This window comes from Zea mays, unplaced genomic scaffold (assembly GCF_902167145.1).
Source record: "Zea mays cultivar B73 unplaced genomic scaffold, Zm-B73-REFERENCE-NAM-5.0 scaffold_37, whole genome shotgun sequence".
Lineage (NCBI taxonomy): Eukaryota > Viridiplantae > Streptophyta > Magnoliopsida > Poales > Poaceae > Zea > Zea mays.
The window spans coordinates 38192-110280 of NW_023367003.1; the positions used below are offsets into that span (position 1 = coordinate 38192).

The 72089-nt window shown below is 46.2% G+C and overlaps 2 protein-coding genes and 1 pseudogene across 2 annotated transcripts; 1 reads left to right on the forward strand and 2 right to left on the reverse strand.

Moving 5' to 3' along the window:
* Positions 1 to 6274: 6274 nt before the first annotated feature.
* Positions 6275 to 14165, reverse strand: LOC103628674 (rust resistance kinase Lr10-like; annotated as a pseudogene).
* A 255-nt stretch (positions 14166 to 14420) lies between these two features.
* On the forward strand, positions 14421 to 16777 carry LOC118474985 (40S ribosomal protein S26). Its single transcript, XM_035963801.1, has 5 exons — positions 14421 to 14627; positions 14717 to 14809; positions 15339 to 15423; positions 15519 to 15649; positions 16534 to 16777. Exons 1-5 carry the CDS (start codon positions 14625 to 14627, stop codon positions 16618 to 16620), a joined length of 399 nt encoding a protein of 132 aa, XP_035819694.1. The 5' UTR covers positions 14421 to 14624; the 3' UTR covers positions 16621 to 16777.
* Positions 16778 to 26011: 9234 nt separating this feature from the next.
* LOC118474986 (uncharacterized) lies at positions 26012 to 29968 on the reverse strand. The gene is made up of 11 exons (XM_035963802.1): positions 29784 to 29968; positions 28756 to 29608; positions 28084 to 28205; positions 27881 to 28000; positions 27642 to 27729; positions 27472 to 27563; positions 27246 to 27350; positions 27022 to 27131; positions 26727 to 26814; positions 26598 to 26633; positions 26012 to 26497 (listed from the first exon to the last, which is right to left on the reverse strand). The coding sequence occupies exons 2-11, from the start codon at positions 29555 to 29557 to the stop codon at positions 26414 to 26416; spliced, it is 1647 nt and encodes a 548-aa protein (XP_035819695.1). The 5' UTR covers positions 29558 to 29608; positions 29784 to 29968; the 3' UTR covers positions 26012 to 26413.
* Positions 29969 to 72089: the final 42121 nt, after the last annotated feature.

Consider the following 72089-nt stretch of genomic DNA (forward strand, 5'->3'; position numbering starts at 1 on the left):
GGAACACCTGAGTTTGCACAGGAGGTCTGATCCCGGGGTTCGGGTGACCAAAGGGATAGCTAGTGGTGTAGAGGGGATGCCATGCTTTTCCACAAACTTAGCGGCTATAAAAGAATGGGATGCTCCCGAATCAAAAAGCACAGAAGCGGGAGTAAATTCAACAAGGAACTCACCGAGCACTACTCCCGGGGCTTGCTGAGCTTCTTGAGCGTCGACGTGGTTGACCCGGGCTCTGCCCTGATACTGAGTCCTGCTCTGCTGGCTGTTTGAGGAAGTGCCTTGGAGGTAGGTGCTGATGGAATCTTGGGGCCATTCACCGAGTTGGAGTAGGTTGGTCCGGGTGCCTTCAACTGAGGGTAGTTGTTCTTGAAGTGACTGGGGTCTCCGCAGTGCCAACAGGCGTTTGCTGGCGGCTGGTTGCTTGCAACGGAGGGTGCCTGATGGGAGCTCTGACTCTGCTGACTGTAGCGTGATGGAGAGGGTCCAGATTGTTTATTGAAGCTTGGACCCCTGGGTGGAAGCCCAAAGGGTCGAGCTCTCTGGTGACGTTCTTGCTGTTGCGCTCGGAGGACTTGGAATTTCCTCTTGATGTGCCCTTTTTCTTCCTCTTTTGCTCTTTCCACTTGAATAGCTTTGTTGGAGAGGTGAGAGAAGCTGTGGAAGTCTTGGCTGGCAAGGATGGTCTTAAGCTCGGGTCTTAATCCTCTCAGGAAACGGGCCATCTTTCTGGACTCGGTGCTGACATCCTCAGGCGCGTAGCGGGCCAGCTCTGTGAACTTGTGCACATACTCACTGACTGTTCTCCCGCCTTGAGTTAGCTCCCGGAACTCATCCTCCTTGAGTTGAACTATCCCCTGGGGTACGTGGTGCTCACGGAAGGCTGCTTCGAAATCTGCCCAGGTAGCATCTCTGACGGCTTCACTGAAAGTGTCCCGCCATGCTAAAGCCATTCCTGAAAGCTGATGAGCTGCCAGCTGAACACGCTGATTCTCAGGACAAGCGATGGCTTCCAACTTCCTCTTGATCGTGCGAAGCCAGTCATCTGCATCGAGGGGATTGCTGGACCCCGCGAACGTGGGAGGCTTGAGTCTTAAAAATTCTCCCATCCTGTTCTGAGGCCTTCCACCGCCTGGGCGCTGGTTTTCCAGGCTTCGAGTGAGGACTTCAATGAGTCGGGTTTGATTGGCCAGAACTTGGGCTAGGTCTAATGGTAGTTCTGGAGGTGCGGGGAGGTGGGTCTCACCCCCTTCTCCGCCAGCCTCTCCTTCAGCTCCTAGAGGAAGTCTTGCTCCAATCCCGGAGGCGGTAGGCGTGGTTCTATCCGAAGCCATCTGCCATGGGAAAAGGGTCACTATTATGCACATGCCATTTTTTTAACTAGTTATTTTATTCATTACATCAAGCCATTACATTACATAGCATACTGCTACCACAAGCTCATCATACACGAGTGCTACCTAGGGTACTTCCGAACTCTTTCTCTAAAGTGTCCCCAAATTCCTTGAGAAGGTCATCAAGGCTGGCCAGGGACATGTCCTCGGTGTCGGACTGGTTCCTAGGAGGGTTTTCTTCCTTCTGCTCAGTCTGACATCCTTGGCTTTTGGTCTTCTTGCAGATTTTTCTTGCGGGGGCAAGCTTCTTCAGTTTCTTGTCGTAGTCCATTTTGAGGGTGCGGTAAGCTTCACGGGTATTGGTCTCTTCGCCTTCAGCTATCGAGAGGCTCTCTTGAAGGGACGCTTTTTCTTCTGAAAGTTCCCTGACTTTTTGCTCTAGGCTTTCCACCCGGGAGGTTAGGGAGGTGCAGTGGAGGGCGAGGTCATCATATTGGTTATCAAGGGTGTGAAGGTATCCAGCCATGTAGACAATGGTGGGATCATTCTCAATAGGATCTCCTCCTGATAGGGCCTGAAGTCTTTTCCTCCAGGTGGGGGTATTCTTGTTGCTGGGTGGAAAGTAGCGAAGGGGGGTTTCAATGATTACTTTGTTGTAGTTCTGACACAGTTGTCGGAGGGCTTTTCGGGCGACATTTTGGCAAGCATCTAGGAAATGGTCTCCGGTAAAAGTGACTTGGAAGGAACATTGGTTTGGATAGCTTTGGCTTTCCCCTAGGTAGACTGCCATAGAGCATCTTTTCATTCCGCCCTCGATATGCTCCGTCCAGACGTATTCCGCCTTCTTGCGGATTCCCATGCGAAGCGCACAGCTTCGCAAGAGGCGTGGGAACCCTTCCACTTCTGAGCAGTAGGATGACTTAATGGCCAGAGAGTCTTCCATCTGGAATAGGAAAAGAAGGGTCTTGTTAAAACCGGGGAAGGGAAGAGAAAACTTTTCTTGAGGTGAGAGGTATTTTCTTTTTAGGGCAAGTTTTTAAGGTCAGAGCTGCGTCCTACGGCCAGTCCTATGGGCTCCGATACCACCTGAAGCGTCCTGATCCTTTGGGACTCAAATGTGATACAAATTACTAGTCCCAGGAGGCTAGTAAACACATTCCTTACTTCAAATAGTACAGAGTTTAAATAAAGGTTATTACAATACCGGGGGTACAAGCTCGAGAGAGAGCCAAATTTTAAGAAGCGCAGTAGGAAGAAAGTACTAGCCCAAGCCACAGGCAGAACTGGGTGCAGACACAGCCCTCTCAATCAAGCATAGCAGAAAAGAAGTCTTCGGCTGCTGAAAAACATAAATAAATCTGGGTGAATACACTAGGTATTCCGCAAGCCCACCCCGCTCCCGTAGAGAGAAAGAGACCTATGATATACATGCTCAATTTGGTGGAGTTGTGGTCACTCAACATTTTTTTCTTAGAGAAAGGCAGATACTTGAAGGTTTTTCCCATAGTCGTATAATAACCAAAAACTCAACCGCCACTGTGCTTCCCGCTCCCGTGGCCTTAGTCTTTTCCTAACACCTACTCATTCACACATTCCCCTTTCCATAAAACTCATAGAGAAAATTCTAATTGCCATACCACACCAGACTCATCCATACCAGTGGACACGGACTATTCGAATAGGTTTCAACTCTGCGCAGAGGGGTACACTTTACCCACTAGCCCGGTTTCTGCGATCTCACCGTCGCGAGACCCGAATGCCGGATCTCTTTCCTCGCTCGTACGTCCTAACCTTAACGGTTATCCGGAAGGAGTCAGGCCACCACCATGTCCAAACCGGACAAAACTTTCCCCCTCCTTATCCTCCCGGTGCTCCCCAGCCTTCTTAACCCTGGGGTTGGACCGCACGAGTTCGGATTGAGTGACTGCCCACACAGTCTCGAGTGGTTGTACGATAAAGGAGTACAGGTAGTGAAAATGACAAGCCGGTCCTTATATGAGGGGACAATCCTTCTGCTCACACCTAAACCAGCTGAGCCAACACCTTAGGCCCTCCCCTAAACCAGGGAGTCCCTGATCATCCCACTCCAGGGTGATGAGGGTGAGTACCCTTCATCGCAAAACTTTTCAAGAGGAGACTTTGTTTGAAGAAAACACATTTCCTTTCTTCCCAAACCACCTTTCGTATCTAGAATGAATATGTTAATGCGGGCCATCTCTCGCTCACAATGCAATATTCCCCCATAGTTCCCGGTCTAGGCAGTGGTAGAGAGAGTGGGTAATTTATGCATCAAGGGAAGGATGGACTTGCCTTCGCTGAAGCTCTCTTGGCACAGAAGATCTACTTCCAGAAGTTCGGGCTCCGACCCTTCTTCCGGAGCTACGGGATCTGGATCTTCGGTCCCCGCTTCTTCTAGGAAACAAGCAGTAAAACAATACATCAATAGTGGTTTATCAATCATAGTGTGCCATTTTCTAACAATATTATTGTATGTAACCTTGGGAATTCTTTTTGATAATTTTTTGTACATAAAATATTGAGAAAACTATTTTAAATGGGAAAAAGGGTGGAAAAAGAAAAAGAAAAGAGAATTCCTCTCTCCTGGGCTGGGGGTACGGCTTTTGGCCCACCCCGGGCGCGAGCGCGCGCGCTGAAGCGCTTGCGGCCCAGCGACGGCCCAAGAGCGAGGGGGAAGATGGCGCGACTGCGAGGGTGACGACGCTCTTGTGGGCCCACTTGCCAGCGAGAGGGGGGGGGAGGAAACGGCGTCGCGGCCAGACGGCGGGGCGAACCGGCCGAGCGAGGGAGAAAAAGCCGGTCGCCGGGGAGTCTTGACGGCGGCTTGCCGCCGGTGGCCCGGTTCTTCGACCAAGGGAGGGTGGTTTGGCATGGGCGGGGGCTGGCGATTCCAATGGTAGGCTTAATTTGGCCGGAGAGGGTTGGGAGGGGGCTGCCCATGGGGAGGGGGCGGAGTTCCGCGGTGAGGATCGCCGCCGGTGGGCTCTGGGTGGGGGACAGGGGTTGGAATGTGGTGCTTCGGGTTCGTGGTTACGTGAGGGAGCTGCTCGCCCCACTTAATTTCTTGTCGGACCAATGGAGAAGGAGAGGGAGGAGGAGGAAGGGACTCACCGGAGAGGAGAACGACGCCGGCGCTTCGCGAATTGTGCTCGGGGGAGGGGAGGAGAGGGATGGCCGGGGCTGGTGCGAGGAAGGAGGGGCTCGGGGCGAGCCTTTTATAGACGCGCGAGGGAAGGGGGAGCGGTGGAGCTTCTTGGCTCCGGCGAGCTTCACAGTGCGGCCATTAATGCCGCACAGCGCCGCCGAGGGGACGCTACGGCGGGGCGGTACCGGCGTGGACGCTGGTCAAGGGGGGGAGGACGGAGCGGTGCCAAACTTCCCTGTGCGGCGAGGTGGCAGAGGGGAGGACGGAGGCGATGGCCGGAGGTGACTTCGGTGAAGAGACGGCGGAAGGACGACGAAGCAACTGACCAGCGGGGCCGTTCTGCCAGAGGGAGTGAGCGCGCGAGAGAGAGGGCGGCTGACGGGTGGGGACGCCTTGCCAGCGAGAGAGGGGCGGGGCTGGCGCGCGCGCGCGGAGGCAGGCCGAAGATGGGCCGAAAGCGGAGGAGCGCGGGCGCGTGGGAAAGGGAGAGGTCGCGGGCTTGGGCCGGGTTTCGGTCCAGCAGGGGGAGGAGAAGGCTTTTCTCTTTTTCTTTTTACTTTCTAATTTCTATTTCCCATTTTGCCCCTTTTTCTTTTGAACAAAATATTTTGTGGATACTCTAAGTGTTTAGAAAATAGAATCTAAGTGAGGTGCTTTGTGATCAAACAAAATGTATGCATATGATGAAAGAAAACTAGTGGAGGTCTTGGAATTAGAGGATGAAAGGAGGGGAAAGGGTAGATTAGGGTTTCAAACCTGGGTTAGGATTTTTGGAATGTTACAGTCTTCAAGCTCAAACAACCACCGAAACGTGATGAACCAATCTCCAACCCTAATTATATTACTGCCTCATGGATAAGGCATCAACACAGTTATAGGATTGCAGATCATGGGTCTAATGATGTAAACCTTCGTTCAGATGTTCCTAAACAAACACATCGCAAGTCAAAGTTCCAGTGGCATTTGAAACCATCAGATCAGACATGTGCCACAAAACCATTAGAATAAAAACCGAAAATAGATAAATTTCCTCACAAACTCGCACCGCACGACTATCATATCAATGTCCTGATATATAGAACACGGAGAAATCGGGTACGGCACCTTCATGGCTGAGACGATGCTGCCCCCAGAAAACCGCCGCCTCGTCTCGATCCTTCTCTTGCGTCTCGAATCGGTCACGGCACTGCCTCTGGGCCTTTTTTCCAATCCGCCTGTGCATAAATGGAAGTTGGGCGGGGCCAGGTGCCTAGGTGTGGCCGTGTGGGTGATTGGGGAAGGTTCTGGACTTCTGCAACACAGCGACGTGTGAGGGGGAGCAGGGGAAGGGGATGAGGTGCAGGGAGGAGCGGAGCGCGCCGCGACAGCTCCCCACGGTGTCGCCACCCAAAAGGGAGAGGGGCGTCGTATCAGGGGGAAGGGGATGAGGCAGTGGTTCTGGAAGCGTCGCGGAGGCCGGTTCCGTCCACTAACGTGGAGCTTCGAGCGGAGAGCTTTGCGAGCGAGAAGAGACATCAACCGGTGATTGACGATCGGATGGTTCGAATTTTTTTTGACGACGTGGATGGCCTGATCGTTGCCGTTTCTGTTCGGCTTTAATATACTAGAATTAGCAGCGCCCTATCGGGTGCTATAAAATTTTCTGATCTAGCATCAATGTTTGAGGAGAAATGATAAGAATCTATATGAACCATATGGTCACTGAAGCATCCCTACGACTTGACTCATTATTGGACGATCCTGTGGCTTCATCTAAATGCATAAAGACAAGTAATATTTCTTCAACCATCTTCCTCAGATATTGCAGTAAGCTCCGATGAGAAATGGTAAGAATCTGCTGCAGGCATATTAGGATCATCATCATCACAGAAGAATGGCCTAGAAGGCATTTGCAGGCCTAGGCCATGAGTGCCACACTCGAGCATCTCTATTATCTCGCCCATGGTCGGACGATCCTGCGGCTTCATTTGAATGCAGCGTAGCCAAACGATGCACAGTTTCCTCTCCAACTCATGCATGTCTGCCGCAACAGAAATCTCGCCAACTTCTTGTTCCGCTAGACGGTCATAAACCCAGGCCGTGTACTATGCTCGGCTTGAGTTGGCTGCATTTTGGTCTGCGTTCCTTCGCCCTCCTGCCATCTCGAGCAGTAGCATACCAAAACTATAAACATCAGATTTGCTTGATATGGCACCAAAGCTAAGAGATATCATTTCAGGAGCTATGTACCCAATAGTTCCCTGCATGGCGCTTGCTGGCACAAAGCTCTTGTCTCTAGGCTACAACTTGGTAAGGCCAAAGTCAGAAAACCTTTGGGACAAAATTGATGTCCAAAAGAATGTTGTGTGGCTTGATGTCAAAGTGAAGGATCTGCATGTCGCACCCTAGATGCAGGTATGTAGTTGATTCCCCTTGCAATGCCCAAAGCAATCTCGTTGAGCATATCCTAAGAAAAACTTCTTTCGGCCGAGAATATGTACTCACAGACCAGTGCCCTCCTCATTTCCTCTGCACAGAAGCCCACAAGGCGAACCACATTGATGTGGTGAATCCTACCGATGGTGGAGAATGAACTCGCCCCCATTACAGTTGGAGTTGCCCAGCATCTTGACGGCAACATGCATATTGCCTGCTGCGAGTAGTAGGCCCTTGTATACGGAGCCGTATCCAACATGCATATTGCAAGTAACGGATCCCAGCGAGGAAGAGGGCAGTTGTTGTGCGTATCCAAATTGGCGTCCACAACCCAGAAGGAACGATTGGTATAGTCGATGCTGGTGACAAAATATGTCCCCGTGTTGATGCGGATTGTAGCCTTGCCGTTGCTACAGACCAGCTCGTATGCTTTTACACTGCACTCTTCTGGGTCACCTGGCCTACGAAAAGGGTTAGATATGTTGCCAAGATCACCACAGGAGAAATCAGGACACTGACCTTGGCCACCAGCATCTACAGTTACAGAAATAAAAAAAGACAAGTAAAGCTTGCCAGATAGTGGAAGGATGAAGATCACCACAGGAGAAATGAGGACACTGACCTTGGCCTCCAGCATCTACAACACGAACTGCACTACTGCAGTCACAGAAATAAAAAAGACAAGTAAAGCTTGCCAGGATGCAGAAGAGTGAATAAATGCTGCAGGTGCACATGACTTCACCATGAGAGATTTTTAGATGCATGAATGCTTCCTAGGGTGTTAGCTATGGACAGGCTAACAAGGACGCTTAGTTATTTGAGAACAGCAGGCCTGACGATGATTGGGGTCGAATACTCTCCAAGTCTAATAAAATGCATCACCGCACCTTTTGACTTCGCGTTTACTTGAGCACATCAGGAAGTTTCATGGAAACTTGGAATTTCTCCTCACCATACAATGGCAAGAGGGGGAAGACATGGGAGGCAAGGGGAGGAATACCCAGGGCGCAGGGGGTCAGGCAGCCACATTAGAGACGGAGTGGGCGACGTGTGGTCGCGGAGGAAGAGGAGGCCCTTGTAGCGGCACCGTGGAGGCGGCGCTCGGTCGAAAAGGTTTGTGTGGGAACCGACAGAGGGACGCCACGACAGCCGGAAGAGCCAAATCAGAGCCGGCAGAGCTGCGCGCTGCGACGACGGGACGAGGGAAGGAGAGGCAGAGGGAGGAGGCGAGGCTGGTCAGGCCGACGGTGAGCAGAAAGATGGGATTTGCAGCGAGGCGGACGGTGTCATCGGAGGGAGTAGTCGAGTAGTACAGGATGGAGGAGGGTAGAGAACACAACACCCGTCACAGGCTCACAACTGGATTGAAGGAAGAGCTTGCGTCCGCGCGGCTGGGTGGTGGCTGTGCCTCCATGGAATGCGGAGGGCGCGTGAAACCCCTTCAAGTTTTAATAACTCTGATAGGAAATAGAGAGAGCCTTGAGGTACTACTGCTCGCCTCATATTATTATACGGTACTCATTTAAGCTTTGTTTAATTTGCAGGTAAACAGAACTGTCATCGCTGGTGGACTATAGGTAACATCGACGTCTAGGTCCTGTTCGGAAGCAACCTAGTTTTTTAAAAAAAACAATTTTTATTTTTTAGCTGAGAGAGATTAGTTTTTTTTTAATTTTTAAGAAATTTAAAATTTATTTTTTATAAACTGAGTTATAAACTGATATGTTTAGAACTACATCAATTTATATAAACCAGTTTTTTAAAAATGGATGCTTCAAAACAGGATCTAAATCAAATGATTTATTCACAGGTACAGTGTCTCCCTCCTCACTTACTCCCATTTAAACAACACAAATTATTTGGGGGAGTTTATATAATCGACGAATGAAAGCAATTTAAGAAAACAATTATATCCTGACACCATCAGCCCTGGGAGGCCTGTTATCAGATATACTATAATTCAGACGGTGCTACTACTACTACTACCGCGTGGCAACGGGTTGCGGGCCGACGCTCGAGCGGCGGGGCCCACAGGGCCAGGCTCCTAACCCTCCTGGCTTGGAGCGATCGAGCCAGGTGGGGCCGACTGCCGAGCAAAGGCTGACCAACGAAACCCTGATGACTGTGCTGCCAGAAGCAGAAGACAAGCGCGAGCGAGGAAAACATGGCGGCACACGTCACAGTAGTCGACCAGATACCCACCCCCACCGGCCGCTTCCGCTTATCTTATGTTACCCCCAAACAGCACAGGTCGATCGCATGAGCGAGAGGGATGTTCTATTTAGGGTGTGTTTGGTTAGAGAGACTAAATATTAGTCTCTAGTTTTTAGCCTCATTTAGTCCTTTTTTTGCCAAACACTAGGACTAAAATATGAACTAAAATGATTTAGTTTTTAGTCCTTCACATAGGTGCTAAAAGAGACTAAAAGTCCATAATTATCATGTTGCCCTTATTTTTTGTATGGATAACTAATATTATGAGTATATTCTAAGGGCATTTGAGTCTTTGGACAATGTATTTAGGTCATGTTTGGTTTCAATTAGTTTAGGACTAAATTTTAGTCCTAGGACTAAACTTTAGTCCCTACATGTTTGGTTCTAGAGACTAAACAGATTCTAACATCATTAAATACATTGTCCAAAGACTCAAATGCCCTTAGAATATACTCATAATATTAGTTATCCATACAAAAAGGTAAGGGCAACATGATAATTATGGACTTTTAGTCTCTTTTAGCACCTATGTGAAGGATTAAAAACTAAATCATTTTAGTCCATATTTTAGTCCTAGTGTTTGGCAAAAAAGGGACTAAATAGGGCTAAAAACTAGAGACTAATGTTTAGTCTCTCTAACCAAACACCCCCTTAATGATTTTAGAATATGTTTAGTCTCTAGAACCAAACATGTAGGGACTAAAGTTTAGTCCTAGGACTAAAATTTAGTCCTAAACTAAGGGAGTGTTTGGTTAGAGGGACTAAAGATTAGTCTCTAGTTTTTAGTCCCTTTTAGTCCCTTTTTTGCCAAACACTAGGACTAAAATATGGACTAAAATGATTTAGTCTTTAGTCCTTCACATAGGTGCTAAAAGAGACTAAAAGCTCATAATTATCATGTTGCCCTTAACTTTTTATAGATAACTAATATTATGAGTATATTCTAAGGATATTTGAGTCTTTGGACAATGTATTTAATGACTTTAGAATCTATTTAGTCCCTAAAACCAAACATATAGGGACTAAAGTTTAGTCCTAGGACTAAAGTTTAGTCCTAGAACTAATTGAAACCAAACATGCCCTAATTGAAACCAAACATGGCCTTAACTGGTACGATGCTCATGATGGCAAATAACTTAGATCAAAACACCGGTGCATCAAATGACTAACAAGTGAGATATAATTTTTTATAGGATTACTGGATTTTGTTGGATTAATGTGGATTTGGCCCAACTAAAATTCAATAATAGTCAATACTAATGGATCATTTTAATGCTATGATGTACTAATAATTTAGCATCATATTGCAAGTTCAAGTGACAATTCAATCAATTTAAATAGGTGTGTCATCGGTGTATCCATTTGATAAGTTGAGAAAATGATAAAGTACTGCCACACGTGTGTGCCTCCTCCGTCGGCTAAGTCGTTGCTCGTGATCCGTATATTTCTTTCAAACAGTTGCACATTTTGCCTCGAGTGATGATAGTCATGATGACCGTCTATTTTCTGTCTTATGGTTAGTAACGGACGTCAATTACTCGTCGGTTTCTAGTTCTAATGGCTCTATTGTTACTGCCCGTTGTCCTTCTGACTGCGTATAAGGTTGCACATTTTGTCTGAGGGATGACCATCATGATGATCGCCTTTTTTCTTATCTGATGGATAGTAACAGATGTTAGTTACTCGTCAGTTTCTAGTTCTAATGGCGTGACCGTTACTGTCCGTTATCATTCTCCCCTCCTTCTGATTGCGTATAAGAATGGAGGGGAGGTCGATCTTCTCGTTACACGCGCGATCTCTCACACGCGTTGCAAACAGCACATCCCCGTCCCACCTTCTGCTAGCACAGAGATAGTGGGAGACAGGCCTCCGAAATCACTATACTCGCGACTGCTCACTTCATCCGCTCGACCAGCGCTACTTCGTCTACATCCGGTTCTTCGTCAACGGCGTCGTTCGAGGGACTGCACTGCATACACCTTCCCGTATCGAATTTGTACGACTACATCGAACATACACACGAGATGTCTCGTATGAATGAAGCTACTGATGCCTTGAGCATCGGTCCCTCCGCATTGTACTTTCTGTTTTTCGTACTTGCGCATGTATCATTTATGTTTACTGCTTATATGAGTAGTGATACACAAATGCACATACATGTCATCACACATATCACACTGTTATTCTAGATTAAATTTAAATTAATAATGCCTTATTTTCTTACAGATTTAATATGGACATGACTTTAATTTAATTTAATTAATTAAACGATATGCACAAATTAAACTCCTAGGCCCTTGGGCCCTCGAGGACGTTCGGGTGATTACTCTATGTTTTAATCTTTATGCGTCGTGCTTTCATGGCACGTTTGAGCACAATAGTAAAAACTTTATCTCTTAATCCTCGATTGAGTTGCATACTTGCATCTAAGGGTATGTTTGGCATGGCTCTGCTCCACCCCAGAGCAGCTCTACTCTAAAACTCTGGGTGGAGCAGCTCTGCTCCAGAGTTTAGATTGTTTCTCATAACCAGTGGCAATGACGGGTAAATAACTCAAAACTCCATGACTAGGTTGCTTTTTTGGAGTTTTCAGAGCAGCAAAAGAGGTACTCCAAAAAATTGTACTGCAGCTCCAAAAACTCCATAGAGTTTACAACTCTGGAGTTAGGGTGTTTGGCATGCTCTGGCCAGCTCCTCCTTGGAGTTTTGCTCTGGAGCCATGCCAAACAGGCCCTAAGTTTCCTTGTCAAGCTCCTCTGTAGTATGCACCAAGTGTTAGGGGAGCGGGCCTCTAGAGGCGTCATGCGTACCAGTGACACCTATAGATAGCAACGGGCCGTTCGGTCCCGCACGACCCGGGTCCGGTCCAGTTATGACCTAATTAGGCATGGCACGACCAGGCCCACGGGCCTACCGAGCCGAGTCTGTACAGTCCTGCGTGACTTACCAAGAGCCCAAGTACGGCCATTCGGGCCAGCCCAGCCCTGACCCAAAAGAGTGTCAGACCAGCCCGAAGCCCGGTAACAGAAAAATACAATTTGAATAAAATGTACACAAATATTGAGTTGTTAGTGCAATGTCACCTCATTAAAAACCTTTTTAGGTAAAACTCACACCTCGTGAGAAACCCTAAAAAGGAAAAAAGAGCACGGACAACTCAGTTTATAATTCAAATGTTCAAAGTTATTATAAGCTAAAGTGTCAGATCAGATCAGAAATCAGAAACACTTTACATCGGGCCAAAGTCTCAACCCACAGCATGTTGTGCACCTCTAATTCATTGTCCACCACAACATGTTGTGCCCGCTGTTGGCCTAGCTCCCAATCTTTGATGCACATCAACATCTCGACTGTCTTTGCATTCAAGCGTCGTCGCCGATCCTCAAGAATCCTGCCAGACAAACTGAAAGTAGACTCCGAAAAAGTAATTAAGGCAGGAACAAACATAATGTCTATAGCCATCGAGTGGGAAGAGGGAGAGCCGAGAGCGCGAGAGCGAAGAGACGGAGAGCGCCAGCCGCCAGAGCGAAAGAGACGGAGAGCGCCAGCCGCCAGAGCGAATCGAGTGGGGACTGGGGAGAGGGAGGCCGGGCGCCGGGCTTATACCCGCTCCCCGACACCGGGCCGACCCATGCCTGCCGATTTCTGGCGGGTCGTGCCGTGCCACCCGACGAACGATGTCGGCAGCCCATGCACGACCTGGTTAATTGGTCCGGGCCGGCCCGGTCACGCCTCCAGCCGGGTCGTGCCGTGCTTGGGCCGGGCCAATAAAACGGGCCTCGTGCCGGGCTGCCGTGCTTCGGGCTGCATGCTCATATATAGTGACACCTGCTCAAGTGTGCACCTAATCAAGGTTTTAGGAAACATCTCTGCGACTGCTAATTGATCATTGTTTTCTTCCTGATATTATCTTGGACCGACTTCTTATTCTTTGATGGTCATTCGAGGGCCGACATTGCGAATATATGTCTACACCAACTATGGTATGATATTTTGAGTAACACATGATGTCAACTAATATGAAAACCTGTAGCTTCAGCATGGGCTCTCCAGCATGGGCTCTCCGCTAGGTATAGTTTACTCTCTAGATTATTTTTTTAAAATTCGATACAATTCGATTATAGTTGTTATATACACACACATATAAGTTGTTTCTGTTTACTGTATTGTTTTGGATTAAATTAAATATGTTGTCTAAATTCTTAACAAGGGAGAAGAAGTAATTTGGGCATTCAATTCGAAATCGTCCCTATCGGCGGCGGAGGGTCTTCGTCTACCTCACTTCCTGACTCTCTGCCCGTGCCGTTGGGCTCCTGTCATACAACACTCAGCAACGGCATCCATTATCCTTCCACGCCTTTTGCTTTGGTTGTGGTGCTAGCAGCAGTACGAGCTAAAGCTAAAGACACGGATAGGTTTATTCTACGTCGGCTGTGAGGTCGATCGGATGACACTACACACTGTGGAGTGGAGTGGAGTGTATTATAAGCGTCATTATGAGCCTCTGTGCTTGTGGTTTAAACCTGATGACATACAATAATGTCCGGTGGCATGTCACCGTCCGGATCTGCACCTATCTTATTTTTCTTCCTACTACTCCTGCCTAAGTGCATATGCCTAAAAAACATGTAACTATAGGATCACATGTCAGTCAAATTTGTTCATATTTAACTAAATTTCTAACGAATAATATTTATACTCGTAGCTCTAAATTAATTATTATTAAAAATGTATATTGTGTTTGTAACTAATCTAACATAACAGTATGATACTGCAGTAGAATAATATCTTTTGTGAGGTGGTTTATGAGTCACGCATGCACTCGTCTCTCTCTCTCTCTCTCTCTCTCTCTCTCTCTCTGCACGAGGTGAGATTCAGGTTCAGTGCAGGTGCAGCGTCACCAGTCACCGGTCGTCGTCTCCGATACGCAGCAGCGGGCACTCTGCGTCGCCCTGTATTATTGTGGGTTCCTCTCCGTCGGACAGGACAATAATATTATGTGCCTGTGGCGTGGTTGGCCACACAGTTAGTTCACTGGCCATCGCGCCGTCTTGTCGACTCGAGTGTTATTTACAGGATTCTTCTTGCTAAATAGTGGCAGGAAACGGTTGAGATTTCATTGGCTGGTTTTGGGATTTTAGCCTGGGATTTTTTTTATAAAAAAAATTCGACCGCGACACAGTGGACATGTCACACGCGAACCATCCTCTCACCGGAACCGCAACAGAAATCACAGGTAAAAAACACACACTACCTATTCATGTTTTAGTAGATGGGCCAAATAGTTCAGATGGCTCGGCTGCAAGCTCCTTTCTGGGCCATCTAGGACAGACCCAAAACTAGGCCCAGGAATAAACCGAGCCCATCCCGGTGCACTATAAAAAAAGTTGGATTCTTCGCGTCCCCCGACACCTTCCCCGCACACCGGTTGCGATCCGCCGCCATCGCTTCAAGCAGCGAACCCTAGCCGCCCTCAGCGACGGATTGCAGATCTCCCAGCCATGGTGAGCTATCGGAGACCATCTCCGTCCTCCGTCACGCCTCGCCGCCGCTGCTGTCTAACCCTTTCTTTTGTTGGTTGTGGTTGCCGCAGACGTTCAAGCGGAGGAACGGCGGACGCAACAAGCACGGGCGCGGCCACGTCAAGTACATACGCTGCTCCAACTGCGCCAAGTGCTGTCCAAAGGTAGCCGTTTCCTTCCCTTTGGACCGTATTTGTTTGTGATGGATGAATCGAGCCGTTGTTAGCTGCAAGGGCATGGCCTCGTTGGCCACATTGTTTAGATGCAATTTAGGTGGATAGCTTACAGTTCAACAGGGCACGTAAATTTTCATCTCTCGAGGTAGCACCACGTTATTATAAATGAAATATGTAAAGATATGTATATTCAAATGGACCAACGGGATACCACGTCCATTCTGCTGTGGAATTTGTGGCAATTTTCCCTCCAGTACTTGCTTGCATTGAGGTGAAACTCCCAGCGTGTTAATCATCTGTGTGCCTGTATAGTCATAGCTGTGGTCAAGAGTGGTCTTGTTAACCATGCAGCCTTCTGTTTTGTAGCTTTGCGTTTACTATGACATTGTAATATTGGAACCAAATCCAGCGTTCTGCGTTCTTGGATATTTTGACCTGCGTTGCAATATTTGGGCTCAATTATCTGTCGAAACTGTTGTGGAAAATGTATGACGTTGGCACTATTTTTTACTTGCAGGATAAGGCTATCAAGCGGTTCTTGGTGAGGAACATTGTTGAGCAGGCTGCTGTGAGGGACGTGCAGGAGGCTTGTGTGCATGATGGTATCATAGTCGTCCTTATTAGCTGCATAGTTTAGTCCGATGATCTATTTATAGGTTATCTAGAGAAACCGTCCTTAATATCTTCATTTGCACAGGATATGTTCTTCCCAAATTGTACGCAAAGGTTCATCACTGTGTCTCATGCGCAATCCATGCGCACATTGTCCGTGTCCGCTCTCGTGAGAACAGGAGGAACCGTGAGCCCCCGCAGCGTTTCAGGCGCCGGGTATAATTCTTGCACATGCTTATCTTGATAACCATATCAATTGTATCCTTTGTTTTATTTGAACTTGATTGTTTCCTGATAGCTCTATTCAGAATTGTCTGATACGCATACCCTTAGTTAGTGCTATGGTACTGTCGCTTTTATAGGCGTTGCATTCACTGTGTGTCTGTTGCAATGGATGTGTCAACGAAAGCGTATATAAACATGTGTTGGTGCATTTTGCAGTTTTATATGTGATGACTGATTTTTAGTTCGGTCATTACTGCTTGAATGCACACATTGGTATATAATTTTGACACATTTTGGCATGCCACTATTTGTCCACTTTCCTGTAGTATTGCATGTTTCTTTGGTATTTGATAAAGCTATTTCTGTTGCATATCTCCAGATAGAAAGTGTTTCTTGGTGTTATTTCCATGCAATGATCGCTTTTATAGGCGTTGCATTCACTGTATATATATTGCAATGGATGCGTCAACGAAAGCGTAAATAAACATATGTTGGTGCACTGTGGACTTGTATATGGTGGCTGATTTTCTTGTTCACTCATAACTTCTTCAAGGCACACATTTTGATATAAATTTCTCTTGACATTAACTAGGTGGTGAGATTTGTTATAACACCCTATGTATTTTTGTTTATGCTCTGTAAATAAAGTTACTTGGGACATGCCTTGCTATGAAAGACCACATGTCTGGGCTAGTATCAAATGCCTTACGCCTGAATGGCCCCTTGTTTATGATTGTCCCCATTCTGTCCATGGTCTGATAGTCTTCAGGTCCTACATGGTCTGATATTTGCCAGACTTGTAAATAAATATACTCTGTATGCCTATCATCTTCTATTATGCAACTAACTGATGGTTCTGTTTACTTGCCTTACAGGATGATGGCCCAAGGCCAGGTCAGGGCCCACCGCGCCCAGGTGCTGCTGCCACAGCAGCTCCCCCTGCTGCCGCTCCTCGTACCTAAGTTCAGGAATGCGTTTCAGGGCTTAGTTCTCTCACCTATGGGATAATGGACTTTTCCTGTTTTGAAAACCAATGTACTGTACCCCCTTGATGTCAAAATTTTAGCACAATTTGTGGTTCGTTCTTCTGTCATCCAGTCAGTGCTGTCGTTGATTATATGACTTCATTGATTTTTTTTAAAAAAATTTGACCACTAGTTTTATTAAAAAAATAATAAGTTATCATTTATTTTTTTGGTTTGTTTTATCACTTAAGATTGTGTTTGACCTAAAATTTTATATTTTTAATAAGTATTTTAAATAAGACGAGTGGTAAGTCAATGATGTTATATATTTGTGAACGAAGTTAGTACTTAAAACGGTACAAGAATCAATTTGAGCTGGAGTTGTGTACCGAATTGTTTGCAAGTCGCGCTCTATTTCATGCGTGCTTGGAGCTAAAATTTGTAATTACCTAGATAGCGAACTAAGCTTGAGGCCCGAAACTAGAATGGTCTTCTGAACACCACTGATATATTTGGCTCGTTTCAATTACGAGTTGCGCTAGCATCTCAACTCGTTTTGTTAACGAGCTGGCTCATTAGTTTAAACGAGCTAACATTTATTATCAAAACAAAGGCTAACTAGGTAAGTGTCATACATACTTTGATATATGCCACGATTTGCATGGTCTCATCATTGAAGAGCACGTGTCACACCTGCCGGTATAAGTTCTCTCGTATATTGTTAGTCATTAGGTACGCACCACCATACACGCTTGCTTAAACAAAAAAAGCAAGTGTATGTGTTTGCGAAGAGAATTAAAGGTAGGCCGGCACAAAAGCTACCCCGACGATGGCGAGTGGTCATTGTTGTCGGTCCTTCTCTGCGTCACCTCTAGTGCCAAGATGACGCCATAGTCCTTGATATAGTAGTCGTCAAACGCGCACGACATGACGAGTATCGATGATTCTTGGCTGGGCTGCCAAACGAAGTGCAACCTGGGCTCATCAGCAAGGTAGTACACCTAGCCGTTGCACCACCGGATGTGCTACTCCTCTACATAAATCTTGTTCGAGGACACTCACACAACGTCAGCAACGACCGTCGTCCCAGCGCACAAGAATTCATGGCCGATCAGTAGTGACTTACGTGGGAGGTTGAGCTTCAGGTGGATGATGAGCTGGACGGTGTGACGGCGTCGTTGTCGGATGCGGTGCCCAGAACAACTCGAGAGTCGCCGGTGTTGGCGACAACCATGAGGTCCCCGTATTTGAAGATGGACAGCGCGGTGCAGCCGCTCTGGACCGCGTCCAAGCGGCGGCTACGCCGGAGCTTGCCGAACACAGCGACGCATGCGATCACGTAGTACTGCTTCCAGAGGTCGAACTGGCAGTCACCAAGCTTCTTTTCGTCGTCGATGAGCGATGCCAACGCGAGCGCCTCCTGCCAGTGGTGTTTGTTCGGGGTTTCCAAGTAAGAAACATGGATTCATCTTTGGCGTTGGTTTATGAAAATGACTCACAAGTCAGAGCCATGGAAAAATATTACGGAGAATAAATGTCACACATAAAAAAAAAATTAAGTTGAAAACATTATTCAAACAAAAGAAATTGCATGCAATACTCTTTTTTAAATACTACCCCCTCCATCCAAAAATATAATTCAGGAATCTCGTTGATAATTATCTACTACTACACATTGTGTAAAGGTAGCAGGTGAGCTTTGGGAGATATGTAGTATATATTTTTACTGTAACAAATATTGACATAAACACACATGTGGTGTAGTGGTAACTACGAGCACATTTGCTTGAGAGGTTGCAGGTTCGAATCCCATTGGAACCACGTTTGTGTTTTTTTAATTTAATTTTAGCTAGGCGTGGGATGCACGTGGGAATGAGATTTGCGGGGAGGGGGGAATGAGAAAGACAGTGCGGGGAAGGGGGTAATGGGAATGACAGAACACAAAATGGCAGCCGGGAATGAGAATGGGCTTTGCGGGGAGGGAAGAATGAGAAAGACTGTACTCTTACTTAACGAGTTAAGTCGAGCCGAGCTGCTAATCTTAGTTGTTTTGCATGGCTTGTGCCTGACCCGTGCATAATATCAGGTCGGATTGGCTTGTGTCTTCTAGCGTCAGGTTGGTGTTTTTTTTGGGTTGGATCGTTTTTTTTGCTTTGGATTGGTTTTTTTTGGGTTGAATCGAGTTTTGGATAAAAAATTATGATCTATACCCGGTCTGTGAATTGTTGCGGGTCAAAAAATATAGCCTGTACCTGTCCGTAGCATTGCCAGGTTGTTTTTTTCCCGAACGGGTCGGGTGGCCCATGATCAAGTCTATTTGGTTCATGATCATAGCTATATCACACGAGATAATACTTGATTTATTACTAAAATTTATCGCAAGTGTGACTTCATATTACTATCTCTATTCTCGAATGTTTGTCGTCCACTAGTTTATTTTTAACTAAACGGTGATAAATAAAAAAGAACGGAGGGAGTATTTACCAACCAAACTGACAAGTGTTTTTTTCCCCAAAAGGCTGGTATATCATAATTTCACAAATCATAAACAATCAAACATACCACTTTACCCTCTCGCTAGGTGCAAACTATGATGACTTTAAGGTGCCGTTTGGTTCACAAAATAAAATATAAATGATAATGATTCACACTCGAGTACCGGTGGTAACAAGGTTAAATAGACCGGTATCAATTTCTAATACGATATTTGATTACAATTGGAATTAAATAAACATAATTTAATGTTATTATTAGCCATTATATTATAAATATGTGAACTAAACGACACCTAATAGGCTTATAGCTAATACTAGGTCAGTGCCCGTGCGTTGCCACGGAAGTGAAAAAATAGTATGATACATATATACAGACGACAAATATTATTATAATAGGTATGTGCTCGTGTGTTGCCACGTAAGTTAAATTAGTATAAAATAGGTGAGTGTCCGTGCGTTGCGACGGGAGTAAAAAAATTATATGAAACATATATCATACCAAAGGAAGATCTTGATAGGATCATTGGGGTCAACATAGTTTAACATATATCAAGTGTTTTTGCCAATTCAGTTAACATATATCAACTCACGCATGACACATCCTATCATACATATTGGCAGAAAATAGCTATCACAACACAATTGATGGTAAAAGTAAATATATCTATCTCTACTAATATTAAAGGGAATAACATAGAGATAGGAAGTGTTATCACTTTTATCATGTATTTGTCCCATGAATCACTTGAACTGATGCTGACAAAATACAACATGTTTATTCATTACTTTCAGGATCATCTCACTTTGAAATCTCTAGAACACGGGCACATGATGATGAGACAAATGGTGAATACATATGTGCCTAGCTCTTTTGAGTACTTGTGAATTGTTAAGCATAGTTAGGTGCCCATGTGTTGCATTTTTTTGAACTTCTCGTCCAAGGTAATTGTATATCAGCATAATCAGTTTGATGGGCTCCAGGATGTGTATCACCAAAAATGTTTTTTAAGTATTTCTATGTACCAACAAAGTTTTGACTGAAAATATCTCTATCTTTATATATCCTTGATAGGTGAGTGCACGTGCGTTGCAACGGAGACACATAATATCACGACAACTTATGTACAAATGTGTATTATACTGTTATGAAATGGAGCACGACGTCCGCGAGTCGTTCGAGATGGTGTCGAAGCGAAACTCGGGCTACAGTCGAGTGCACCGACCCCACGGCGTGAGGCCACCCGTCTGCAAGGCGCGTGAGGTTGAGGGCGAGGGGGCAGTTTCAAGGAGGGAATAATCTCCATAGGACGACAATGGAGTGGCGACGCTGGTCACAAGGACCTTGGTGACGGCGGCGTGCAGTCGATAAGGTATGCGTGGGTGCCGACGAAGGGATTGCGCAGCGATCGACAAAGACGGAGCTCCGTGATGTGGCGGAGGAGGGAGGGAGAGGCAAAGGCACACAAATTATTTGATAAAATGTTAGTGCATTACATGAATACAAGCAACACAAAAATAAATCGTACAATAATTTGCATAGCATGCTACTAATTCTCAGCTTGAGGCATAGTTGGCATAAGAAAAATGCTACAATATATACTTTTAGAAGTACGAAACAAAACATGTAATGGAAAGAACTCATACATGCCAAGTGTTCCGTTGTGCTACTGAGCAGCAGCATCGTTGTCACACTATGAAATAATATCAAGTACCAAACACGATCGTGCACATCAAATATGAAATGCATGATAAGCTTTAACTAACTTCAGTTTGATTCCACTCGAAACAAATGAGGTAACAATTCTGAAAAATTCTGATATGTTACATCTGGATTATCTCAGTCCCATGCTCGTACTAACCCGTGGTGAGGAGAACAAATGCGTGTTCAGAGAGCGCATGCTTGTGCTTATTCCTGGAGCTATGGACATCGCACCATCTGTAGTGCATACTAAAACATAATCTTTGCTAGTTCCTGCATCAGGAAAGCACATCATGATATATATACCCAATCAGTAACCTTTAGAAATAGAGAGGACGCCTAGACTGTCAACACATTTACCTGCTTACCGGATGGAACAGTGCACTGCACTCTAGAACCTTCTTTTTTAGCATCTCAAAGTCTCCTTTCCCATCCTATTTAGAGCCATAAAGCAATGTTACCACATACACAAATTCAAACCCAATTCTTCGCAATCAAGAAATCAAACTCCAAACTTGAAAGTGACGTACCTCGATCAAGGCACCAATCTCACTATCAAAACTCTGGTACCGCTTTGCGGAAAAGATCATTTAGGGAACCATCCCAACATCACAGAACAACACTTCCAGTTTAAAAACCTTTGCGTGGGAAAAGTTTAGTGGGTCTTAATGTTTTTTCAGTTACCTCAATCAGCTTGACAACGTTGTGGAGGCCACGAGAACATATAATGTCACGGTAATTTATGTACAAATAGCTGGATGCCCATGCATTGCAACGGGAATATATAATACCGGTATATTACGATAACTTATATACAAAATCTGTGTTATATTGTTATGAGAAAATGTTTCATAATCAATTTGTGATCCTAGCCATACATAAATTTTGTTATTTTAATCTAGTTATTTCACCACTACATTACAACCATCAGTATCATGCAGACTTCGATATATGCCACGATTTGTATGGTCTCATCATTGGAGAGCACGAGCACGTTCCACACATGCCGGAAAAATTCCCTCGTACATCGTTAGTCATCAGACACGCACCACCATATGCTCTTGCTTAAACAAAAGGTAAGTGTGTATGTGTTGGCGAAGAGAATTAAAGGCAGGTGATAGTCGCCTAAAGGGGGGGGGGTGAATAGGGCGAAACTGAAATTTACAAATATAAACACAACTACAAGCCGGGTTAGTGTTAGTAATAAAGAAACGAGTCCGCGAGAGAGGGCGCAAAACAAATCCCAAGCGAATAAGCAAGTGAGACACGGAGATTTGTTTTACCGAGGTTCGGTTCTTGCAAACCTACTCCCCGTTGAGGAGGCCACAAAGGCCGGGTCTCTTTCAACCCTTCCCTCTCTCAAACGATCCACGGATCGAGTGAGCTTTCTCTTCTCAATCACACGGGAACAAAACTTCCCCACAAGGGCCACCACACAATTGGTGCCTCTTGCCTTGGTTACAATTGAGTGTTGATCACAAGAACGAGTGAGAAAGAAAGAAAGCGATCCAAGCGCAAGAGCTTCAAAGAACACGACAAATCTCTCTCGCTAGTCACTAAGGGCTTGAGTGGAATTGGAGAGGATTTGATCTCTTTGGTGTGTCTAGAAATGAATGCTAGAGCTCTTGTAGTAGTTGGGAAGTGGAAAACTTGGATGCAATGAATGGTGGGGTGGTTGGGGTATTTATAGCCCCAACCACCAAACTTGACCGTTGGCTGGGTTGTCTGTTCGATGGCGCACCGGACAGTCCGGTGCACACCGGACAGTCCGGTGCACACCGGACAGTCCGGTGCCCCCTGCCACGTCACACTGCCGTTGGATTCTAGCCGTTGGAACTGCTGACTTGTGGGCCCGCCTGGGTGTCCGGTGCACACCGGACAGGTACTGTTTGCTGTCCGGTGTGCCAGTATGGGCGTGCCTGACTTCTGCGCGAGCTGCGCGCGCATTTATTGCTCTGCAGGTAGCCGTTGGCGCGGAGATAGCCGTTGCTCTGGAGACGCACCGGACAGTCCGGTGCACACCGGACAGTCCGGTGAATTATAGTGGACGAGCCGTTGGCTTTTCCCGAAGCTGGCGAGTTCCTGAGGCCGACCTCCTTTGGCGCACCGGACACTGTCCGGTGTACACCGGACAGTCCGGTGAATTATAGCCGAGTCGCCTCCGGAAATTCCCGAAGGTAGCGAGTTTGAGTCTGAGTCCCTCTGGTACACCGGACATGTCCGGTGGCACACCGGACAGTCCGGTGCACCAGACCAGGGGTGCCTTCGGTTGCCCCTTTTCTCCTTTGTTGAATCCAAGACTTGGTCTTTTTATTGGCTGAGTGTGAACCTTTTACACCTGTATAATCTATACACTTGGGCAAACTAGTTAGTCCAATTATTTGTGTTGGGCAATTCAACCACCAAAATTAATTAGGGGCTAGGGTAAGCCTAATTCCCTTTCAGCAGGCCGGCACAAAAGCTACCCTGACGGTGGCGAGGATGAAGAACTGGTTACTGTTGTCGATCCTCCTCTGTGTCACCTCCGGCGCTAAGATGACGCCACAATCCTCGATATAGTAGTCGTCGAACGCACGCGACATGACGAGTATCGATGACTCTTGGTTGGGCTGCCAAACGAAGTGCACCCCGGGCTCATCAGCGAGGTAGTACCCCTGGCCGTTGCACCACCGAATGCGCTATTCCACTACATACATCATGTTCGAGGACACTCACACAACGTCAGCAACGTCTATCGTCCCAGCGCACAAGAATTCATGTCCGGTCAGTAGCGACTTACGTGGCAGGTTGGGCTTCAGGTGGACGATGAGCTGGACGACGTGATGGCGTCGTCGTCGGATGCGGTGTCCAGAACAACCCGAGAGTCGTCGACGTTGGCGCCAACCATGAGGCCCCCCTGCTTAACGATGGACAGCGCGGTGCAGCTGCTCTGGACCGCGTCCAAGCGGCGGCTTCGCGGGAGCTTGTCGTACACAACGGCGCATGCGACCACGTAAGACTGCTTTTAGAGGTCGAACTGACAGTCGCCAAGCTTCTTCTCGTCATCGATGAGCGACGACAACGCGGATGCCTCCTGCTCATGGAGTTTGTTCGGGGTTTGAAGTAGGAAACATGGATTCATGCTTGGCGTTGGTTTATGAAAATGACTCACAAGTCTGATCCATGGAAAAAATATTACGAAGAAAAAATTTCACACATGCAAAAAAGGGAATTTAAGTATAATGCATTATTCAAACAAAAGAAATAGCATGCAAAGCTCTTCTTTAAATAATATTACCTCCATCCAAAAATATAATTCAAGAATATCGGTGATACTTATCTACTACTACGCATTGTGCAATGGTAGCAAGTGAGCTTGGAGAGAGATGTGTAGATGTGTTTCCTGTCATAGATGTAGACATAAACACATATAGGTGGGTGCCCGTGTGTTGCAACGGAAACATTTAATATCATGATAACTTATGAACAAATGTGTGTTATACTGTTATGTGAAAATGTTTCGTAATTAATTTGTGATCCTAGCCATACATAAATTTTGTTATTTCAATCTAACTATTTCATCACTACATTGCAACCAACAGTACCGTGCAGACTTCTATACATGATAGCTGAATGCCCGTGCGTTGCAATGGGAATATATAATACCAGTATACTACGATAACTTATATACAAAATATGTGTTATACCGTTATGAGAAAATGTTTCATAATCAATTTGTGATTCTGGCCATACATAAATTTTGTTATTTATAATCTATATATTTCACCACTACATTGCAACCATCAGTATTATGCAGACTTTGATATATACCACGATTTGTATGGTCTCATTATTGGAGAGCACGTTTCACACATACCGGAAGAAATTCTCTCGTACATCGTTAGTCATTGGACACGTACCACCATACGCTTTTGCTTAAACAAAAAGGTAAGTGTGTGTTTGCAAGACTAATGGTCAAACATCGTATAACCACAAAGTTAGAATACTATATTAATATATTAAATAAATTAATCCAATAGACATAGATTAACCCAATTAACATAGGATAAATAAATATCTAATTATAAAAGTATGAAACATGGTATAATCAATGTTGTTACTGCGTAGTAAATATTCATACGAGACTAACACAACTGGAACGATTCAATTTGGAATTAAAATGGGGAAGTTACGAATTTCCAAAGTTTCTATGTATTTGATATAGGATTAATTAGGAAATCAATTTTATTGTTGTTTTCATGACAAAACAGAGGTATTATGTGATAAAAATAATATTATAGAATTATAGAAATTGGAATGAACTCATTTGGATTTAATATGAAATTTCCATGAATTAAATGGGTTTCTGCAATTATTTTTAAACTAAAAATCAATTTCTAAACTTCTTTTCCCTATTTTCTTTATTTCCTGGACTGCGTCCCAAATTCCAGAAAGAGCAGGGGTCAAGCTATAATCGTATGATTGGATGCATGCGCGAGCGCATGCAGGCTCGCCCAATCCTGTCGCGCGGGATACAGCCGATTCCCCGCGCCCTGGGCATGCAAGTGAACGAGCCCTTTTTAGATCTGGCCTGCACCTACGCATACCGGCTCGGATGGTGCTGTGCAGGTAAACAATCAAACACGCAGCTACGGTCAACGCATCCCACGGGCCTGGACACAACCGGCCAGGAAACCAACCATACGGTAAATGTTTTTCTAGACTCAGTAAGCATACAGAGTGGACGGTGAGTTAAACACAAAAGACGTTTTAGTTGAAGTTGTACACAATTCAACATGAGTCATGTTGGCTAGATGGTGGAAGGCTAGGCATTCTGCTCAATAGATCCAAGGTTCGATCCCTAGGCAGCCACAGTTTGAGTTTTTTTTCTGCGTGCGGAAAACTGGTGTGCGGGATTGAACGGCTGAGATCGCAGAATGGCAGAACATAAAAAGGCAGGCTACTATTGTTAACTTAATAAGTAGTAGAGATAAGCTGAACTAGCATTTGTTGTTTAGGTTACCGGACACTGAATCACAAGATTGTTGATTGGGATTTGGTTTGGGGCCGATCAAGTTGCCATAGCAGTAGCAGCCTAGCAGAGCATTCCACTGTTCAATTATCAATTGGCAGTACTACCAACCAGGTTATTGCTGTTTTCACTAAAGAGAATACAGCAAAATTTACACGGCCAGCGGCATACCTTTTTCGTGAAGAACACATAAAACATCAATGACTGATGAGTGATGAATCATCACTGAAAAAGTATTGTACATCAAGGAACGATGCATAATGGATTTTAAGGATGTACGATTCCGTATATCCAAATGGGGAAACTCAAATGTTTCATGGATTAATCTGAGCATTGCATAATCCACTCAAAAGTTGAACAGTTCAATCCTACCGGAATGGCCTGTGATACAGCTAGGCTCCAAAGCATAACGTAACTAGGAACGCTTGCAGCAAGTCTTCGATAGTCTCAACTGATGCAGACGAAGCTTGTGGCGGTGGACTGGTTAGAGCGTTGACGTAGCGCGGCACCTGCCTAAGACAGCCTGGTGTGAGTTTCCTCTCACGGTCTCGACCGACGCAGACTCCGAAATTGGCTGCAGCTTTGCTACGGTTTGATGAAGCGAGCTAACTTTCCAAGCACGCCTCTCAGGTTGCGTATGCCAGCTCCTGTTTTAGAGCTCACCATCATCTACATTCAAGGAGTGTCATTGTATGAGACAACAATGTATTTTCATTGAAAGCAAAGCGCACATACTAAAAAAAGAAGGGAAGTGAACTCAAAAGCTCACCACTGGGTTTACCACTGACTTATTCCTCTTCAGGCTCTGCAGTTGAGTGCATAAACAATTCTATTAGGCGATTAACTGAAAAATGTGCATAAACCAGGATATAATGTGTGTGTGTGTGTTGGGGAAGACCTCTTGGATTTCCACGGCACGACGAGCAACATCAATAGGGAAAACTAAATCAGTCTTTGTCAGTACAATCTGGTATGGCGTCTTGTGCCTACAATTCCACACTTGAACGTATCAATTACAGAGAAAACCCACACTGACACTAGTAATAATATAGTTCAGAAAGGTAATTATATGTGAATATTTGGACAGTTCAAATAATTATTCTTATTTCATAACAGTGGTATACTTGCATCAAGGAAATAAACAAGAAAAGTGACGGTGTATGTACAAGAAAGACCCGATAAAGGCACCACACCTTTCCATTAAGTCTACAAGCTCATAGTCCAACGGTTTCATTCCTCGTTTAGTGTGCACAAGAAGGCACACCCTTTCTAGGCCAACTCTGGTCGAAACATACTCTTTCACCTACAATTCGCAAGGCTGGTTGTAAGAACCAACAATATCAAGTATCAACTTGATGCACAATGCAGCATTTCAAGCTTCAGTCGGAGTCTGACATTCAGATTTCAGAGTACTTACAAGTTCCTCCCACGATTCCTTAACTTCGTCCTTTGCATAAGCAAAACCATATCCAGGTAAATCAACAAGACATAACTTTGAAGCAAGTTGAAAGAAATTTATTGTCTGCAATTAAGAATAATGCAAACGGATGAACCAGAAGTTTAAGAGCCCATAAACAATTCAAATGAAACAAGGAACGCTCCGCTTGCATCTCTGTTCTTTCCACAGTTTCATTGTGCCATACCTGAGTAAGTCCAGGCTTATCTGATGTTCGCACAACACCCCATTGTCTTGTAAGTGAATTTAGGAGTGAGGATTTACCAACATTTGATACACCTAATATTTCAGTGGGTTAACAGTTAGAGACATTTCATAAGCCTAAACCACTAAAACATTTTTGTTTCCATCAGTTACCTGCAAATGCTATCTCTGGGAGTGTTGGAGTGGGGAATGAGGAAGAGATCTTTGCAGCAGCAAAGAATTCCAGCTTATTTCTGAACGCCTGTTAATTGTTTTATGTGAACAGCAATTACTAACTGTAGCATGTAATCCACAACATTATAAATTATATGATATCAGACATGACTGTACAACGACTCAAGATAAAAGTAGAAGGTACATTTATGACACTGATTATATAGCATATTCCTTACACTGTCTTCTATGCGTTCACGTTCTGTGCTGGTTGAGAAGGGAACGTTATCCAGAGGAGCAGAAATCTTGACATTGTAGCCAGCATTTTTTATCTCAATTAAGCGCCTACGACCTAGTAACTGCAAACAACAGTAAGAGAATATCACACACTCAATAAAAGAGTAGAATGTTGATGAGAGGGCGAGAGGCAAATCGTGCATACATTATCTTCCACATATGAAAGGATTGAGGAACTTGGCTGTATAGCACGAAATTTTGCATTTATTGACATTTCAGTCTCTTCTTCAGGTGTACAATTCACGAGAACCTTCTCTGCACTGGAAACTTTAAAAGGGAAATTAAAAAATAAATGGAGAAGAAACACATCTAAATAAAAGCACCAGTGTACATATTCAACACAAACATTATTTTAGAGACAAATAGTTCATATGTTGATAAAAAATGTAAACAAGTAAACACAAACTTTTAAAAATTTAGAATTGGACCAAAAAACTACAAATTGCTAGCTCCTCCACACAACTAAATTATGCTGACCATGTAAAGAGGTTACAGTCCAAAGTTGTGCATTAGTCATTAGTGTAAGGAAAACCGACAGGAACTCTTCAGTCTCTACATTTCCTTTAGCCCGACCTTAGTAGTGTTATTAAAAAACGAGAGAAGTTCATCTGCTGCATTGAGTGATAGGTAGCAGAGCACTATTTCCAGGTCAGATAAAGAGATTCGAGAAAGAGGGTAATTTTACTGTTGAAGAGTTTAATTGGTTGTTCACATCAAACAATAGAACTAAGAAAAACATAAATGAGCACAAACATAATAAGCAGTAATGTTTAGCACAGTCTTCTTAACAATTAAAAAGTCAAGACAGAATTCTTACCATCTTGGATAGAAGAATCTTCAATCCGTTTGTTTGAAGTGTCATAAGGATCTAGCTTCATTCGCTTTCTCTTCTTAGGAGGAGCACGTTCCTCATTGTCAGGAACTACAACCTTCTTAGCGGGCTTTATTTTCTTACCAGTCTGGTCCAGTACTCGAGTAAGGCGAGGGCGAGGCTTCTCTTCTTCAATAATAAGATCCAAGTCATCTGACTTCTTGCTATTAACAGCCTCCTCATCCAAATCAACTTCTTTAGCACCACCCTTCTTTGTTCGTATGACTCCTTCGGATGCACCAAGCTTCTTCCCTTTGGATGCTACAGAATTCACCAGTCGACTCTTGACCCCTCTACTAACATCAGAAACTTTGCTAATACTCCTTTTCCCTGCACGGTAGTCATCCTCATACAACGTTTGAGACTTCAATCTGTCACCTTTTCCAGGAGAAACCTTTCGACGGCTTATTGTGGAAGAACACTTTCTGGTAAACTTTGATTTGGAAGATGAAACATCCTTGCCACCATCATCATCCCACGAGTCATCATCGATCTTCCTCTTCCTCCTGTCAAACCCAGACACAGCCCTCTTCACACCAACCCGGGGCACTCCCTCACTCCACCGCCTCTTCGATCCCGCACTTACTTGTCGCCCTTTGTCTTCTTTCTTCTTGTCGCCCTTGTTCCAACCAGCAACCCTGATTCCTTTTGCTTTGTCATCTCCTCTTTCCTTGTTCTTCCTTCCAGCGGCAGTCCCGCCACTGCTCCAGTTCCTCTTGCCACTAGGGGCAGGTTTAGCTTGTGTCATGGAGGTTCAGTTCAACACCACAAATTCTCGAAAATTGTACCGCGCTAGCACCTAGTGCAGGGGCATACCAAGTGAAGGGACATGGGCGTACAATGCATACCCGATAATTTTTTTTTTGCAAAAAGTTCGAAGTTAGTAGGCATCATTCATCAATCAAATACCTTTAAGCGAGGGTTTGGGCGCTCGGTTTCGCACAGCAGGGAAGGAAGAGATGGGGTGGGAATACCTGGTTGGAGCTCGTCGCCGGCGAAGAGACCGACGAAAACCTCGGCACTTGGTGTCGGGCGGCGGCGGCGGCGGTAGCCCCGCCACCCAGTCGTCGCGCTGAGAGGAGAGAGCGCAGGCTGGTGAAGCCGTGAAGGTGAACGGAATCGCGGATGCGGCTGACGGCGGTAGGCCCGTCCGGGGTTTGTCGGCCCAGGGGAGGGCAGCAACACGGGCCTTCTGCTGGGCCGTTTTTTCCACACCTCCTTAACTTATGTGTTTCTTTCTCTCTCTCTCGTTTTATTTATATTTATATTTATTCTTCTTGATTTTGTATTTAGCCTCACATCCTGGATTCCTGGACACTGCCTAGTGGAACATTTTAATTTCAAATGAAAAATGAGTGAGACAATAATGATATTAACATTACATTACAAAATGAGCAAATTTATTATTTTTATATTTTATTGAGGTCAAACATTTTCCCCATTGAAGGCAAAGCTAGAGGACCTTTTTCAATTGAACTTAGAATAACCTGGTGCATCTTTCGCATAAAGCTATGTCACTTTTCGCTTGAGTTAGAAACAATCATTTCTTCAGCATGTGGAAATTTTTAACTGAACCTGAAATATTTTTTGTCTTGAACATATTTTTTTTGACAATAGGGCTTAATCCCCTATTTCCTTAAGAAATAGGCACGGATTACAAAGTTTAGACAGGATACATCCAGACCCGTTAGATGGCCATCATGCCCAAAAGTCTCAGAAACTAACAACGAGCTTATTGACCACCATACTATCCACCGCAGGCACCGAACACCTCAGGGCCGGTTGACAAAAATACTTTTCAAAATCATAGTTTTACAATACTATACTTTACAATTATTATGACTGAAAGGATCATGATGCTCAATACGAGTAAATTAGAATTTTCTAAAATTCTTACAAAAGATTAAAACCTAAACATTAGCCCAACTTCATTTCACCCAAACTACTAGCACGAAGTAAAAGCTATGAAATGGAGAACAACCCTAAGTCATTATGGCAAATACTAGCAAAGCAATACATAAAATAAAATGCTCAAAGTAAATGCGAAAAGTAAAGTAGGGACAATAAATCTCCTTCAACTTTTCCCGAGGTATCGAAGAGTCGGCACTCTCCACTAGTACTCGTTGGAGCACCCGTGCAAGGATATCGCTCCCCCTTGGTCATCGCAAGAACCAAGCGCTCACTATGAGATGATCCTTTGCCTCTTCGGTGCGGTGGATCCCTCACGACTGTGTACAACCATCGAGTTGGGTCACCAACAAATCCTCCGGGGTGATCATCGAACTCCAATCGCCACCGAGCCGTCTAGGTAATGTCGATCCCAAGAGTAATAAGCCATAGACTTTCACTTAACCATGAGAAGCCTAATGCATGTGGTGTGTGCTCTAGGTGGCTCTCATCGCACTAATGAGGTCCTAACATGGGATTACAATTTTGCTAATCACCTCACTAGGCTTTTTGAACTTGCAATGCTCTAGCAGTGAATTCTAGGTGGTTGGGGCAGCAAGACCCTTAATATGCCTGGTGGTGGGGGTATAAATACTCCCACCCACAAAAACTAGCCATTGCACAGTTTTGTTGCGCAAGGGCACACCGGACAGTCCGGTGCGCCACCGGTGCTCCAACTGTGCACTCTGGAGTTGCACCGGACAGTGAACATTACATGTTTGGTGCCTGCTAAAATTCAACCACTGTGAATTCTTCGCTCTCGGGTGTGTTACAGGTGCTGGGGTTAGCTCTCGGGCGCTCTCGGGTCCGCTGTCCAGGGGACCACCGAGCAGTACGGTGCCCCTAGGACAACAACAATCTTTCTTTTCTTTAGGTTTTTCTAAATCGTTTTTGATTCTATCTTGTGAGTGAGTTCTAGAGTGACACCTAGAACTGGTTGTGAGTGTGAACATGCCTAGACACTATGTCACACCCGGTTTTAGAAGGCAAACCGAATGCGAACCATGTACGTGCCAGGATCAGAAATTCACGTACACAGCGATTACATAATTGGACATCATCACACGGTGCTCAAATAATAACGTAAAGATGTATTAATTTGATTACATCATGATGCTCGAGACATCCACATAGTCTTAAACATATATCAAAGTGCGAAAATGAAACGTAGTAAAACACGGCCTTCACAGGCAGCCGACTGGGGGTTTGCCGCTAACCCACGCCTAGAACTCATCATAGTCTTGGAACTCCTGAAAATCCTCTGCCACGACTTCATCTTCTCACGAGCAGGGTTTGCAATGTGTACAACCTAGTGTTTTTGGTGTCTTAAGCAAGGGTGAGTACACATCAACGTACTCAACAATTGTCTCATTTGGCTAAAGTGGACTAGCTGTATGTTGGGTGAAGCTCAGAGCAGTTGCTTTTAGTTGGTCAGGTAATTATTACTAGTAGAGGCAAGTTTTAGCAATAATCCTGAGTTATTAACCCAAAAGTACTCACTCCAAAAGGAAAGAATACTGAAATGCATAATCATAATCATTAAAACCATCACCTTTAAAACCATTATTATCCTCATCATCATCTGTAATCATAGTATCTCTAATCAAAGAAGCTCCCAAGGCCGCTCATAACCGTGAGCATGACTGATATATCAGCTTCATAACACTATGTAGAGGTTGCACACTTTACCCACTGTGAATCATCTAGGCCCCTAAGTGGTGTTTTGGTAATTAATGACAACTGATTGTGGACTAACAATTCTTGGAAAAATAAGAATGCAGGACTGAACCACAGAATACAGTAAAGTCTTTAGGGACTCATAAACATTGATTGTGGATCAAGTGAAGGCAAAGGTAAAACATAGTTTTTATGCTTTTGCCGGTCAGCAGGTGCTTAGAGAAGATATTGACAGATTAATAGGATAAACAGTCGTACTATTAAGAGGGGGTCAATGAACTTGAATGGTGTAAAACTTAGTGCCTCGTAGAGCATAAACGGTAGCATGTGCATGAGGGCTAACAACGCTACGAGTTTCAAAATTTGAACTAGCGCAAAATATTTTTCTCTATGGATGGCGGACCGTCCGAGCTAGATGGCCAGACCGTCCGCGACTCTGCCAGAGAGGTCAGCTGGTCGTCTGTCTCTGTCTCTGTTTGGCGGACCGTCTGGGCCAGGAGGCCAGACCGTCTGCATAAGATGAATTGAGTTTGGGCAGGGACAATGTGTTTTTGAGACTTTGTACTAGGATCGTCTGGGGTTTTTAGCCAGACGGTAAGTGGTCCATGTGCGGACCGTCCGGCCATGGACGGCGGACAGTCTGCTCAAATTACTTTGACTGACCAAGTGCTCTGTTATTCCAAGTTGTCAGGTTCCGGACCGTCCGACCTTGACTTTTCTGATAGCTCTGACAGGTTTCAAACGGTCGATATAGCCGTTACTGGTACGACGGACCGTCCGGCCATAAGGCGCGAACCGTCCACATGTGCGGAGAAGCTGTGCTAGATGCACATTACGAGCTATGTATTTGTTGAGGGCTATAAATAGAAGTGGAGCTCGTGTGTGAGGTCTCTCTTGGCCATTCCTAGCACACATTGAACTCATTTGTGATCCTCCCACTCAAACACTCACACTAGTTGATTGAGATCGCATTCTAGTGAGTGATTGAGAAGCTCTAGTGCATTTGCATTCTTTGTGATCTTTTGAGACACTAGGTGGTACACCGGGCAAGCGTCATTGACTTGTTACTCTTGGAGGTTGCTGCCTCCTAGACGACTCGGTTGTTGTCTCCGTCGAGCTCTCCATGAAGATTGTGGAGGAGTCGCGGGATTGATTGTGAGGGGTTCGCGCCCACCTCGCCGGAGCGGCAAAGGCGACGCTAGTGAAATCGAGGTATTGAGTGAGTCCACTTGGGTCAAAGATCAAGCCGTGTCTTGGTAGAGGAGCAAGTGAGAGCTTGAATTCCACCTCAACGTGGATTAGGGGTGAACGGCAAATCACTGATACCACGGGATAAATCTCGGTGTCCCTCTCTCAACCTTTATACATTACTTACAAGTAGTTGGTAACTTGTATATTGTTTATCTTTGTGGCATTAGCTTAAATTGCTCATTACATCTTGTTGTCTCATCAAGGCTAGTAATTTTTATATCTCTTGTCAATTTGATTAAATTTGTCTAGTGTATTTTATTTTAGTCAAAACCGTCTATTCACCCCCTCTAGCCGGTGTCCTAGATCCTACACCCACGAGCCATGATTCCCACTCTAGCCTGGGTTGTACAGACCCGATCTTCACTACCGAGGTGAATGGCCAAGGATTCACTACGAAGGTCTTTATAAAGATTCCCTGATGATGTAGCCGCTCGCTAGGTTTCCAAAATGTACCGCACTCCTCCCCAAGGGGCAAACCACCCTCGGCAGAGCGAGCCGCATACACCGAGCCCCATTGACGGCACGACGGCGAAGCAAACTATACCTCAGTTCCTCTAATTAATTAGCTCAGGGCGTTTCATTCCACCCTCATGGCTGTACTGTTATCCTGGGTTGTCATCCAACGAACTAGTCCTTACAAAGAGGCACTCAAAAAACTGCTCAAGCCCCCTTAAATATCACAATGCCATCATCATATCTAGAAATAAACATCGTATCATAAATAGTCTCATCATGTTCATTGCTTATAGTAGAGCGCTAGCATAGAGCTAATCCAGAAATAATCCAACCCACATTGATGATATTGATGATGATGGATATTCTTATGATGATCTTGTTAGAATGTTGGGTGAGGCCGATGACTACATGCACAAAGAAAAAGAAAAAATTAGGACCTTGAAGGAACTATACAAAAACCTTCAAGTGTCTTTTGAGGAGCTCAAGACATCCACAATCTAAAACAAAGTTGTGAGAGCCTTATGGAGTCTCAAAACTCACCTCTTGTGCATGAAGTTGTGGTGGTCACCAAAGATGTTGGAATCACTTGTGACTTACTTGATAGCTCTACAAGTGATTCACAACCTACTAGTTTCATTTGTGACAAATGTAAAATTTCTCTTGAGAATGATGATATTAGTTGTGATGAATCAAACATCATTATTGAAAATGAAGCTTTGGTAGGAAGAGTAAATGCTCTAACTCATGACTTAGAAAAAGCATATGGTGGAAAAGCTAAACTTGATTTTATCTTGGGAAGTCAACGTTGCTCTCTCAATCGTGAGGGTCTTGGGTACCTTCCTAAGAAAGGAAAGAATGCATTTGTAAAGCAAAAGACTATTTTTGTGAAAGAATGTGACAAAGTCTGTTACAAATGCCACAAGAAGGGACATGTCAAGAAAAAATGTCCTAAATTCAAAAATGTATCCTTGCCATGTTTTGAGCATTGCTATGTTCTTTCACATAATGCAAAAGGTGTACATGCTAAGTTTGTTGGCACTTCAATTGTTGGTACCAAAAAGAAAGAAATTTGGGTGCCAAATTCCTTGGTCACTAACATCCGAGGACCTAAACAAATTTGGGTACCTAAAAGAGATTGATTTCCTTTTGTAGGTAAATTATAAGGCAGGAGGAAATCATTGGGTGTTGGATAGTGATTTTACTCAACATATGACCGATGACATGAGGATGTTCACCAAAATGAGTGAGGAAGGTTGCTCAACCTATGATAGCATCACTTTTGGAGACAACCACAAAGGAAAGGTTAAAGGTTTGGGTAAAATTGCTATTTCAAATGATCATTCCATTTCAAATGTACTCTTAGTTGAATCTCTTAACTTTAATTTGCTATCCGTAGCTCAACTATGTGATTTAGGTTTTAGTTGCAACTTTACCGTTGATGATGTCCTCATTTCAAGTGTTGATGGTAGCAATCTAATATTCAAAGGTTTTAGACATGAAAATCTTTTACCTTGTCGATTTTTCATCTAATGAGGCAAAACTTACAACTTGTATATTCTCTAAGGCTTCACTAGGTTGGCTATGACATAGAAGACTTGGTCATGTTGGTATGAGACAATTGAATCAATTATCTAAGCATGATTTAGTTCGAGGGTTGAAGGATGTGAAATTTGAAAAGAACAAACTATGTAGTTCATGTCAAGCCGGGAAGCAAGTGACAAATACTCATCCCTACAAGAGTCAAATGTCTAATCATAGACCATTGGAATTACTTCACATGGATCTTTTTGGACCAACATCCTTCAAGAGTATTGGTGGTAATTCCTATTGTCTTGTAATTATGGATGGTTATTCTAGATTTACTTGGGTCTATTTTCTTCGAGATAAATCGAATGTATTTGAAACATTTAAGTCATTTGCTATACTGGCCCAAAATCAATTTGATTTTGACATCAAGAAAGTTAGAAGTGATAACGGGTCGGAATTCAAAAATGCTAGAATTGATGAATATTGTGATAACAAGGGCATTAAACATGAATTCTCTTCCAAATATACACCAGAACAAAATGGAATTGTTGAGAGGAAAAATAGGACTCTTATTAATATGGCTAGGTCTATGTTAGCCGAATATAATGTGCCAGACTCTTATTGGACCGAAGCCATTAATACCGTTTGTCATGCATCAAATAGATTATATTGTCACAAGCTCTTGAAAAAGACTCCCTATGAATTGCTTATTGGAAGAAAGCCAAACATTTCTTATTTTAGGGTGTTCGGTTGCAAATGCTATATTTTGAGGAAGGGTAGTCGACTCTCTAAATTTGGGGAAAATGTGATGAAGGCTTTCTCCTTGGATATTCATCAAATAGCAAGACATATAGAGTTTTCAACAAAACTCACGGGATCATTGAAGAAGCATATGATGTAGAGTTCGATGAAACAAATGATTCTCAAGGTGAAAATGAAAACCTTGATTATGTTGGTGGAGTTCATTTGAGAAACGCTATGAAAACTATGGCTATCGGTGAAATAAATCCAATGAAAGACGATGATGATTGTATGGTTATCATTCCACCCTCTCCAACCATAAATGAGGAAATTCAACAAAGCCAACATAATGATGAAATTGAGGATGATCATGTTTAAGATATCTTGAGTCATTCGATCCCTCCTCAAGCTTCAATTAGTGATTTTCAAATTACTTCAAAAATTTGTCATTCAATCATAAAAGATCACCCACCAAATCAAACTGTGGGTGATATAAGTAAGGGTGTTCAAACTCGATCACGTATAGCTTCATTTTGTGAACACTTCTCTTTTGTATCTTGCATTGAACCTAACCGTGTAGATGAAGCTCTACTTTATGTTGATTGGGTAAATGCAATGCATGAGGAATTAAATAACTTTACCCGTAATGAAGTTTGGGAGCTTGTTGAAAGACCAAACAATCACAATGTTATTGGAACCAAATGGGTATTTCGAAACAAGCATAATGAAGACGGTTTGGTGGTAAGAAACAAAGCAAGACTAGTGGCACAAGGTTATACACAAGTAGAAGGATTGGATTTTGGTGAGACATTTGCACCCGTGGCAAGATTGGAAGCCATTCGAATTCTTCTCGCCTATGCTTGTGCTCATAATATCAAGCTCTACCAAATGGATGTTAAGAGTGCCTTCTTGAATGGTAAGATTAGTGAACTAGTGTACGTGGAACAACCTCCCGGTTTTGAGGATCCCAAAATACCTAACCACGTGTACAAGCTCTCTAAGGCTCTCTATGGGCTTAAGCAAGCTCTATGCGCTTGGTATGAAAGGCTTAGGGATTTCTTGCTTTCCAAAGACTTCAAAATTGGGAAAGTTGACACTACTCTATTCGCTAAAAGAATTGGTAAAGATTTATTTGTTTGTCAAATTTATATTGATGATATCATTTTTGGATCAACTAATGAGCTATTTTGTGATGAGTTTGGCAAAATGATGTCAAATGAGTTTGAAATTTCTATGGTAGGAGTGAAAGGGAATTAGGCTTACACCTAGTTCCTAATTGATTTTGGTGGTTGAATTGCCCAACACAAATAATTGGACTAACTAGTTTGCTCTAGTCTATAAGTTATACAGGTGCCAAAGGTTTACACTTAGCCAATAAAAAGATCAAGAAATGGGTTCAACAAAAAGAGCGAGGGATAACCGAAGGCAGCCCTGGTCTGGCGCACCGGACTATCCGGTGTGCCACCGGACAGTGTCCGGTGCACCAGGGGACTCCAAGCCCAACTTCGCACCTTCGGGAATTTTCAGAGGCGCTTCGCTATAATTCACCAGACTGTCTGGTGCACACCGGACAGTGTTCGGTGCTCCAGAGGAGAGCAACTCTGAACTCGCCAGCTTCGGGAATTCGCTCCGCTATAATTCACCGGACATGTCCGGTGCACACCGGACTGTCCGGTGAGCCAGCGGAGCAACGACTATTTCGCGCCAACGGTCACCTGCAGAAGCAATTAATGCGCGCCAGAGCGCGCAGAAGTCGGACACGCGCGAAGTGGCACACCGGACACTCTACAGTACATGTCCGGTGTGCCACCGGACATCCAGGCGGGCCCAGCAGTCAGAGCTCCAACGGTCGGAACCCAACGGCCTGGTGACGTGGCTGGCGCACCGGACTGTCCGGTGCGCCATGCGACAGCAGCCTCCACCAAACGACTAGTTTGGTGGTTGGGGTTATAAATACCCCCAACCACCCCACATTCAAGATCCAAGTTTTCAACCTTCCAACCACTTACAAGAGCTAGGCATTCAATACAAGACACACCCAAGTGATCAAATCCTCTCCCAATTCCACAAAAGCTTTAGTGTTAAGTGAGAGTGATTTGTTGTGTTTCTTTGAGCTCTTGCGCTTGGATCGCTTTCTTCTTTCTCATTCTTTCTTGAGATCAATACTCACTTGTAACCGAGGCAAGAGACACCAATTGTGTGGTGGTCCTTGCGGGGAAGTTTTGTTCCCGGTTGATTTGAGAAGAGAAAGCTCACTCGGTCCGAGGGACCGTTTGAGAGAGGGAAGGGGTTGAAAAAGACCCGGCCTTTGTGGCCTCCTCAACGGGGAGTAGGTTTGCGAGAACCGAACGTCGATAAAACAAATCCGCGTGTCACACTCTTTATTCGCTTGCGATTTGTTTTGCACCCTCTCTCGTGGACTCGATTATATTTCTAACGCTAACCCGGCTTGTAGTTGTGATTAACTTTGTAAATTTTAGTTTCGCCCTATTCACCCCCCTCTAGGCGACTTTCAATTGGTATCGGAGCTCGGTGCTTCATTAGAGCCTAACCGCTCGAAGTGATGTCGAGAGATCACACCAAGAAGGAGATGGAGACCGGCGAAAAGCCCACTACAAGCCATGGGAATGCTACATCGGAAGAGTCCCGCAACAAGGGAAAGGGGAAGGAGAAGAAAGCCTCCTCCCACAAGTCGCATCGGAGTGGCGACAAGAAAAAGAAGATGAGGAAGGTGGTCTACTACGAAACCGACACGTCATCACCTTCCACCTCCGGCTCCGACGCGCCCTCCATAACTTCTAAGCGCCATGAGCGCAAGAAGTTTAGTAAGATCCCCTTACACTATCCTCGCACTTCTAGACATACTCCATTACTTTCTGTTCCATTAGGCAAACCACCAACCTTTGACGGTGAAGATTATGCTAGGTGGAGTGATTTAATGCAGTTTCACCTAACCTCACTCCACAAAAGTATATGGGATGTTGTTGAGTTTGGTGTACAGGTACCATCCGTAGGGGATGAGGATTTTGATGAGGACGAGGTGGCCCAAATCGAGCACTTCAACTCCCAAGCCACAACGATACTCCTCGCCTCTCTAAGTCGAGAGGAGTATAACAAGGTGCAAGGATTAAAGAGCGTTAAGGAAGTTTGGGACGTGCTCAAGACCGCGCACGAGGGGGATGAGCTAACAAAGATCACCAAGCGGGAGACGATCGAGGGGGAGCTCGGTCGCTTCCGGCTTCGCAAAGGAGAAGAGCCACAAGACATGTACAACCGGCTCAAAACCTTGGTGAACCAAGTGCGCAACCTCAGGAGCAAAAGTGGGATGACCACGAGATGGTTAAGGTTATTCTTAGATCACTTATTTTCCTTAACCCTACTCAAGTTCAATTAATTCGTGGTAATCCTAGATATACACTAATGACTCCCAAGGAAGTAATCGGGAATTTTGTGAGCTTTGAGTATATGATCAAGGGCTCAAAGAAAATCAATGAGCTAGATGATCCCTCCACATCCGAAGCTCAACCTGTTGCATTCAAGGCAATGGAGGAGAAGAAGGAGGAGTCTACACCGAGTAGACAACCAATCGACGCCTCAAAGCTCGACAACGAGGAAATAGCGCTCGTCATCAAGAGCTTCCGCCAAATCCTCAAGCAAAGGAGGGGGAAAGACTACAAGCCCCGCTCCAAGAAAGTTTGCTACAAATGTGGTAAGACCGGTCATTTTATTGCAAAATGTCCACTATCTAGTGACAGTGACAGGGGTGACGACAAGAAGGGGAAAAGAAAGGAAAAGAAGAGATACTACAAGAAGAAGGGTGGCGATGCCCATGTTTGTCGTGAGTGGGACTCCGACGAAAGCTCTAGCGACTCCTCCTCCGACGAGGACGCCGCCAACGTCGCCGTCACCAAGGGACTTCTCTTCCCCAACGTCGGCCACAAGTGCCTCATGGCAAAGGACGACAAAAAGAAGAAGGTTAAATCCAAATCCTCCACTAGATATGAGTCTTCTAGCGATGATAATGCTAGTGATGAGGAAGATAATTTGCGTACTCTTTTTGCTAACCTCAACATGCAACAAAAGGAGAAATTAAATGAATTGATTAGTGCTATCCATGAAAAGGATGATCTCTTGGACTCTCAAGAGGACTTCCTTATTAAAGAAAACAAAAAGCATGTTAAGGTTAAAAATGCTTATGCTCTAGAAGTAGAAAAGTGCGAAAAATTATCTAGTGAGCTAAGCACTTGCCATGAGACTATTGACAACCTTAGAAATGACAATGCTAAACTTATTGCTAAGGTTGATTCAAATGCTTGTAATGTTTCAATTCCCAATGATAATGTAGATTTGCTTGCTAAAATTGAAGAATTGAACATTTCTCTTGCTAGCCTTAGGATTGAGAATGAAAAATTGCTTACTAAGGCTAAAGAACTAGATGTTTGTAATGTTAAAATTTCCGACCTTAGAAGTAAAAATGATATATTGCATGCTAAGGTTGTAGAATTAAAATCTTGCAAACCCACTACATCTACTGTTGAACATACTTCCATTTGTACTAGATGTAGAGACATTAATGTTGATGCTATTCATAATCACATGGCTTTAATTAAACAACAAAATGATCACATAGCTCAACTTAATGTTAAAATCAATGAGCATGACTTAGAAAATGAAAAATTTAAATTTGCTAGAAGCATGCTCTATAGTGGGAGACGCCCTGGCATTAAGGATGGCATTGGCTTCCAACAGGGAGGCAATGTTAAACTTAATGCCCCTCCTAAGAAATTGTCCAACTTTGTTAAGGGCAAGGCTCCCATGCCTCAGGATAACGAGGGTTACATTTTGTACCCTGTCAGTTATCCTGAGAGCAAAATTAGGAGAATTCATTCTAGGAAGTCTCACTCTGGCTCTAACCATGCTTTTATGTATAAGGGTGAGACATCTAGTTCTAGGCAACCAACCCGTGCTAAGTTGCCTAAGAAGAAAACTCCTAGTGCATCAAATGATCATGACATTTCATTTAAAACTTTTGATGCATCATATGTGTTAACTAACAAATCCGGCAAGGTAGTTGCCAAATATGTTGGGGGCAAACACAAGGAATCAAAGACTTGTGTTTGGGTACCCAAAGTTCTTGTGTCTAATGCCAAAGGACCCAACACCATTTGGGTACCTAAAGTCAAGAACTAAAATTGTTTTGTAGGTTTATGCATCCGGGGGCTCAAGTTGGATCATCGCTAGCGGGTGCACAAACAACATGACAGAGGAGAAGAAAATGTTCTCCTCCTATGAGAAAAACCAAGATCCCCAACGAGCTATCTGAAAGGGAAATGTGCCCTTGGGCCATTTCTAAGTATTTTGGTGATTTAGTGTCCAACACAAATGCCTAAGTGTAAAAAGGTGGACAAAGTACAAATCAAGAATAAAGGTATGTTTCTCAGACTTAGTACATTGTTTTATGGACTAATGTATTGTGTCTAAGTGCTGGAAACAGGAAAAATCCAATTGAAAATGCCTTGGCTCGAGCAGCCAAGAATCTGCTCAGTCTAGGAGCACCGGACTGTCCGGTGGTACACCGGACAGTGTCCGGTGCGCCAGGCTGGCTCGAGCAAAGTGGCTGCTCTCGGGACTTCGATGGCGGTGTACGGCTATAATTCACCGGACTGTCCGGTGGTGCACCGGACTGTCCGGTGGGCCGTTCACAGGCGAACTCGTCGCTCTCGGGAATTCATCAACGGCGTACGGCTATAATTCACTGGACTGTCCGGTGTGCACCGGACTGTCCGGTGAGCCAACGGTCGGCCCGCGCGATCTGCGCGGGACACGTGGCCGAGCCAACGGCTAGAAGGGGGCACCGGACTGTCCGGTGTGCACCGGACATGTCCGATGCGCCAACGGCTCTCAGGCTGACAACGGTCGACTGCGCCATATTTGGAAGGAAATCGGGCACCGGACACTGTCCGGTGTGCAACGGACTGTCCGGTGCTCCAGTCGACAGAAGGCAAGATCAGCCTTCCTAGATTGCTCTCAACGGCTCCTAGCTGCCTTGGGGCTATAAAAGGGACCCCTAGGCGCATGGAGGAGCACACCAAGCATTCCTACAACATTCCTAAGCACCAAGACATCGATTCCGCGCCTTTGATTCTTTGCGATAGCAATTAGAGCTCTAGTTGAGTGGTGAACTCATTGAGTTGTGTTGTGAGCTCTCGTTGCGACTTGTGTGCATGGTGTTACTGTGATTTCTTGTCTTGAGTGTGTTGCTAATCCCTCCCTTGCTCTGTGCTTCTTTGTGAATTTCAAGTGTAAGGGCGAGAGGCTCCAAGTTGTGGAGATTCCTCGCAAACGGGATTGAGAAAAGCAAGCAAAACACCATGGTATTCAAGTGGGTCTTTGGATCGCTTGAGAGGGGTTGATTGCAACCCTCGTCCGTTGGGACGCCACAACGTGGAGTAGGCAAGCGTTGGTCTTGACCGAACCACGGGATAACCACCGTGCCATCTCTGTGATTGATCTTGTTGGTTATTGTGTTTTGTTGAAGATTCCTCTCTAGCCACTTGGCGGTTATTGTGCTAACACTTAACCAAGTTTTTGTGGCCTAAGTTTTAAGTGTTATAGGATCACCTATTCACCCCCCTCTAGGTGCTCTCAATTGGTATCGGAGCCGTTCTCTTCACAAAGGGACTAACCGCCCGAAGAGATGGATCCTAAGGGGAAGGGTATCGTGATCAACGATAAAGAGAAGGAATCTTTCGTCAACGAGCCGAAGGATGACAAGCCTACCGACTCGGGCTCGGGCCATAGACGGAAAGATGGGAAGAAGAAGAAGACGAGGCGCATCAAGGAGATCGTCTACTACGACGACATCGATGAGTCTATTTCTTCCCAAAAGGACGACGACCACAACGACTACGAGAGAAGAAAACCGGTTAATTCGAACTTTTCTTTTGACTACTCTCGTATTCCGCAAAGTTCAAATTCACATTTGCTCTCCATTCCTCTCGGCAAGCCTCCACACTTTGATGGGGAGGACTACGGATTTTGGAGCCACAAAATGCGTAGTCACCTATTCTCTCTCCATCCTAGTATATGGGAGATTGTAGAGAGTGGAATGCACTTTGATAGTACGGATAGTCCCATGTTCATTAATGAGCAAATTCATAAGAATGCACAAGCTACTACTGTTCTTCTAGCTTCATTGTGCAGGGATGAATACCACAAAGTGAGCGGCTTGGATAACGCCAAGCAAATATGGGACACCCTCAAAATCTCTCATGAGGGGAACGACGTCACCTTGCTCACCAAGATGGAGTTGGTGGAAGGCGAGCTTGGACGGTTCGCAATGATAAGGGGCGAGGAGCCAACCCAAACATACAACCGGCTCAAGACCCTTATCAACAAAATAAGAAGCTACAGAAGCACGCGATGGACGGACCACGACGTCGTCCGACTGATGCTAAGGTCCTTTACCGTTCTTGATCCTCATTTGGTGAATAATATTCGTGAGAATCCCAGGTACACCAAAATGTCACCCGAAGAAGTCCTTGGAAAATTCGTAAGCGGGCGAATGATGATCAAGGAGGCGAGGTACGTGGACGACGCATTGAATGGTCCAATCAACGAGCCTCAACCCCTTGCTCTCAAGGCAACAAGAAGCAAGGAGGCGCTACCTAGCAAGGTGGCACAAATTGAGGCGGCCGGACTTAATGATGAAGAGATGGCCCTCATCATCAAGAGATTCAAGACGACGCTAAAGGGTCGCAAGGGGCAGCCAAGCAAGACCAAGACAAAGGGGAAGCGCTCATGCTTCAAATGTGGTAAGCTTGGTCATTTTATTGCTAACTGTTCCGACAATGATAGTGATCAGGATCAAGGGAACAAGAGGGAGAAGAAGAAGAACTATAAGAAGGCAAAGGGCGAGGCACATCTTGGCAAGGAGTGGGATTCGGATTGCTCCTCGTCCGACTTCGACAATGAAGGACTCGCCGCCACCGCCTTCAACAAGTCATCCCTCTTCCCCAACGAGCGTCACACATGCCTTATGGCAAGGGAGAAGAAGGTATGTACTCGAAACTCTACTTATGCTTCTTCAAGTGAGGACGAATCTGGTGATGAGGATGAAATAGATTATTCATGTTTGTTTAAGGGCCTAGATAGAACCAAGGTAGATAAAATTAATGAATTGATTGATGCCTTGAATGATAAGAATAGGCTTTTAGAAAAACAAGAGGACTTGTTGTATGAAGAACATGACAAATTTGTAGAAGCACAAAAATCTCATGCCTTAGAAGTTAAGAGAAATGAAATGCTTTCTTGTGAATTATCTTCTTGCCATGAGACGATTTCTAGCTTAAAGAGCATTAATGATGATTTGAATGCTAAGTTAGAAATAGCTAGTAAATCAACAACTTGTGTAGAAAATGTTGTTATTTGCAATAGATGTAAAGATTTTGATATTGATGCTTGTAGTGAACACATAGCTTCTATTGCAAAGTTAAATGATGAAATGGCTAGTCTTAATGCCCAACTTAAGGCTAGCAAAAGTGATTTTGATAAACTAAAATTTGCTAGGGATGCCTACACGATTGGTAGACACCCCTCAATTAAGGATGGGCTTGGCTTCAAGAGGGAAGCCAAGAACTTAACAAGCCATAAGGCTCCCATCTCCGCCAAGGAGAAAGAGAAGGCCCCTATGGCAAGTAGTACTAAAAAGAACCATGCTTTTATGTACAATGATAGAAGACAGTCTCATAGGAGTTGCAATGCTTTTGATTCACATGCATATGATTCTTATGCTATGTATGCTTCCAGTTCTTCCTATATGCATGGTAGAGATATGCCTAGGAAAAATATTCATCATGTGCCTAGAAAGAATATTGTTCATATTCCTAGAAAAGTTATGAATGGTCCCTCTACAATTTATCATGCTTTAAATGCTTCCTTTGCTATTTGTAGAAAGGATAGGAAGATAGTTGCTAGGAAATTAGGGGCAAAATGCAAGGGTGATAAAACTTGCATTTGGGTCCCTAAGGAAATTGTGACTAACCTTGTAGGACCCAACAAGAGTTGGGTACCTAAGACCCAAGCCTAAATTTGCCTTGCAGGTTTATGCATCCGGGGGTTCAAGCTGGATTATCGACAGCGGATGCACAAACCATATGACGGGGGAGAAGAAGATGTTCACCTCCTACGTCAAGAATAAGGATTCCCAAGATTCAATCATATTCGGTGATGGGAACCAAGGCAAGGTGAAAGGTTTAGGTAAGATTGCAATATCAAATGTGCACTCTATCTCTAATGTGTTTTTAGTTGAGTCTCTTGGATATAATTTACTATCTGTCAGTCAATTATGTAATATGGGATATAATTGTCTATTTACAAATGTAGATGTGTCTGTCTTTAGAAGATGTGATGGTTCACTAGCTTTTAAGGGTGTACTAGACGACAAACTTTATTTAGTTGATTTTGCAAAAGAGGAGGCCGGTCTAGATGCATGCTTAATGGCTAAGACTTGCATGGGCTAGTTGTGGCATCGCCGCTTAGCACATGTGGGGATGAAGAACCTCCACAAGCTTCTAAAGGGAGAACACGTGATAGGTCTAACCAATGTACATTTCGAAAAAGATAGACCTTGTGCAGCTTGTCAAGCAGGTAAACAAGTGGGAGGAGCACATCACAGCAAGAATGTGATGACCACTTCAAGACCTCTGGAGCTACTGCATATGGACCTCTTCGGACCCGTCGCCTATCTGAGCATAGGAGGAAGTAAGTATGGTCTAGTTATTGTTGATGACTTTTCCCGCTTCACTTGGGTGTTCTTTTTGCAGGATAAGTCTGAAACCCAAGGGACCCTCAAGCGCTTCCTCAGGAGAGCTCAAAATGAGTTTGAGCTCAAGGTGAAGAAGATAAGGAGCGACAATGGGTCCGAATTCAAGAATCTTCAAGTGGAGGAGTTCCTTGAGGAGGAAGGGATCAAGCACGAGTTCTCCGCTCCTTACACACCTCAGCAAAATGGTGTGGTAGAGAGGAAGAACAGGATGCTCATTGATATGGCGAGGACTATGCTTGGAGAGTTCAAGACCCCCGAGCGCTTTTGGTCGGAAGCCGTGAACACGGCTTGCCACGCCATCAACAGGGTCTACCTTCACCGCCTCCTCAAGAAGACTTCATATGAGCTGCTAACTGGTAACAAACCCAACGTGTCTTATTTTCGTGTATTTGGGAGCAAGTGTTATATTCTTGTGAAGAAAGGTAGAACTTCTAAATTTGCTCCCAAAGCTGTAGAAGGTTTTTTATTAGGTTATGATTCAAATACAAAGGCGTATAGGGTCTTCAACAAATCATCGGGTTTGGTTGAAGTCTCTAGCGACGTTGTATTTGATGAGACTAATGGCTCTCCAAGAGAGCAAGTTGTTGATCTTGATGATGTAGATGAAGAAGACGTTCCAACGGCCGCGATACGCACCATGGCGATTGGAGATGTACGGCCTCAGGAACAATTGGAGCAAGATCAACCGTCTTCCTCAACTATGGTGCATCCCCCAACCCAAGATGACGAACAGGTACCTCAAGTGGAGGCGCATGATCAAGGGGGAGCACAGGATGATCAAGTTGAAGAGGAAGAAGCACCTCAGGCACCTCCAACCCAAGTTCGAGCGACGATCCAAAGGGATCATCCCGTCGACCAAATATTGGGTGATATTAGCAAGGGAGTAACTACTCGTTCAAGATTAGTTAATTTCTGTGAGCATTACTCCTTTGTCTCTTCTATTGAGCCTTTCAGGGTAGAAGAGGCCTTGCTAGATCCGGACTGGGTGTTGGCCATGCAGGAGGAACTCAACAACTTCAAGCACAATGAAGTTTGGACACTGGTGCCTCGTCCCAAGCAAAATGTTGTGGGAACCAAGTGGGTGTTCCGCAACAAACAGGACGAGCACGGGGTGGTGACGAGGAACAAGGCTCGACTTGTGGCTAAAGGTTATGCCCAAGTCACAGGTTTGGACTTTGAGGAGACTTTTGCTCCTGTGGCTAGGCTAGAATCAATTTGTATCTTGCTAGCATATGCCGCTCACCATTCTTTCAGGTTGTACCAAATGGATGTGAAGAGCGCTTTCCTCAACGGGCCGATCAAGGAGGAGGTGTACGTGGAGCAACCCCCTGGCTTCGAGGATGAACGGTATCCCGACCACGTGTGTAAGCTCTCTAAGGCGCTCTATGGACTTAAGCAAGCCCCAAGAGCATGGTATGAATGCCTTAGAGACTTTTTAATTGCTAATGCTTTCAAGGTTGGGAAAGCCGATCCAACTCTTTTTACCAAGACTTGCGATGGTGATCTTTTTGTGTGCCAAATTTATGTCGATGACATAATATTTGGTTCTACTAATCAAAAGTCTTGTGAAGAGTTTAGCAGGGTTATGACGCAGAAATTCGAGATGTCGATGATGGGCGAGTTGAACTACTTCCTTGGGTTCCAAGTGAAGCAACTCAAGGACGACACTTTCATCTCCCAAACGAAGTACACGCAAGACTTGCTAAAGCGGTTTGGGATGAAGGGCGCCAAGCCCGCAAAGACGCCGATGGGAACTGACGGACACATCGACCTCAACAAAGGAGGTAAGTCTGTTGATCAAAAAGCATACCGGTCCATGATAGGTTCTTTGCTTTATTTATGTGCTAGTAGACCGGATATTATGCTTAGCGTATGCATGTGTGCTAGATTTCAATCCGATCCTAAGGAGTGTCACTTAGTGGCTGTGAAGCGAATTCTTCGATATTTAGTCGCTACGCCTTGCTTCGGGATCTGGTATCCAAAGGGGTCTAACTTTGACTTGATTGGGTACTCAGATTCCGACTATGCTGGATGTAAGGTCGATAGGAAGAGTACATCGGGGACGTGCCAATTCTTAGGAAGGTCCCTGGTGTCATGGAATTCTAAGAAACAAACTTCCGTTGCCCTATCCACCGCTGAGGCCGAGTATGTTGCCGCAGGACAGTGTTGCGCGCAACTACTTTGGATGAGGCAAACCCTCAGGGACTTTGGCTACAATCTAAGCAAAGTCCCACTCCTATGTGATAATGAGAGTGCTATCCGAATAGCGGAAAATCCTGTTGAGCACAGCCGCACAAAGCACATTGACATCCAACATCACTTTTTGAGAGACCACCAGCAAAAGGGAGATATCGAAGTGTTTCATGTTAGCACCGAGAACCAGCTAGCCGATATCTTTACCAAGCCTCTAGATGAGAAGACCTTTTGCAGGCTGCGTAGTGAGCTAAATGTCTTAGATTCGCAGAACTTGGATTGAATTGTAGCATACATGTGTTTATGCCCTTGATCATGTTCATTCTGCATTTTGTTGCTTATTGTGGTGCTCAAGTTGTACAAACACTCCCTGGACCTCACAAGTCCTTTTTGCAAGTGATGCACATATTTAGGGGGAGCTGTGCTACAACTTGACCCTTTGAGACTAACCATATGCTTGAGTTTGCTTGTTTTAGTCTCAAAGGAGGTTTGAAAGGGAAAAGGTGGACTTGGACCATGAAAGACTTCCACTGCACTCCGATGAAAGGGTAACTTATTCCAAGTTCATCTCATGTACTCTTATTGCCTTTATGTTCTTATTTGAAGATTTTGGTAAGGCAATGGGTTTAAAGGGCCAAGATTGATCCCGTTTTGGTGCTTGATGCCAAAGGGGGAGAAAATAAAGGCCAAAGCGATAAATGGATCAACTACCACTTGAGAAATTTTGAAAATAGTAGAATAGAGCTTTTGGTTTGTCAAAACTCTTTTAGTGTCTCTCTTGTCAAAAGTTGGCTTCTTGTGGGGAGAAGTATTGATTATGGGAAAAAGGGGAGTTTTTGAAATCTTGAATCAATTTCTCTTGGAATGACTCTCTTTATGTCTTAACATGTGTGTTTGACTTAGAGATAGAAATTTGAGTTTGATTTGCAAAAACAAACCAAGTGGTGGCATAGAGTGATCCATATATGTCAAATTGAATCAAAACAATTTTGAGTTCTAATTTGAATTGATTTTGTACTTGTTCTACTTGCTTTATGTTGTGTTGGCATAAATCACCAAAAAGGGGGAGATTGAAAGGGAAATGTGCCCTTGGGCCATTTCTAAGTATTTTGGTGATTTAGTGTCCAACACAAGTGCCTAAGTGTAAAAAGGTGGACAAAGTACAAATCAAGAATAAAGGTATGTTTCTCAGACTTAGTACATTGTTTTATGGACTAATGTATTGTGTCTAAGTGCTGGAAACAGGAAAATCCAATTGAAAATGCCTTGGCTCGAGCAGCCAAGAATCTGCTCAGTCTGGGAGCACCGGACTGTCCGGTGGTGCATCGGACAGTGTCCGGTGCGCCAGGCTGGCTCGAGCAAAGTGGCTGCTCTCGGGACTTCGACGACAGTGTACGGCTATAATTCACTGGACTGTCCGGTGGTGCACCGGACTGTCCGGTGGGCCGTTCACAGGCGAACTCGTCGCTCTCGGGAATTCATCAACGGCGTACGGCTATAATTCACCGGACTGTCCGGTGAGCCAACGGTCGGCCGGGCCAACGGTCGGCCGCGCGATCTACGCGGGACACGTGGCCGAGCCAACGGCTAGAAGGGGGCACCGGACTGTCCGGTGTGCACCGGACATGTCCGGTGCGCCAACGGCTCTCAGGCTGCCAACGGTCGACTGCGCCATATTTGGAAGGAAATCGGGCACCGGACACTGTCCGGTGTGCACCGGACTGTCCGGTGCTCCAGTCGACAGAAGGCAAGATCAACCTTCCTAGATTGCTCTCAACGGCTCCTAGCTGCCTTGGGGCTATAAAAGGGACCCCTAGGCGCATGGAGGAGCACACCAAGCATTCCTACAACATTCCTAAGCACCAAGACATCGATTCCGCGCCTTTGATTCTTTGCGATAGCAATTAGAGCTCTAGTTGAGTGGTGAACTCATTGAGTTGTGTTGTGAGCTCTCGTTGCGACTTGTGTGCGTGGTGTTACTGTGATTTCTTGTCTTGAATGTGTTGCTAATCCCTCCCTTGCTCTGTGCTTCTTTGTGAATTTCAAGTGTAAGGGCGAGAGGCTCCAAGTTGTGGAGATTCCTCGCAAACGGGATTGAGAAAAGCAAGCAAAACACCGTGGTATTCAAGTGGGTCTTTGGACCGCTTGAGAGGGGTTGATTGCAACCCTCGTCCGTTGGGACGCCACAACGTGGAGTAGGCAAGCGTTGGTCTTGGTCGAACCACAGGATAACCACCGTGCCATCTCTATGATTGATCTTGTTGGTTATTGTGTTTTGTTGAAGATTCCTCTCTAGCCACTTGGCGGTTATTGTGCTAACACTTAACCAAGTTTTTGTGGCCTAAGTTTTAAGTGTTACAGGATCACCTATTCACCCCCCTCTAGGTGCTCTCACTATCACATTCGGGGATGGAAACCAAGGTTTGGTCAAAGGATTGGGTAAAATTGCTATATCTCCTGACCATTCAATTTCCAATGTTTTTCTTGTAGATTCTGTAGATTACAATTTGCTTTCCGTTTCTCAATTATGTCAAATGGGCTACAACTGTCTTTTTACTGATGTAGGTGTCACTATCTTTAGAAGAAGTGATGATTCAATAGCATTTAAGGGAGTGTTAGAGGGTCAGCTATACTTGGTAGATTTTGATAGAGCTGAACTCGACACTTGTTTAATTGCTAAGACTAACATGGGTTGGCTCTGGCACTGCCGACTAGCCCATGTTGAAATGAAGAATCTTCATAAGCTTCTAAAGGGAGAGCACATTTTAGGATTAACCAATGTTCATTTTGAGAAAGACAGGGTTTGTAGCGCATGCCAAGCAGGGAAGCAAATTGGTGCTCATCATCCACATAAGAACATCATGACGACTGACAGGCCACTGGAACTCCTACACATGGACCTATTCGGCCCGATAGCTTACATAAGCATCGGCGGGAGTAAGTACTGTCTAGTTATTGTGGATGATTATTCTCGCTTCACTTGGGTATTCTTTTTGCAGGAAAAATCTCATACCCAAGAAACATTAAAGGGATTCTTAAGACGAGCTCAAAATGAGTTCGGCTTGAGGATCAAAAAGATTAGAAGCGACAACGGGACGGAGTTCAAGAACTCACAAATCAAAGGCTTCCTTGAGGAGGAGGGCATCAAGCATGAGTTCTCTTCTCCCTACACACCACAACAAAATGGTGTAGTGTAGAGGAAGAATAGAACTCTATTGGATATGGCAAGAACCATGCTTGATGAATACAAGACTTCGGATCGGTTTTTGGGCCGAGGCGGTCAACACCACTTGCTACGCCATCAACCGGTTATATCTACACCGAATCCTCAAGAAGACATCATATGAACTCCTAACCGGTAAAAAGCCCAATATTTCATATTTTAGAGTCTTTGGTAGCAAATGCTTTATTCTTATTAAAAAGGGTAGAAAATCTAAATTTGCTCCTAAGACTGTAGAAGGCTTTTTACTAGGATATGATTCAAACACAAGGGCATATAGAGTCTTCAACAAGTCCTCTGGACAAGTTGAAGTTTCTTGTGACGTTGTGTTTGCTGAGACTAACGGCTCTCAAGTAGAGCAAGTTGATCTTGATGAGATAGGTGATGAAGAGGCTCCGTGCACCGCGCTAAAGAACATGACCATTGGGGATGTGTGTCCTAAAGAATCCGAAGAGCCTCCAAATGCACAAGATCAACCTTCCTCCTCCATGCAAGCATCTCCACCAACTCAAAATGAGGATGAGGCTCAAGTTGATGAAGGAGAAGATCAAACAAATGAGCCACCTCAAGATGACGACAATGATCAAGGGGGAGATGCAAATGATCAAGACAAGGAGGATGAAGAACCAAGACCGCCACACCCAAGAGTCCACCAAGCAATCCAACGAGATCACCCCGTCGACACCATCCTCGGCGACATTCATAAGGGGGTAACCACTAGATCTCGTGTTGCACATTTTTGTGAGCATTACTCTTTTGTTTCCTCTATTGAGCCACACAGGGTAGAGGAAGCACTTCAAGATTCGGATTGGGTGGTGGCGATGCAAGAGGAGCTCAACAACTTCACGAGGAATGAGGTATGGCATTTAGTTCCACGTCCTAATCAAAATGTTGTAGGAACCAAATGGGTGTTCCGCAACAAGCAAGGACGAGCATGATGTGGTGACAAGGAACAAAGTCCGACTTGTGGCCAAGGGATACTCCCAAGTCGAAGGTTTGGATTTCGGTGAAACCTATGCACCCATAGCTAGGCTTGAGTCAATTCGTATATTATTAGCCTATGCTACTTACCATGGCTTCAAGCTTTATCAAATGGACGTGAAAAGTGCCTTCCTCAATGGACCAATCAAGGAAGAGGTCTATGTTGAGCAACCTCCCGGCTTTGAAGATAGTGAGTACCCTAACCATGTTTATAAACTCTCTAAGGTGCTTTATGGGCTCAAGCAAGCCCCAAGGGCATGGTATGAATGCCTTAGAGATTTACTTATCACTAATGGATTCAAAGTCGGAAAGGGCGATCCTACACTCTTTACCAAAACACTTGGAAATGATTTGTTTGTATGCCAAATTTATGTTGATGATATTATATTTGGGTCTACTAACGAATCTACATGTGAAGAGTTTAGTAGGATCATGACACAAAAATTCGAGATGTCTATGATGGGGGAGCTGAAGTATTTCTTAGGATTTCAAGTAAAGCAACTCCAAGAGGGCACCTTCATTAGCCAAACGAAGTATACTCAAGATATTCTAAGCAAGTTTGGGATGAAGGATGCCAAACCCATCAAGACACCCATGGGAACTAATGGGCATCTCGACCTCAACACGGAAGGTAAGTCCGTGGATCAAAAGGTATACCAGTCGATGATAGGCTCTTTACTCTATTATGTGCATCTCGACCGGATATTATGCTTTCCGTATGCATGTGTGCAAGATTCCAAGCCGACCCTAAGGAAGCTCACCTTACGGCCGTAAAACGAATCTTGAGATATTTAGTTTATACTCCTAAGTTTGGGCTTTGGTATCCTAGGGGATCCACTTTTGATTTAATTGGTTATTCGGATGCCGATTGGGCGGGGTGTAAAATTAATAGAAAGAGCACATCGGAGACTTACCAGTTCTTGGGAAGATCCTTGGTGTCTTGGGCTTCAAAGAAGCAAAATTCCGTAGCTCTTTCTACTGCCGAAGCCGAGTACATTGCCGCAGGCCACTGTTGCGCGCAACTACTTTGGATGAGGCAAACCCTTAGGGACTACGGTTACAAATTAACCAAAGTTCCTCTTCTATGTGATAATGAGAGTGCAATCCGCATGGCGGATAATCCCGTTGAGCATAGCCGCACTAAACACATAGCCATTCGGTATCATTTTCTAAGGGATCACCAACAAAAGGGAGATATCGAGATTGCATATATCAATACTAAAGATCAATTAGCCGATATCTTTACCAAGCCTCTTGATGAACAAACCTTTAACAAACTTAGGCATGAGCTAAATATTCTTGATTCTAGGAACTTCTTTTGTTGATTTGCACACATAGCTCATTAATATACCTTTGATCATATCTCTTTCATGTGCTATGACTAATGTGTTTTCAAGTGAATTTCAAACCAAGTCATAGGTATATTGAAAGGGAATTGGAGTCTTCGGCGAAAACAAAGGCTTCCACTCCGTAACTCACCCTTCGCTGTCGCTCCGAGCACCTCTCCGTCTTTGGTATAATCTTCACTCATGTTTTATTTGCCAAAGGGGAGAAAGTAGTTAAGAAAGGGCTCTAATGATTCCGTTTTTGGCGATTTATGCCAAAGGGGGAGAGAGCATGAGCCCAAAGCAAAAGGACCGCACCACCACCTAATTTTAAAAAAGAGTTTTTCAATTGGTATGATTTTTCAAATTGGTATCTCATTGTGTTCATAAATGGGAGAGAGTAGTATTTTCAAAATCAATATCTTAAAACCCTCTTGAACACTAAGAGGAGGAATTTATCAAGGGGGAGTTTTTGTTTAAGTCAAAGGAAAAGCATTTGAAACAGGGGGAGAAAATTTCAAATCTTGAAAATGCTTCGCAAAATCTTATTCATTCACCTTTGACTATTTGCAAAAGAACTTTGAAAAGGATTTACAAAAGAATTTGCAAAAACAAAACAAGTGGTGCAAGCGTGGTCCAAAATGTCAAAAATTAAAGAAACAATCCAGGCATATCTTATAAGTATTTATATTGGCTCAATTCCAAGCAATCTTTGCACTTACATTATGCAAGTTAGTTCAATTATGCACTTCTATACTTGCTTTGGTTTGTGTTGGCATCAATCACCAAAAAGGGGGAGATTGAAAGGGAATTAGGCTTACACCTAGTTCCTAATTGATTTTGGTGGTTGAATTGCCCAACACAAATAATTGGACTAACTAGTTTGCTATAGTCTATAAGTTATACAGGTGCCAAAGGTTCACACTTAGCCAATAAAAAGACCAAGAAATGGGTTCAACAAAAAGAGCAAGGGATAACCGAAGGCAGCCCTGGTCTGGCGCACCGGACTGTCCGGTGTGCCACCGGATAGTGTTCGGTGCACCAGGGGACTCCAAGCCCAACTTCGCACCTTCGGGAATTTTCAGAGGCGCTTCGCTATAATTCACCGGACTGTCCGGTGCACACCGGACAGTGTCCGGTGCTCCAGAGGAGAGCGACTCTGAACTCGCCAGCTTTGGGAATTCGCTTCGCTACATTTCACTGGACATGTCCGGTGCACACCGGACTGTCCGGTGAGCCAGCGGAGCAACGGCTACTTCGCGCAACGGTCACCTGTAGAAGCAATTAATGCGCGCCAGAGCGCGCAGAAGTCGGGCACGCGCGAAGTGGCACACCAGACACTCTACAGTACATGTTCGGTGTGCCACCGGACATCCAGGCGGGCCCAGCAGTCAGAGCTCCAACGGTCGGAACCCAACGGCCTGGTGACGTGGCTGGCGCACCGGACAGTGTCCGGTGGCGCACCGGACTATCTGGTGCGCCATGCGACAGCAGCCTCCACCAAACGGCTAGTTTGGTGGTTGGGGTTATAAATACCCCCAACCACCCCACATTCAAGATCCAAGTTTTCAACCTTCCAACCACTTACAAGAGCTAGGCATTCAATACAAGACACACCCAAGTGATCAAATCCTCTCCCAATTCCACAAAAGCTTTAGTGTTAAGTGAGAATGATTTGTTGTGTTTCTTTGAGCTCTTGCGCTTGGATCGCTTTCTTCTTTCTCATTCTTTCTTGAGATCAATACTCACTTGTAGCCGAGGCAAGAGACACCAATTGTGTGGTGGTCCTTGCGGGAAAGTTTTGTTGCCGGTTGATTTGAGAAGAGAAAGCTCACTCGGTCCGAGGGACCGTTTGAGAGAGGGAAGGGGTTGAAAAAGACCCGGCCTTTGTGGCCTCCTCAACGGGGAGTAGGTTTGCGAGAACCGAACCTCGGTAAAACAAATCCGCGTGTCACACTCTTTATTCTCTTGTGATTTGTTTTGCACCCTCTCTCGCGGACTCGATTATATTTCTAACGCTAACCCGGCTTGTAGTTGTGATTAACTTTGTAAATTTCAGTTTCGCCCTATTCACCCCCCTCTTGGCGACTTTCAAGGAGAATTGAGCTTCTTTCTCGGTCTTCAAATCAAACAATTGAAAGATGGGATCTTTGTAAGTCAATCTAAATATTTGAAGGATATGCTCAAAAATTTTTGTTTGGAAAATGCAAAAATCTATTCAGACTCCTATGGCAACAAATGATCATCTTGATTTAGATGAGGGAGGTACAATTGTTGATCAAAAACTTTTTCGTTCAATAATTGGTAGTTTGTTCTACATTACCGCATCTAGGCCCGTTGTTATGTTTAGTGTTTGCATGTGTGCTCGTTTTCAAGCATCACCTAGAGAGGTTCACTTAAAGGCCGCTAAAAGTATTCTAAGATATTTGAAGCATACCCCCAATATTGGTCTATGGTATCCCAAGGGTGCTCAATTTGAATTAATTGGTTATTCGGATTCGGACTATGCGGGTTGTATGGTTGATAAGAAGAGCACATCAGGATGTTGTCAATTTCTTGGAAGGTCTCTTGTTTCATGGTCATCCAAGAAACAAAACTCGGTTGCTCTCTGTTGGGGGTCTGCTTCGTAGCCGAAGGTCCTGTAAGAGGAAACACCTTCGGAAGATCAGCACAGAAATAACGCCGAAGCTACCTTCCAGGGAACTTCGGCATAACGACATGCCTTAAGATGAAGGGTTGCACCGACTTAAAGATGAAAAGACAGATTGACCCATGATAGTTTGTGTCATGATTGTAATCGATTGTAAAGGGTATAAATGTAATTTCACATAGGCTGCGCCCTGTGCCTATAAATAGATGAACAGTACCCCCGTACTGTTCACGCTTACTGGTACTTGCTCGTGCGTCATGCTTGTACTTTCTCCTTCTGTCAAGCCGAAGGTACAAATATAATTCCATATTATTTCTATTTATCCATGATAATACAATAAAGTTGAATCAGTAATGTTATATGACTATTCACGTTGTCTCTCATATTTCATATGCTTCTTCTTTCATTAACATATACTGTGATGATGAAGGTACGTCCTTCATGACCTCCGTCTGAAGATCATTATATCCTAAGGGAAATAATGCTTCGAAGGACGAAGGGCATTAACCTTTAACATTTTGTGTTGCCTTGTTCTTAATTCATAACATTTGAGAACAAGTCTCCAACATTGGCGCCCACCTCCGGTGAACTCACTTCCACTTTTGAGCTGATGGCTTCGTTCAACAACCAAGTCGAAGCATCTTCGGCTACGAAGCTGGTGCTTCCGATAACAGGCGGCTCAGGTTCAGAGTCGACTAACAATAAGCAGAAGAAGGAAGCATAGAGAAGGGTACAACATGTTGGGGTGCAAGGACCCTTCATCAAGTCAAAATGGTCCCACATCCCAATCACCTTCTCCCAGGAGGACCTTCAACTCAAAGATTACCCTCATAATGATGCTATGGTTATATCTTGTGTCATTAAGGGATTTCTGGTCCATAATGTTCTGGTTGATACAGGCAGTGCAACGAATATCATATTTGCTAAGGCCTTCAGACAGATGCAAGAACCAGAGGATAAGATTCATGATGCTACACATCCTCTATGTGGCTTCGGAGGAAGGCAGATTGTAGCACTCGGCAAAATCACAATGCCAGTGACCTTCGGCTTTGTTCATAATACAAGGACTGAACAGGTTGTCTTTGACATTGTTGACATGGAGTATCCCTATAATGCAATCATTGGTCGTGGGACACTTTGCTTTCGAAGCGATACTTCATCCAACATATCTATGCATGAAGATACCTTCGGAACAAGGGCCAATTGCTGTTCATGGGAGTCAAGAAGCTGCCAGGAAGGCCGAAGGAAACTGGACGGATTCAAAGGCAATCCATAACATAGATGGAGCCGAAGCCTGTGAGCAGTATAGATATAAAAGAGAGAAGGCTGCTTCAGCGGATCAGCCGAAGCCTATGCTTCTATGTGAAGATATAGCAAAACAAAAGGTACTACTGGGGTCTCAGTTATCTGAAGAGCAGGAGAAGAGTTTGCTAAGATTTCTATTTAACAACAAAGATGTCTTTGCCTGGTCAGCCAATGATCTTTGCGGTGTCAACATAGATGTCATTGAGCATTCACTCAATGTGGATCCATCTTTCAGGCCAAGAAAACAAAGGCTTCGGAAAATGTCCGATGACAAAGTTGAAGGTGTTCGGAACGAAGTAAAGAGGCTTCTTAGCGCTGGCGTTATCAGAGAGGTGAAATACCCAGAGTGGCTAGCCAACACTGTTATGGTGAAGAAGGCCAACGGTAAATGGAGAATGTGCATTGATTTTACAGATCTTAACAAGGCTTGTCCAAAGGATGAGTTCCCATTGCCAAGAATAGATTCTCTAGTAGATGCAGCAGCTTCGTCAGAGCTCATGAGTCTACTAGATTGTTACTCAGGCTACCACGAAATCTGGATGAAGAAGGAAGATGAGCCGAATACTAGCTTCATAACCCCCAGTGGCACATATTGCTATCTTCGGATGCCTGAGGGGCTTAAAAATGCTGGAGGAAGCTTCAGCAGAATGACAACCAAAGTCCTTCATTCTCAAATAGGCAGGAATATGCTGACCTATGTTGATGATATTATAGTTAAAAGCATAAAGCAAGAAAATCACATTGCTGATTTGCAAGAGACATTTGCCAACTTCAGGCAAGCTGGTTTGAAGTTAAATACAGAAAAATGTGTTTTTGGGGTAAAGAAGGGTAAGTTCCTTGGCTGTCTAGTATCAACGAAGGGAATTGAAGCCAACCCAAGCAAGATTGAAGCTATCCTTCGGATGGAACCGCCAAGCACAAAGAAAGGAGCTCAACGGCTGGTAGGCAGATTAGCATCATTAAACAGATTCATATCTAGATCAGCAGAAAGAAATCTCCCATTCTTTGAAATACTGAAGTCAGCTGAAGTCTTTCAATGGGGCCCAGCTCAGCAAAAAGCCTTCGAAGAGTTGAAGCAGTATTTGATTGATTTAACAACATTAACTCCACCTTCACCAGGGGCTCCATTGCTCTTATATGTTGCAGCTTCGCATTCTACAGTGAGTGCGGCACTTGTACAGGAGAAGCTAGATGGCTAAGTCAAAAAGCAAGCTCCAGTGTACTTCGTCTCAGAAGTTCTAAGTCTGTCAAAGAAAAATTATACAGAATTGGAGAAGGTGTTATATGCTGTGTTAATGGCCTCCAGAAAGCTTCGACATTACTTTCAAGCATATCGCATAATTGTTCCTTCGTCACAGCCTCTGAAGGACATTATGAGGAACAGAGAAGCTACTGGAAGGATTGGGAAATGGGCTGCAGAACTTAATGAATTCACCATTGACTATGTGCATAGATCCTCAATTCAGTCCCAGGCGTTAGCAGACTTCATTGCTGATTGGACGCCAGGGGCTCACGAAGAAGAAATAAACAAAGACGTCGAAGCTTGGACAGTGTTCTGCGATGGTTCTTGGGGAACCTTCGGTGCAGGAGCGGCAGCGGTCCTAGTGGCACCTTCAAAAGTCAAAACATGTTATGCAGCCAAACTTGATTTCAATTGCACAAATAATATTGTTGAGTACGAAGCACTTCTGTTGGGGCTTCGGAAGCTAAGGGCAATGGGAATAAGAAGGGCCATCCTGAAAACTGATTCTCAAGTCATTTCTGGCCATGTAGACAAAAGTAGCAAGGCAAGAGATCCAAAGCTTGAAAAATATCTGGATACAGTTCGAAGGTTGGAAGCTTCTTTCGAAGGTTTTTCTGTCAAGAATATTCCAAGAGGTGAAAATGAGCATGCAGATTTGCTAGCCAAATCGGCGGCTCAGGGGCTCCCTCTACCTTCGGAAGTATTTTTTGAAACAATAAAGGCACCTTCGGTTGAACTCATGGAGAGAGCAGTGCTTACTATTTCTCCAGTACATAGTGAAGATTGGAGGACTGAAATTATATCTTTCCTCCAAGGTAATTGTCTTTCAGATGACGAAGCTTATAATAAGAGAATGGAGGCAAGAACAAGACCATATGTTATAATAGAAGGGGAATTGTATAAGCATGGAGTCTGTTCTCCACTTCTCAAGTGTTTATCAAGAGCTGAAGGTATTGAATTAATGAAAGAGATACACGCAGGTCTGTGTGGATCTCACATTGGGTCTAGGCCCTTGCTGGGAAAAGTGTTTCGACAAGGATTTTACTGGACGAAGGCAGCTTCAGATGCAGCAGAGCTAGTCCAAAAATGTGAAAATTGTCAAAAATGTGCAAGAGACCGGAAACAACCTTCATCTCTCACTCAGCTAATACAGCCCACCTGGCCGTTGCAGAGATGGGGCCTCGATTTGTTAGGCCCACTTCCACCAGCACAAGGCAATTTAAGATATGTTATGGTGGCTGTAGAATATTTTTCTAAGTGGATTGAAGCGAAGCCTTTAGCCACAATAACTTCGGTCACAGTCCAGAAATTCTTCTGGCAAAACATTGTTTGTCGCTTCGGCGTGCCGAAGGCTATTACTATGGACAATAGAACACAGTTTGATGCCAAAACTTTCAAGGAATTCTGTGATCAAATTGGCACGAAGATTCATTTTGCATCAGTCAAGCATCCGGAGTCAAACAGACTTGTCAAAAGAGCAAATGGCATTATAATGACGGGAATAATGAAGCTAATCTTCAATCAGCCCAGAGGAAAGTGGCCAGATGAGTTGATTAAAGTGGTGTGGAGCCACAATACAACCATATCAAGATCAACAGGTTTTACGCCGTTCAAGTTATTATTTGGTGACGAAGCTATAACCCCAGAAGAAGCTAAAGCGGGGTCAATAAGAACAGCAGCTTCAGCAGAAGACGAAGTTGATTATCACGTGGAAAAAGATACTATAGAAGGGACCAAACTTCAGGCTGTGGAGAATATCAATAAATATCAAGCCGAAACAATAAAATGGCGCGATAGAAAAGTTCGGTTGAAAAATATTAAACCAGGACATTTGGTGCTTCGAAGAGTGGCTAATCCGAACATAGTAGGCAAACTACAACTGAAGTGGAAAGGACCTTTTCTGGTGGTATCTTCTTTGTTGGGGCGAAGGCGAAGACACTACCCTTCGCTCCAGGCCCTCGTCAACTCACTGCACCAGCGGAGGCAAGATGACTGGCGCGACCCACCCCTTCACCCTCTTCACTGCAAGTCGAAGGCCTACGACGAAGTCTCTCCATCCCACGTCCTCACTCGACCTAGAGGCTCACGTGGGATTCGGCCCATTGTAACAGGCCCCGCACGGACAGGCGTGTTACGTGCCTGATTTGTAATAGCTTTCCTGTAATGACAGTCTGTAACCCTCCCTTATGGGAATATTCTGGGGATAATCCAGGTGCCTAAGGGCACAAGCGTCTTTACATGGAGACGTTGGGCACTCGAGCACCTATAAATACCCCTGTACAGTGCCCTTAAGAGGATAGATTAACAGAGCAATTGCCATCTCGAGTTAAACCTTGTTTGCATTCTTTCTACTTCCCCGTTGGATCATCTTGCCCTGGAGAGCAAGTTCCAACATTTGGCGCCCACCGTTCGTGCTACGAACAAACCACCCGCGATGACACCCAAGAGAGCTAGCTCGAAGGCAGTCCCATCCGTCGACGAAGCAGTGAAGGCAGCACTACTGGCTGAGAAAAAGGGCAAGGCCCCTGCAGACATCACCCACCAAGAAGCCTGCAAAGACGACACACTCAGCAAGAGACAGCGCAACGACCAACCCACTCCCGAAGGCTCCCTCCGCACCTGCAGCTCCGGAGGACAGCCACAAGAACCACCCCAGGCTTCGCTCCACTAGAAGGCGAGGACACCACAGAAGACGGCGAAATCATCGACATCCCAGCCGAGGAACAGCTACAGTTGCGGGCCCTGCGCATCAAGAACCACAACCTCCAGAAACAGAAAGAAATCCTCGAGGCCAAGCGCCAACGTGTCTCTGCGCAGGACAAGGTGCGCCAAATGATACGAGATGAGGAGCAGAGGGCTCAAGAGCTCGAGCAAGAGATTGCACTCATGCAGCGCAAAGGCCAACATGATCTGCAATACGACCCGCCCCTCCAGCAGCGCGTGCCGGTCGGAGACCTCTTCGTCCCTCAGCGCGGACCCTTCGTTCCACACACCGCAACATTCCAAGGCATCAACTACCTTGATGATCGGAGCCCCCTGGCACCGCAACTGCAAGTGTCACCATGGCCCGCCAACTTCAGGGCAGGGACCTACCCCAAGTACAACGGCAACACCGACCCAGCAAAGCACATCATGAGCTATCAAGTCGCTGTCGCATCATCCGGAGGGGACGACGCCACGATGGCCAAGTCCTTCATCATCTCCCTCGAAGGTCTGGCCCTGACCTGGTACACCAGGTTGCCCCCGTTGTCCATCAACTCCTGGAGAAGTCTTCGGGACAAATTTCTGCTCAACTTCCAAGGGTACCGCCCAGACACCGATGCCTTGGCCGAACTGTCACTCTGCAAGCAGCTGGAGAAAGAAAGCCTGCGAGAGTACTACCGCAAGTTCCTGACTCTCAAGTCACAACTGCCTTTGGTCAACGACCAAATTGCCATTCACTACGCCATCAGTGGCCTTCGGGCTGGCGTCCTTTACAGTCACTGCATCAGGGACCCACCCAAGAACCTCCAAGAGCTCTATCAGCTGTTTGAAAAATATGCCAGATCCGAAGAGCTCCACCAGCGCAAGGTCGAGTCCCAGAGGAAACCCAAGGACCCTCTGCAGTGCAGCCGAACATGGACAAGACCTTCGCAGTCAGACTCCGGTCGGGACAGCCGCAGTCAGCAGCAGGTGCATAACATTGCCAATCAGCACCCCGCCGGCGAGGCCCCTCGCCGTCAAGATTATCCCCCCAGGGCCGCGGCAATGGCACTTGTGGTCGGGGCCGAGGACGGACGCATCAGCCGCGCAGATTCTACTGCCTGTTTCACGGTAAAGACTGCGCGCACCCAACGAGGGACTGCCTGGAAACGAAGGCCACCAGGGATAGGATGTCTCGGGCACAACCAGCCGACAACCCTAGAGTTGTCGCGCACACGTATCAACATCACCTCCCACAACCATACAACCATGGCCCCGCTCAGCATCCACCTAACCACGCATACCAACACCACCAGGAGGTACAAGTCGTACCACCCCCACTCCCGCCTCCACATCCGCATTAGCCAAACATCCACCACCCAAATCACCCCCAAGCACCAAAACAGGAAGACTTCACTGATCAACCGTATCGCAGAGTCATTCACATGATCACTGGGGGGTCCAGCGTTGACTTCGACACGAAGCGACAGAAGAGGGACCACTACCGAAGCATCAACCACGTCGCCGTCACCGGCCCAGTCGTGCAAACGAAGTGGTCCCATGTGCCGCTGACCTTCGACGCCAAAGATGTTGACCTGCGCAGCGCACCCCACATTGACGCCATGGTAATCAACTGTAGTGTGGTAGGTTGGGACCTGCACAAAGTCTTAGTTGACAATGGCAGCCAGGCGGACATCATCTTCCTCCACGCCTTCGACCGCATGGGCATCAGCCACAGTTTACTTAAGCCTTCGGACAATCCCCTATATGGCTTCGGCGGCAAGGGCACCTTTCCCGTGGGCAAGATAGAGCTACCCTTGTCCTTCAGTGTAGCACCCAATGCACGAAGTGAGCAGGTCACCTTCGATATCGTTGACATGGTATACCCATACAACGCCATAATGGGTTGGGGCTCCATCAACAAGTTTGAAGCGACCATTCACGAACTTTACCTGTGCATGAAAATCCCAGGTCCGCAAGGCGTCATCACAGTCTATGGCAACCAGCAGACTGCGCGCAACATTGAAAGGGACTTCGTTCTAGGGCAACGGAACATACACTGCCTTACGACGCAGTGCGAGGTCCCCGAGGCTACCCGCCCAACCGCCAACAAACTTGAAAAGGCACAGCTGCAGAGCAACAACGGAACAAAGACGGTCCCCCTTGACTTGGCAACGCCCAAGCAGACAATCATCATAAGCGAAGACCTGACTTCGCAAGACGAGGAGAGACTCATCTCCTGTCTTTCCAGAAATAAGGACGTCTTCGCCTGGTCTGCCCTCGACCTGGTCGGAGTCAGTCACACCATCATCGAACACAGTCTGGGCATCGACCCTTCGGTGCGGCCGAAGAAGTAGAGGCTGCACAAAATGTCTGATGAAAAAACAGAAGCCGCCAAAGCCGAGGTACACCGCCGCTTGAGGCCAATTTCATCGAACCAGTCGCCTACCCTACATGGCTCGCTAACGTAGTCATGGTGCAAAAGAAAAGCGGTAAGTGGCGGATGTGCATCGATTTCACAAGCCTCAATAAAGCCTGCCCCAAGGATAATTTCCCGCTGCCACGGATCGACAAGATAGTCGATAGTGCAGCCGGATGCGAGGTCATGTCGCTCCTCGACTGCTTCTCCGGCTACCACCAAATATACATGAAGGAGGAAGACAAGGCCAGTACCAGTTTCATCACGCCCTTCGACACGTATTGCTTCGTCAAAATGCCGGAGGGACTAAAGAACGCTGGGTCCACCTTCTCTCGCCTCACCAAGACGGTGCTCGAGAGCCAAGTAGACCGGGACATTTTCACGTATGTGGACGACATTGTCGTCGCCAGCAAAAAAAATAGGATCATCTGGCCGACCTTGCAGAAACATTCGCGAACATGCGGAAAGCACGACTTCGCCTAAACCCCGAGAAGTGCGTCTTCGGAGTTCGCCAGGGGAAGATACTGGGCTACCTGGTGTCGCACCGCGGGATCGAGGCCAACCCGACCAAGATCCAGGCTATCATCAACATGACGCCTCCGCAGTCAACCAGAGACGTCCAACGCCTGACAGGCAGATTGGCCGCCCTCAACAGATTCATTTCCAAGTCCGCAGAGCGAAGCCTACCTTTCCTCAAGATGCTACGCGACGCAAAAGACTTTGCATGGGGACCAGAGCAAGCGGCAGCCTTCGCATCACTCAAACAGCACCTGTCAGAGTTGGCAACCCTTACAAGACCCGACCCCTCGCTACCCTTGTTGCTCTACATCGCAGCTTCGCCACACGCAGTCAGCACAGTGTTGGTCCAAGAGCAGGACAGAGAGGGCACAACTCGGCAGTGTCCAGTTTATTACGTCTCCGAAGTCCTCACGACTTCCAAATGCAACATGACGGAGTTGGAAAAAAAATGCCTACGCAGTCGTCATGGCATCGCGCAAGTTGCGCCACTACTTCGAAGCGTTCAAGATGCGGGTCACCTCGGACAGGGGACTCGGCGAATTATTCAGAAATCCAGAGGCATCTGTCTGTATCACCAAATGGGCAGCCGAACTCTCCGAATACCACATCACCTTCGAGCCCAGGACAGCAATCAAGTCGCAAGTCCTCGCAGATTTCATCGTCGACTGGACAGGGCCGGCACGGCAGCAAGAAGAGCCCTCAGAGAAGGTGTGGACCATCCACTGTGACGGCGCATGGTGCCATGCGGGGGCAGGCGCGGCTGCAATTATCACATCACCCACCGGCGTCAAGCACAGATACGCAGCACGCCTCAGCTTCGCTCTGGAATCCGACAGTGCACAAACAACATAGCAGAGTACGAAGCCGTTATCCTGGGCCTTCGCAAGCTGAAAGCACTCGGCGTGAACACCTGCATAATCAAGATAGACTCCAAAGTCGTTGCTGGCTAGGTCGAGAAAGACTATTCAGCAAAAGACCCCACACTTATGTAGTATCTCATGACCGTTCACAGTCTTGAAAAACAATTCAAGGGTTTCACCCTGCAGCATGTGGACCGCGCAAGGAATGAAGAGGCCGACGCGTTAGCCAAAGCCGCAGCCAGATGCGAAGCCCTGCCCTCCGACGTGTTCTACCACGTCATCGGCACACCAGCCGTCCGCAATCTAGAGGGTTTGCAAATAACCACTGATGCCGAGGGCCATCGCATCGTCAACCTCATCATGACCGAAGACTGGCGGGCCCCAATAACCCTGTTCTTACAAGGATATTACCATCCAGGTGATGTCAATGAGGCCAAGTGCCTCAAACACCGAAGCCGGGATTTCACACTCATTGAGGGCCATCTATACAAGAAAGGAATCAGTCAACCCATGCTCAAATGTGTCACAGAAAACCGAAGGCCTCCAGATCCTGCGCGAAGTCCACAGCGGAACTTGCGGCTCTCACTCGGGGCCTAGGGCCCTCGCTGCCAAGGTGATTCGTCAAGGTTTCTACTGGCCCGCCATAATCTGCGTCGTGAATCGAGTCACGAGGTCGTGCGAAGCCTGCCAGAAGTTTTCCCCCCATTCGGGCAACCCTTCACAATTCACGAAGCCGATCGCCCACACATGGCCACTTCAGAGCTGGGGGCTAGACATTGTCGGGCCACTACCCACGGCCCTGGGGAACCTCAAGTTCACCTTCGTCGCCGTCGAGTATTTTACCAAGTGGATCGAGGCAAGGGCAGTGTCCACAATAACGTCGAAGACTGCCTAGAAATTCTTCTGGCAAAACATTGTTTGCCGATTCGGTGTCCCGTCTGAGCTCACAGTCGACAATGGCAAACAGTTTGATAGCCAGGACTTCAGGGACTTCTGCTTCTCCATTGGCACCAAGCTTGCCTTCGCCTCAGTATATCACCCACAATCTAACGGCGTCGTAGAGCGCACCAACGACAAGATTTTCACTGCCATCAAGAAAATGCTTCTCGACGACAAGAAGGGTAAATGGGCCGACCTGCTACCTGAAGTAGTCTGGGCGCTGAACATGACCGAGTGTCGGGCGACTGGATTCACTCCCTTTCGCCTGCTATACGGATCAGAGGCCATGACCCCGCAGGAAATAAAACATGGGTCACCTCGGACAAGCGCTTCAGCCATCCCCGACGTCGACGAACCAACCTCCAAAGACCTCCTCGACAGAGACCGTGTCTTCGCCCTGCAGGCCCTCAACAAATACCAAGCTCAATCGAAGGCCTAGCGTGACCACGCAGTCGTCCCAAGAGAATTCGACGAAGGGGACCTCGTACTCGTCCGAACAACCCGGACAGAGTCACGGGGCAAGCTGGAGCCAAAGTGGGAGGGCCCATTCATCATCAAGACGAAGGCGTCCCCCAGCGCGTACAAGCTAACAACGCCATCCGGCAAGGACCTAGAGCATTCCTAGAATATCGATAATCTCCGCAAATTTTCTTTTTGAATCCTTAGGGCCAACACGCCCTTGTAATTCACCAAACAGTATCATTCCGGCACGCACTCTTTTCCTTCCGGGGGGTGAGGTTTTTAATGAGGCGGAGCCATTTAATATACCTGCAAAAATTCCCCGCAAAAACTAAGACACAATATGTCGAAAAAGACCGCACCGACGGTCTTCGACATTCGACCACACCGAAGTCACCGCGAGGGGCAGCGTTGACTACCCTCGTGTGCGACATTCCACGCAAAAGTCGCCTAAGGATGCAGCCGGAGTAGCACAACAAGTACGCAAAATCGAAGTCTTTGTAAAAGACTCTCCGTGCAAAAGTCGCCTAAGGGTGCAGCTGGAACAGCACAACAAGTGCGCAAAATCGAAGTCTTTTCCAAAAGGACTCTCCGTGCAAAAGTCGCCTAAGGGTGCAGCTGGAACAGCACAACAAGTGCGATTATTGAAGTCTTTGTAAAAGACCCTCCGTGCAAAATTCACCTAACGGTGCAGCCGGAACAGCACAACAAGTGCGATTATCGAAGTCTTTGTAAAAGACTCTCCGTGCAAAAGTCGCCTAAGGGTGCAACCGGAATAATAAGTGCGCAAAATCAAAGTCTTTTCCAAAAAAACTCTCTGTACAAGAGTAGCCTAAGGGTGCAATCGGAATAGCATAATAAGTACGTAAAGGTCGAAGTCTTTCACAAAAGACTCCGTGCAGAAGTCGCCTACGGGTGCGACCGGATCAACGAAGGCGCGCAGCCTTGTCATACAAATTTCGGTTACATACACACAGCGAGGGCATCATATATTACATTGGCTCAACCTTCGGGATGATACCCATCTCCCTGTAGTTGACCAGCATCATCCTCAATTCCTCACCCTCAAAAAGATTTTGCAGCTCTCCTTCACCTACACTCACCCTAATCGTCGAGGACAACAATTCTCGTTTACCAGTCCCGTCCACGCGAAGACGACCACTCTCCATCTCACTACGATGACGCCTACCACTTTGTGACAATCCACTCACTCTCCGTTTCGCCATCGCCCTTCGCCGCCTATACCAGTACTCGCACCCGGGAGCCCCTCAGAATCCTCCACACGCGGCGAAGGCTCCACTGTAGCCACATCTAACGCTGCAAAATAATCCAAGTCCTCGTCTGAAGACTCCTCCGTCCACGCAATCGAACTCCCAGAATCATCAGACTCAAAACACTGAGACACAGAGCCAAACGAATCGTCATCGGCAGCCACGGTCGAAGCTGCCACAAAAATAACATTGTCAGTAGCGGTTGCGTGCGCAGGCCCAAACCTCAGAACCTACGCAGCAACCGAGGTTCAGTATCACACAGACAAAATTTACAAACACCTCAACACCTATTCAGCCACCTGCGAAGGCCCGGCTGCGGCTGTGGGGTCTTCGGCTGCCGGCTCGGCCACCACCTTCAAGGCGTCTTCGCCCGTCGACGCAGGGGCTAGTGCGGGGTCTTCGCCGGCTGTAGTCGACGCGGGGGTCGCCAAGGGTCCCTCGCCGGCATCAGATGGCAGCACCGGGTCGACCTCCGCGGCCTCGGGCAAAGCGCTGTCCAGACCACCAAGATCCTCGACGTCCTCGGCATGCGCCATCTGCAGCATCATCACACTCATTCAGCAAAACCACACATACCCACACATATAACCACACAAAAAATAGCCTTTACCTGATCTATTACCCGGTCGGACCACTACCTGACCGCCTCTCGGCCGTGCAGGCCCCACATCCTATCGAAGAGCGCCCTCGCCGACTGCTTCAGCACAGGGTCTTCGACCTTGAAAATTTCACGTTCAAAGTTTTCGTGCGCTTGGTCGAAGACCTCGTAATGCCTGCACCCCTCGCGGGAGAAAGCGTTCACAGCCTCCTCGCAGGTGACGAGGGAGGCGAAGGACATGAAACCCGTCACAATGGTCGGAAGCACCCCCAGCTCCTCCTGCAACCATTCAAGAAAGCGAAGGCCCGTTTCTTAGCTGGGCACTTCGAAGTCAGCGGCCCGTGCACCCAACTCCCGGTACGCGTCCACGAACTGCGCATGCGTCCGCTCGACCTCCGCGCGCATCAAGGCCTCGTCCTTGTCCACACGGTTGTGTAGGGCGTTGAGCCTCGCCTCCAGCTCCTCGGCGCGCTGGCGGGCGAGACTGCCCTCCACCCGCGCCACTTTGGCTTCGGCTTGCACAACCTGTGCATCAGCGATGGCCTTGTTTGCCTCCCTCCTCTCCTCCGCCAGCTAGCGCCGGAGATTCGCCCTCTCGGCCTCCATGGCGGCCACCTTCTCCGACAGCCTGCGGCTTTTGCTTTCCGTAGCCGACTTTTCCCGCACAGCATCCGCATGCTGCGCCCGGAGACTCTCGACCTCGGCAGCAAAGTCCACAGTCAAGGCACCCGACGCGACGTGGTCGGCGAAGTCGACCGCCTGACACATAAACCCATGAGACCCGAACCCTCGTAAGAACAACAACCATCAAAGTCCAACACAACTTACTTGCTTCAGCTGCTGTGACAGCTGCTGCGACGCTTGCCTTAGTTGCTGAGACATGGAGCCTGCCACGTCCTTAGCGACAGCGACCGACAGAATCTTGCCACTCGCGCAGAAGGTGGCCCACAAGTCCCACGTGGCACCCTTCACCTCAACCACCGCCGTTGGCGAAGTGGTTGCCACCGGAGGCGGGACAACAGCCAGTTACCCCCCATCCGACCCTGCACCATGATACTGGTTAAAGACCTAGTCTTAAAAAAACTTACTTACCAACAAAATAATCAGCGACACTGATGTCCGTGTCGAAGTCGGCAACACGTGCCGCCGCCCTGTCCGTTCGCGCCGGTGAAGGCAGCCTTCGTCCTTTCATGGGCCCGCTCGGGGGTGGCTTGCTCGCACCAGAAGCGGCAGCCTTCGCACTCGCCGACGCCTTGCTGTGCCCGAGGGTGGCCAGTTTCGCAGCCGGCAATGGTTTGCTACTGCCAGGGGCAGCAGCCTTCACGCTCCCCCGCGCCTTCTTCGCCTCGCGCATAGGATCAGTGATCCTAACGACCGCCTGGCGCTTCTGCGTAGCGTCTTGACGGTCCTTCTCCATTACTGCCGATACAATAGCAGCAATATTCCGTCCGTAAGGAAAAACCTTCAAGTCACGAGCCATGCGAGACGAAAAGAAGTCTTCGCCAGCCGCACAGGGGATTGGAACATTCTTGGGCCATTGACCCCCGGTAACCTCCAACATTCGCGCCGAAGACTCCCGGAGCTCGGGCGAAGACATCCTTCCCCCGAGGGCTACGCACGTCCCAATCAACTCCACAGCAAAAACTATAGGAGACCCCTAGTCCCCCACTGCAGTACCTATTTTTCTCTTCTTAGTGGCTGGGGCGGCCTCCTGCGAAATGCCTTCCTCAGTCACGGCCACTAGCCTCTTCCCACGGCGGTCGACAACGTCATCCCCGGGATAGCCACCGTACGGCAAGCGATTCAGCTCGAAGACCCTATTCAGGCGAACGTTGGATCCACGGATATCCCAACTCCACAGGGCCTCTGTCCTAAGCACATAACGCCCCACAATACGCACAGCCCCGTCTTCCGCTTCATGCACGAATGCGGCGGGATCCCAGCCACGCAGATCCAACGTGAAGGCTGGACTTCGCACTCGTTGCCCACCCAGGGAGGGCATCTCGCGAGGGCATACTTCGCCCAACGCCCAGCCATGTGCAAGGGCCACACCCCATACCCGATGAATTCCTCAACTAAATCGCGCCCGCTACTCATGCGGGCAGTGCACCGAAGGGATCCTTCATTTTCATCATCCTCCGCAACCTCAAATTGCGGGTACGCCACATAATAATGGGAGCACATCACGGCCATGGCGAGCCCTGGGTGGTTTTCGACTTCGCCCTCAGAAACATAAAATCAGAAATCCCACCAGTTGCCCCACTTATTGCGGGCACATGGAACTAACTCCACGACTTCCATCGAAGTCTTTCTGGTCCTCGGCGTAAACGTGCACGATCCAAACTGTGCAATCTTGTGTCCAATTTTTCTTTTTTGCCAATGCAAACAGTAATGTTTGGCGAAGACCTCCACAGAAGGCTGACCACCATACAAAGTCGCTGCCCAGACATACTTCGCCAGGGCCACCACGACGTTAGGTGTCAGCTGGTGGACCTAGACCTCAAACCTCTGCAGGACATCCGCCACAAAGCGATGTGTAGGCAGGCGAAGGCCAGCGGTGAAAAACGCCTCGAACACGATCAACTCGCCCTCGGGCTCGGGAACCTCCTCCGCCCCCGGGACACGCCCAACTCCGCTGCCAAAATACCCCAGCTGCTGCATATCCTGCACGCGGACCGAGGAAATCCTTGAAACATCAAACTCCACCGTATCACCCGGATGTAGCTCCACCGTCGCCACATTGCTCAAGGTATCCTCGGACGATGAATCGGCTGTCGGCGTGTTTGCAGCAGACGAGGAAGAAGTTGGCATGGCTACGTACCGTCGGCGGCGGCGCGCGGTCTGCTTGACGCGGGCCAGATCTCCGACAAACAGGAGCAAGGAGGGCAGGCGAGCGGGCAAACAGTTTCAAAAGGAGGTTAGGGTTTTTTGGCGCACAGAAAGGTAAGAGAACCTAACCCACGCCCCCCTTTTTATACACAGGACGCGACACTTCGGGAAACCCGCAGTCCAACAGTACTGCGTCCGTCAACGGTCACATCAAAAACCCCCACGGAACCACTTCGAGCGAGGCAGCGTCTCCACCATCTAGCGACGTCTTCGGCACCAGATGACTCAGTCGAACTAGTCCCTCAGAGGGCAAATGTTGGGGCGAAGGCAAAGACACTACCCTTCGCTCTAGGCCCTCATCA

Bases quoted from the DNA above. Each gene is read 5' to 3' on its own strand.
- LOC118474985 (XM_035963801.1), top strand. The intron at 14,810-15,338 runs GTAGCCGTTTCC...TTTTACTTGCAG, and splicing joins GCGCCAAGTGCTGTCCAAAG to GATAAGGCTATCAAGCGGTT. The intron at 15,650-16,533 runs GTATAATTCTTG...CTTGCCTTACAG, and splicing joins CGCAGCGTTTCAGGCGCCGG to GATGATGGCCCAAGGCCAGG.
- LOC118474986 (XM_035963802.1), bottom strand. From the start codon at position 29,557: ATGACACAAGCTAAACCTGCCCCTAGTGGCAAGAGGAACTGGAGCAGT. The intron at 27,132-27,245 runs GTAAGTACTCTG...TGCGAATTGTAG, and splicing joins AGGAATCGTGGGAGGAACTT to GTGAAAGAGTATGTTTCGAC. The intron at 26,498-26,597 runs GTGAGCTTTTGA...CCTTGAATGTAG, and splicing joins AGTCAGTGGTAAACCCAGTG to ATGATGGTGAGCTCTAAAAC.